The sequence below is a fragment of the Cygnus olor genome, chromosome 6 (genome assembly GCF_009769625.2).
Source record: "Cygnus olor isolate bCygOlo1 chromosome 6, bCygOlo1.pri.v2, whole genome shotgun sequence".
Classification (NCBI taxonomy): Eukaryota; Metazoa; Chordata; class Aves; order Anseriformes; family Anatidae; genus Cygnus; species Cygnus olor.
In genome coordinates this window covers 15,733,451-15,798,743 of record NC_049174.1, presented here as the reverse complement: position 1 = coordinate 15,798,743, position 65,293 = coordinate 15,733,451, and the positions used below count along the sequence as shown (strand labels likewise).

Here is a 65,293-nt window from a genome sequence, read left to right as displayed (position 1 = left end):
TAAGCTCTTTATAAATAGCTGAAATTTATTGCAATGAACTGTCTTAATTGACACATACAACTGATCTTAAGCTCTTATGTAAAAAGAGAATGAAAACAGAAGACTTGGTATGCACCCGTGTGTATTTATGCATAGGTACAAAACTAAAAACTAAAACACATTTTTCCAGTATGTCTGCTTCTCTGTAAATAGAGCGCTAAAAATGAAATGAGAGGAAAGAATCACTTTGCTAAAATGAAACAAACTGACTTGGTGTAAGCAGGGATGAATTTAGCCTGAGGAACACTGCGGCTGGGTCCTTCCCTGCAATGGGCATAGCAGCTGACTGATCCTCCTGCTTTCTCCACATAGCAATAATCATATAAATGGGCTCAGCAAGAGAGGAGGAAACGATGGGCTGTGAAGCACTTCTGGATGGCATCTCAAAGAATTGCTGTTTCAAACAGGTACAGTGATCAAAACAGGCTGATGCACCACCTTTCCTCTACAAAGAGTTATAATGAGTTTTTTTTTTTTTTTTTCCTGTGAGGGGAAGAGAGGACAGGAAGGAGCAGAGCTGCAAAGGGGCATTTCTTTTTTTTTCTTTTCCAAATGCACCTTTTCAGTTTCTCATTTCAATTACTGATCAAGTCATTTGGCTCCAATTTTTTCTTAAGCGCTTTTGTGTTTCACCTCTGGTGACTCACAATAGTGTGTGCAGCACCAGAAGAAGGTGCCCTGTGAACCTCAAAGAGCGGCAGTCTGCAGACCAGACGCCCAACCTCAACACCTGAACAAAGGAAGCATATTCATTAAAAGTATGTGTCCCCTTTGAGGTAGTCCTCACTTCAGTATTCTTTCCTCCCATGGAGCCACAAAAGCTGCCTACACCCCTGCATAATGAGATATAAAATATTTAGACATCTTTCAACTGGCTATTTCTTCCCTGAGATTAATGCAACTTTCTGCCCACCATCCAAGTCCCCCGACGCTGACATGCATTCACACAGGCTAGCAGAGGAGAGCAGGGTGGAGGGACAGATAGAGCCATAGAATGGTTTGGGTTGGAAGGGACCTTAAAGTTCCAACTCCCCTGGCCACCTCCCACTAGACCACGCTGCTCAAAGCCCTGTCCAACCTGGCCTTGAACACTTCCAGGAATAGGACATCCACAGCTTCTCTGGGCAACCTGTTCTAGTGCCTTACCATCCACATAGTAAAGAATATCTTCCCATTATCTAGTCTAAATCCATCCTCTTTCAGTTTAAAGCCATTCCCACTTGCCCTATCACTACACTCTGTGTCAGAGTCCCTGCCCAGCTTTCCTGTAGGCCCCCTTTAGGTACTGGAAGGCCGCAATATGGTCTCCATAGAGCCTTCTGTTCTCCAGGCTGGACAACCCCAGCTCCTTCAGCCTGTCTTCATAGGAGACGGTGCTCCAGGCCTCTGATCATCCTTGGGGCCCTCCTCTGGACTGGTTTAACAGGTCCATGTCCTTGGCACAGTGCATCTCACTCTATGCCACACAAAAAGTTAGCCATGCCACTTGGCCAACCATAGGCCTTTTCAGCCAGCCATTGTACTTCCCTAAGGACCTCTCTTGGGTTGAACACAGATCCATCCCTGCCAAGATAAGGCAGACTGTCTTTAGAAGCTGAAACATGAGGCAGCATAGCCTCTGTCCGACCTGAGGTGGTTACGGGTGTGCTTACAGACATGGCCTCTGAGGTGCTGCTGTCAGAAGGCCCCATAGGAAGATCAGTTCTGGTGCCCAGAACCACACAGAAGACAACCTTACAGCTTGTTCCTTTGGGGCCACCCAAGAACCAACAAGCCAAGGCCCATCAGCATTGCACCCACTCCCCCTTGGCAGCAGCACCCCCAGTGAGCACAGCACAGGCCTCACTCTGCCACCAGCACCCTGCCGTTGACCACCACTTCTCTAGGGAACTGGAGCCTTCTCTTCCAGCCCCTACTTCATAGAAATGGTGCAGCTTATTTTCCTCTTGAGGAAAAGTTACAGTCCCCACTTTATTTTATAAAATAGTGGAAAAAAGAGAACATACAAAGGATGGAATTTAAAAGTAGAGTCAACATGTGGCAGGTTATTTTTTTTTTTCTTAATGGACTTGTCTGTTTACAGTTTAACAAACCGGTTTACCAACACAGTGCAAGGTTTTAATTTGTCATCCTTCTCCCCCCCTCTTTTTTTGTTAAATGAAGTTAGAAGAAAATGCTTAATGATAGTCATAAGGAGTAGAAAAGAAAAGAAAATTTCTAACTCCAGTCACAGCCAAATTATAGACTTGCTTGAGGAAAATACAGAAAACTAAATATAAAAAGCAAAGCATCTCCAAGTGACCTTGTTTTTCCAATGTATAAAGCAATATTTTGCTTATGCCACTTTTAACCTTGTAATACATGTGTCATGTGGTTTTAATTAAAATGGTCCCTTGTTTTGCATTTTGACTCCATTTCTTAGAAAAACATTTTGACTAATAAAAAGTTTTTCAAAGAAATACTAGTTTCTCTAATTGAAAATATATTGAAGGACAAGCTTCCTGTTCGCTGCACATTATTAGAGTAACTGGAGTCAATTGTCTCTGTTGACATAATGGATTCCTGCTTTTTTAAATTCTCCAAGAAAATTAGCCTTCTGGTTAGGCACATTTCCTTAATATTGAACTATAATTCAAAGTAGTTTAAGAATAGTCAACGAAGATGAAATAGCGTCTTTATTTTCATAAAACTGTAAAAATATAATGATAGGGAGGCTCTTAAATTGCTCCCAGAGCTTAAAAAAACAGTCCACCCTAGCTTGCTTATTTATTAGGTGGTTGATATGTGCTAAGCTATTTTAGACTATTCCCTGCATTAAAACATTGAGAAAAGTTATGTTTTTGCAGCCTTAAGTAAATTAAATAAACGCCATACTCTTAGGTTAAAAGAACACACTTTATCTAATTAGTATTATGAGTAATTTTAAAAAATGAATGTAACGTTCAATATGTATGTGATCTGTTTGCAAACTTCAGTTAACAGGAGCAAAGCAAAAAGAAAAACATCTTTGTAGTCAAGTTCACATTCTCATGCAGTACTTTAGAGATGAACTAGCTACAATTTAAGATGGCAATACTGCTTTAAATATCAACTAAAACCACTTTAGAAACCATGACATGTTAATGACTCCTCTAAAATATTTTTAATAAGCAGTAGATATTTTTGTCACAAAAATTTATCTAACTGCTCTTATACTATTAGATCGCATTTTGGTGATTTGTGTAACAAGACTATGTAAACAGTCTGGCATAACATTTTCACTCTTCTCTGGGTGAAGAGCACTTGCGACTGAACCTTGCGGCTCGCTAAGACTGAAGTAGCTCAGCATTCAGTTTACCTGTGAGGCAGTCAGGTAGTTACCAGAACATGGCCCAGATGTACCTGAATTAGGTGACTGCTGATAGCAGAGGTCTCTATACAAAGTCATAACCAGATCCACCTGCACAAAGCCACAGCTAAACTAATTCAATCCCACGTTTAAGTAACACGGAATAGAACAGTTGAGCACAACAGTTAAGAATACAACACAATCTGTACTTCTTGAAGTCTTTTGGCCAAAACTGCTGTTGAAAATACAATGTTGAACTCTAATATAGACTAGAGGCATGAGTCACTTCATCACTGTGCATGGCCTACTTAGCTAAAGAAAGAAATCCCAGAATCACAGTGGATCATTCAGCTTTGCAACAGTTGAAAGGATAAACTGAAAACAAGCAAACCCACTGGCAACTTCCCCCCAAAAAACAAAACTCTTACATCACTATGCACTTCCTGGAACACCTCATTTTGAATATTATAGAGCATATTGAGTTCTTTACCTTTGTAAAGAACGTAGTAGAATAATACCAATAATAGTAACAATAAAAAGGCAGGAAGAATGATCAGGCCTATGAAGCAGTCCCACATGAGAGATTAATCAGATTAATTTTAACTTCTGGAAAAGAAATGGCAGAGAATAAAGAGCTTTAGGTCTACAAAATCACAAGTGAGATGGCAAGCAGCAAACAATTACACACTTACTCACAAAACAAATCAGAAGGAACCAAACGAAAGTGATCAGACAGAAGCAATGAGACCTACTTTTACCTGTACTGTACAGGTAAATACTGGAGGTCCTGTCACAGGATGCTGCAGAATCCTCCCTGCAAAAGCATTGTTAAGCCACTTTATGGATGAGGTTTTATTCAGAGATGGACATAGAGCGTCTGGCTCAGGAAGCAGCAGCCCGCTACCAACTGGGAATGCCTTCTGTATACTGACCCGCGTCAGGACCATGGCAGGGCTGGGGACACATGCAACCTTGCCACAGCACGGCCATTCTTCTGAGCACCCATCTGGCACCAGACACGTGTTGGAAACACTGCTATGTTACTGCTTTTAGGTAACTTTAAACCACCGATAGTAGGAATGGTAAAAACAACAGCTATTGTTAATAGCTCATTCTATTAAATATCTATTAATATTTCTGGGAATTAAAACAAAAACACAATAAATTGTATATGCAGCAAAGACCCCAGCTCAAGTCCTATCATCACTCTGTCTCTTTTTTCTCCCTTAGAGAGCCTAGTATCTTTATTAGCTATACGAAACAAAAAAAATGGAAATGTTGTTTAAGCTGTCATTTCCTGATCAGCATACCAGAAATAAAATATATATTTTTAAGCAAATGAGGTTTTGTATTTTCACGCTTACTGTTTTAATGCATTTCCATTTATTACAGATGTAATTAACAAGCTTTTGTAATTTGTACAGAGTATCTGAAAAAGCTATGGCTTCATAAAGGTTATGCTATTAAACCCATAATATAGTAAAGGAAGTATTAGTCTAGATAAATTAAGAGTCTACAATTATTAAACCATTATGAAATACAGAATTTTGAACAACATTACTGGACAACTATCAAAGAAACAATTATCAGCATAATTGTTTTAGAAAGCATTCTCTCATGTTAACTTTCCTTGGAATTAGCACACATTTACAAAAATGCACAAGTCATTTTAAAAATGAGAAGCACAACAGGAAAAAAATAACAAAAAAAACACACTACAGTTTTAATAAGAGGTACCTCTGATGCCACTAAAGCATTTATAGCTATGTGATTCAACATGATGGAAACTTTGATTTTTCTCCGCAGCATGAATTTATTTTCCATGCTAATCTTTTTGACTGGAAATGTTTTACTACATGAAAACTGGCAGAAATAAATTCTGTTAAATACAGAATAAAATAAAAAGTGTCATTTTTCTTAGAAAAAATGTTGTGACAAGCTTTACTCCAAACTAATCTATTTCCTTAGGAATTGTTCTGATTTCTGTTATTAAACAGCTCAAATGTATTTCTATGATGTTACAGATGATGAAATGATTTAGACATGAAATGTGCAAATTTTCATATACCCAGCAATTGTGTTCATTTTGCTGAGTGAAAAAATGCCGTCTTATGGCACCAGTTGTATAATATACGACTATCACTTCTGTCTTTCCTACTAACCATGTCTACACTATTTTCTATTTCACTCCAAAAGTCTTTCTGAATTTTCCTTAGCTAGTGATGAAATTTAGTCTTAATTGGATGATTTTGATTCTTTACTCAAACAATGAATGTTAGTTGCTTCAAGTGACTCCAGATAGAACAATTTTGTTATAAACTGCTGCAACTGATTTTTTTGGGCAAACTTTGCTTCCAATAAAATTTTGCACTTCAAGCCACACAGTTCAAAGTGAAAATAAGATTTGAAACACCTTTTTCTTTTTTTTTTCTTTTTTTAAATATATACACTGGGAATTTCTTTCCTTAAACACTTCCCTTGTAGAGCTAGAGTTGAAGTCTATATAACTTTAAATCAAATTCATAGTTGAAATCCCCCCCCCCATAAGATCACAAGTATAACTAGCTCAGGATGTTACAGTATTAAAAAACACTGTGAAAAGTAACACCGAACAAGTTGACACACTTTCAAATGTGACATTTAAAACAACAATATTGGTTTTCCAATTTTTAACTCTTCAAGAAAAAAAACAATTGAAGTTCTTCATGAAAATTTTGGCCAAACTTGCTTCCTTGTTTACGAAGTTGAAAGAATATATAACCCTAGAAAGCATGAAGCGTTCATGCTGATGTTTCTAATTTTTTTTTTTTAAATCCTCCTCATATAACATTCATATTGTAACCTTAGATTTTTACGTTCATCACACTAGCCTCAGTATTTCTGGTGTTTATTTTACCAAGGTTAAAACCCAATATTTTTATACTATAAAAGTTAAAATCCAAATACTTGAAACTAAGTGACAAAAACACCCATTTCACTGAGATCTTAACTGTTTTATTCACAAAATAAACAACTTCATCTTTCCAAAGAAGAAATTTAACAGAAAGACTCAACGCAATAGCTATAAAAAAGCAGTACGGAAAATTTGAAAAAGTCTGATAAAATTTACAAATGCAAACTATCACTTTGTACAGTCTTCTTTTTAAGAAAGTTCAGTCATAGTTCTTAAAGTACAGTTTTTAACAGCCCACAAATGCACATTTATTTCAAATTGGTTAGGTATTATTTTCGTCTGTGTGGGGAATTCTCTCTACGTCTGTCCTCATTTTTTCTTGATTCTCTGTACTGGTCAGAATAACGGTTGTGCTTCTCTCTGTGTTTCTCTGAACCATTCCTGTATCTGTCATCTTGTTCTTCCTCTCTTGGACTTGCATTATTATAGGGTCTCTCTACAGATTTAGATCTCTCTCTTTTTCTACTTCGATGTCCATTATCTTTGCTCCAGTGTCTATAACTTTCATCATCAGATAAAGAAGCTCTTCTCTCTGCTTTCTTCAGTTTTGAATCACTGTGTTTATTTTCTAGATCCTTACTTCTTTCATGGTTCCTATCCTTTCCACTATGGTAACTGTCTCTGCCATTGGACTCATCTCTGTGATAGTATTTTGATACATCATCCCTCCTATGTGCTTCTCTTGGATTTCGGTGATTTCTTTCTGACTTGCTCTCAGTATCACTTCTATCCTCATGCTGTCTCCTTCCCATTTTCTTCTCAATGGATTTCCTCTTCCTTCCTTGTTTTTTCCTGGAAGCTTTATCAGATTCTTTATCAGATTCTCTATTTTTCTTTTGTGTTCTCTTTCTTTTAGCTTTGGGAGCATCTGAAATTATAACAAATCATGTGAATAAAGTTGTATTTTAATTAACTGCAATTTGTTGAACTACATAAAGAACATTGCACACATTGTAAACTTAACAAGTTTAAAACATTAAGAGAACATGCTTAGCTAAAAACTTTAATAGTCCTAAATATATATATCTGTTATAATTTGAGTGAAATCAAAGTGTGCAACTGCTTTAAACTAGCAAAGAATACTTGATTTGCTTTCAATTAGAAGTTATATTTGTCTAATACTTTCTTTTCAAAAGCCGAGTTTTAGAATTACCTCTGAAACCATCTAGATTATGAACTAACTTCTATATTTCTGAATATACAGTAGTGCTTATCTCTGTGGAAGAGATTTTACTCCTCCTGCTTGCTCTCTATAAAGAACCACTAGATTTCACTCAACAGATGTGACAAGCCTTGTAAGTAAATAATGAACACCAAAGTTACAGCCATTTAGAGAATAACCATTACTATGGCTTATTGTATGAACTATGGTATCGTATCATTTAACTGTTCCTAATTGCCTTTTGAAAATACTGTAGCCATAAATTGATTTAATAGTACATCAAATATCTGAGTTTTAGAGCAGCTGGCTAATCTGTTTGAACTAAGGCTTACTGGCACTCTGATAATGTGCAAAGATGGATCACTTCAGTTAGATTTTGGAAGATAAAGTTTTTCTTTTCCAACAGTGTTTTTCCTATCATTTTACGTCCACCAGAATGCAGAAAAAGACTCCAGAAAATAAGTAAAAACAAATAAGCATCTTTCACTACAAATTTCATCCTCTGGTAGCCCAGTTTTGGTTGTAACGGCCTGTCCAGAGCAGTGCAAAGCCAGCCAGTGAAGTTCCACACTAAGTGTCAGTAAGGAGCAATCTCCAGTTTAGTTGCATGCTCAATTTCTAATCAGCAGTTTTTCTGTTTTCTCATACACTGTACTGCTGAAAAACTTAAATACTGTACAACACACTTATGAAAAATTCCTTTTTATCTCTACCAAGTTATTTTAGATTTAAAAAGCTGCAAACACAGTTATAACCAGTAATGGATCTTCACTTTATAGCAAGCCTGAATGAAGCTTACCATTACAGAATACAGTTACCTCAAATTATTGTTCCAACCACTGTATTTAAGTACACAAGAATGAGAAAAAAGGTGAAACCAGGCTGCTAAGGTATCAAAAGTCTTAATGAATGCGTGTTCCTGCATGGAAGAAGGACAAGTAGTAAAAGAGAAGGTCCTAAGATTATCCTAAGATTACAAAAATTAAGTGTTCGTACTAGCAGACTGCAGACTCAGTTGGTTTGTCACTAAGGACTTACCTCTCTGGTTCCTATCAAGCAGCTCAGCAGAGCTGCAGCTGTCTTTGCAGGAGCCATCTGGCTCTTTGCTGAACTAACGCCTTCTCTGACCCTGTTTAACTGTGCCCTCCTCTAGTGCTTTATTGTCATTAATGTGATAGCTTCATAATGACACCCAAATCAGATTTTATACAGTAACATTGCAACAGAGGAAAGAAATGCATTTCCAAAGCACAAGCAGTTCACACTGCTTTTATTTTATTAATCTATATTTTTGTTTCCGAGGCACACAATAAATCACATTAACTTTGAATCACCAAGCTTCTGAACTATAGAAAGTCATGCTGTGTTATCATCTGCTCATGTTACACAGAAGAGACTACACACTAATTCGTACTAGCATGTACTTCGCAGATTAAGCAACATTTTTGACACTTCATGTCAAACAGAACACTACACATGAGCAGGATGATACAAGATGCTAAATAGTGATTATGACACAAAACTATAAAATACTAAGTTGTAAGCAAAAGCTGATTCTTCCTTAGAGATTTCTCTCAAGACTAGAACCTTCACTGTATCAACACACAAACTCTTTTTGAGGAAGGCTAATTAGGAAATGGAGACTAAGAAGGAGAATAAAATTAAACACACTGCTAGAACTGAGCAATGGCTTGTCTGATCCATGAAGAGACACATATTTACAGAGAAGGACATAGTTCACCAGTAGGCATCCCACAGAGATATTAACAGGGAACAATTCTAACCCCTCCTTCCTCCACTGAACTGAAATGATAGCTCTGTAACAGGTATCAACTGTGTAAGAAAGTCTTCAATAACACAGTGTTCCTCAAGTACTTAAGTGTCTAAAAATAGAGCATAGTTTTTCTGATTTCTAAAGTAAGTTTCCATGAGCAAAAGGTAGTATTTTTAAACACATAAATTAAAGAAATTTTACATAATTTATTTTTATTCCTATATACGTTTTAAACAAAACACAGTGACACCTTCTATAGGTGGTTTATCAAAACAAGCATATGTAGCAAGAGCAGTAAATAGAAGTATAGCAACAAATAAAAGGGAAATGAATAGTTAGTGTTTAAATACCTGAGTCGCTACTGTTGCTACTGCTAGAGGAGGAGTCACTGCTGCTGGATGACTCTGAGCTACTGCTACTGCTGTCAGAATCAGAATCTGAAGAAGAGTCTGTTTCTGAAGATGAAGAGGAATCTGATGACTCAACATCTTGTTTTTGTGTCATTATCATCTTTGGTGCATTTTTCAGATGTTCTCTTAATTCATCCCTAATTTACAAAAGAAAAAAATTAACTTTTTCCCCCTTCTCAGGGGGAGGCACAGGGAAAGAAATCAAGAATCAAATAGAAACAGAAAAATGATCCTCACGTTAGTCCTCCAAGGCCAATAGAAGTGAAGAAGTTGATAGCAAAGCGAGTGTTTCTTGGGTTATCCCGAGGCAGTAATCCTTCAAAGAAAGGCTGCAATGTTCTGTTGAAAACAAACAACTAAATCAAGCGCTATGCCAGTTTAGCACTAATTCTCATTGACATTAATAAACTGAAAAAGGAACTGCACACAACTTCATAGCACGGCAAAAGTTTTCTCTTCGTGCATTTTTCAGCACTTCCGTTATATCTGTGGCATATATTAACAAAATTCTTCTATTGGTCTAATAAAAAAATACTGTCAGGTTTTGACAACATCAAGAGCCTAATTTTGTGAAGCCCTGAAGAGACCTCTGAAATCTAGCTTGTGATAGCAATGGATATTACTTGATGACCAAGAAGGTCAAAGATCTAGGTACCTATGACAAAGTTCCATCAAACAGGGCCCTAAGTATAAACCATCTACTAAATTCTGTTAATACATAGAGGTACTTCCTGTAAGTTGGGGTTTCTTCTAGTAACGAAGATTAGCGTTCCCAGAATACAGTGTATTAAAAACGTACATACTTAAAATAATGTGTTATTTATATCATATTGAAGGACAAGCAATTAATCCTCAAAAAACTAGAATTAGGTGCTTTTTTCTAAGTTTTGCCAGAAAGAGAAGTCACAGCAACTTTTATTACACTGCCATATAGCTGGCAATATGTATAAATGCACATACTTGAACCCAAGTCAACGGTAGGTAGCACTCAATTTAACAGGACTCTTGAAATGAATGAAGTTATACATGTACTTACTCTTCAATACTACAGCTACGAAACTATGGTCTGGTTTGAATTTGAAAATAGAGTTATTTTTACTTTTTCAAATTAATTAATTCAATGTACAGTTTTGAAATAGATTTCAACTTACTCATCTTTTAATCTTGCATTTAGATTTGGAAGTCCCATATATTCACTAAGTTCCTGAAAGAATATTTTGACAAAAATCCTACTGGAGGATGTGGTGGTTTCTTCACTCAGTATTATACATTCAAGGACCTGAAAATGTTCAGAGGGAAAAAAAAAAAAAAAACATTTTTTCTTTCATTTCTCTTAAAACCCATTGACCTCCTGAAATAACTAACAGTCTGATTTTTATTTATTTATTTTTGTTCACAAATATAAATGCTAAATCTTGGTCAAGACTTTTTCATCCCTGAAAATTCTGTTCTACAACCTGCAGAAAGTTTCTGATCACTTTTATGCTAGTAACTGTTTTAGGATTTATTTTTAGATAATTCCATGAAAGAAAAAGTCAGATGTGTGAACTTCTGGAAAGTTAAAGATTTGAAACTTCAGTTCTAAACAGACGAAATATTTGAACTGACTTGTGTGTGACAACTCACAACTGACTTGTGAATGACAATTAGATTAGGTTGCGTAACAAGAATAAAAGTGCATGAAAAGAGAAGTTACCTTGCAATTATTTTTTTAATGTTGTATTGTTATATAGCAGAATGTAAGATTGCCTTTATTCTTTCTAAAAGAAATCTTAAATAACAAATATGCAGCATTTTAAAATTTATTATACATTAAAACGAAAAGCTTTATATAATTATAAGGATAATTTTTATTTTTTTAGACTTATTTTCAAGAGACAGTTCTACTATTTACACTGCTGATTAGCTAAAAAAAGTACATTTTAATCAACCAATTCCAGCTGAGCTCTGTAAAATAATAGCACGAATCAACTAATTAAGAACTGCAGGGGACAGGGATAGGTCAGGAAGAAGAGATGATCAACACAATTGTTCAACAGTATGCCTAAGAATATATTTAAATTAATTATATTATTTAAAATAGCAATAGCTCCAAAGTGCAGAAAAATAGTAAAACTGACGTTTTACCTACCATTTCAAAATACTAGGCATTAATAATTAAATAAAAAGGATATGACAATAGACTGTTCTACTTACACTCCAGGGAATTGAATCAGTGTACAGTAGATGAGCAAACATCTTGGCAACATTCCTCAACTTGTTTGTTTCCAAACGATGAATAGTATCGTACTGTTCTTTGAAAATAGCTTCAAAGGATTCCATATATTCTTTTTTTAACATGCAGAAACGCTGAAACAGTATTTTACAATTTAAACAGATTAAACAAAATATTAAACATGCAAATAACCTACATATAAATTACCTGTGCAATGTAAATGTAACGGTGTTAACATTTACTGCAAGGTTTTCCTTTAAACTAATACTTAAAGGAGAAGAAAATACCTTCAAATTGATATATTTTATTGCTTTTGGCAGTTTGTCAGAGCAAGAAACTCATCTGCATTGCAGAAGTAGTAATAATTGATTTTGACCTGCAGCAAATTATCCAGCAATTTATTTTACTTCCATACATCCAGTATTCTCACTGGATGTAACCCCTCAAACATAACTTTTTCATGACATCATTGAATGGGTATTCAAAATTAGAGAGGCAGCAGGGAACACAGCCAGAGGTAAGACATTTTGGACATAAACATTTCAAGGAAGATGGAAATTGACAATTATATTCTACTGCTTTTGAATACGCAGATTCATATGGTTAATGCTTCGTAACAGAATGTCAGCAGAAATACTGGATAAAAGTAGAAATGGAAAAAAACAATCCCTTTCAGCATAACTGCTTGCTCCCTTAGGACAACTATTTGAACTTAACTAGTCAGCTCTGTCAATACAAGACAGGGAAAGCTTAAACTAAGAAATAACTGCAACTATTAATTACTTACACACACAAAAAAAAAGCCAATGAGGAGCTAGCAGTTTACTGAAAAACGAAACAAACAAAAAACAGGACTGAAATTACTGTTTTGTCCTCTAAAGACAACCTGAAGCCTCTGGAAAAGAAGTCTCCAAAGTCAATCTTTAGCACCATGAAAAGGATTTTTCTAGTAACTCATAGTACCTTTAACTTTTAGTACCGTGCCTTGGCCTACAATTTACCTTTCTACAGTAATGAAAAAAGGCAGGCAAAAAAGCAATAACCTAAGGAGAGAATGAGTTCTTATTCTGCATTCACTATGCTTATTACAATCAAAATGTTAATTCAATCAATTAGCATAACCATTTTCAGAATAAAGACTTCGTTTTACTTATCTATTAAAATTTAAGTTTGACACAAGAACTAAAGCATACAGTATAAAATCTGAAATTAGAACTCACCCCTGCCAGTAACCCAAAGAACTTCTCATACGTTCTTTGCTGAGCACAGCAGTCAAGTATCATATTGCAGAGTTCTTTCTGATTTAAAATAAAATTTTCACTAGATAAATTCACTGTAGCAGTAAAAAATATCATTACAAAGTACCAAAATATTGAAGAAATCATACATGGATGCCAGCTTTAAAACAAGACTATCTACATAAAACTCATTGGAAACATCAGCACTTTTCTGAATTTCTTGTTTCTGAGGTTATTGGGGGCCTAAACGTGAACTTTTTGCCATTCATATTTCCTCTTCTGCTTAAGCTAAATTTTTGAGCTAACACACTGTACAATGCAATAACAAAGTCAAATCTAATTTGCAAACTGCCTTTACCACAGTGAGGAAAAGGAGTTATCACAAAAACTTTTTTTTATAAATAGCACCAATCCCCTGCATCTATAGAAAATGAAGGTAAGAAAATCCATACTGAAGTATATCACAGGAAACCCCAGAAAAAATAATACTTAAGTATGGTTAGTACATGTTTGTTATCTTAATTTCAGAACTCTAGGCTTTGAAACTAGAAAGTTGCATGTATACATTCATCTTTATGAGTAGGAACTGGCAGCTCATGAATGGGAGGAGAGTTAAGCATATATACATTTATACACATCTTAAAACAACTATTTCAATTTTAAACCACAACATTTCTGTATGTAATTGGTATAATTATTCATATATATATATTTTTTTAATCACAAAGTAACCATCTGGTAGTTCAAGCAAAAGTCAGGTTTTTAAATCCTACTGCTGGCAAGAATGAGAAAAAAGCTGTAATTCTGTGAGGGGTGGGAGGAACAGACAAACAAATGAAAAAAAATTAAATCCAACAAGAGCGTTTTTACCATTCTGGATTTTTATTTATTTTTAAATAAGCTTTGGGCTATTTCAGGTTCATTAGAAATTCAGGAAGCCTAAATTTAAGCCTCGTGAGGCTGATTTGCCTAGACTTCCTCCTTTATACGGAAGGAATGGAGAGAAGCTCTTCTAAAGGAAACTGCTTTAGGCTCCTGGTTGGAATCACCCTCTAGACGAGCATCTCCCATTCATGGCTAGGAAGGAGCAGGGGAAGCAGAGACAGATTAGCCTCTCAAAGCTTTTACATACATTCCATCTAACAGACTAACAGTCTACCTTCCATTTCCCTCCTGTCCGAGGGCACGTGGATATAAGTATCAATTACAGCAATCCACAGAAGATGCTCTCCTTCCACTGTTACCAACTATCTAAAACGACCAGCTCTGACCCCAATCTCCTCTCCCAAAAAAAAGGGCTGCCTTTTTGGAAGAAAGGTTGCCTGGCCACATTTCTCCTCTTTACCCAATATCATCACCCCAAGATCATTATCTTGGCACCCCCTGGCAGCTACCACCTCATATTCTTTTGTGTGCACCAACACCAGTAGGGAATCTGGATCAAAACCCAGAGGGAAATTTGATCGTCACCTCCAGGATCAGAGCACTTCACCAGCTGAGAACCAGTGGTCTAGGCAATAAACATACATGATTTTATTTTTATATATATATATACACACACACACATACATACATATATAAATATAAAACTTATTTTCCTGGCTATGTGAACTGAGCAGATTGTGATACAGCTATGAACTGGCTCAGGGCACAATTTGAAACGGTAATTAAGACAACTGAAGCAAACATTTTTTATATAAATTAGGAGCCATGAAATATATGGCACAAACAGGACTGTAGTATCTCCCCCATTAAAACTTTATTTTAGTATTTTCTCATATGACCTACTTCATACTATAAACTAGTTTATGGCATTCCCAAACAGGTTTTAGGCTATCAGTCATTTATTTTTCATTATTAGTTCAGATAAATTTCTTTCAACTAACACTTCCATAAAAATATTACTTAACTGAGGAAAAAATAAAATGAAGTTTTGCCTGAGCTATCATAATCTCAATCATGTTATTTATTCTCTTTATATCTGAAAGCAGTTTAGTGTAACATCTACCAGACTGGATATTCTCCCACTTGTGCCATTCTTCCAAGCACACATGCTGAAAAGAAACACTTTGCCCATCACACACTGTACTCAGAACAAACAAAAAGCCAACTATGTTTAACAAGAAATAATCCCTTCTAAATACTGAGGCAGTAATGTATCAAATAGAAGCTTGCAAGTGTGTTTAAAGGCATTCCTATCAACACTGTTGCATTGCGTTAGCTTGGTATATTAAAATGCATATTAACTTTTTATATTATCCTGTTTTACAGTAATGCTGCAGTTAATCAGTTTTTAAACAATAAGCAGGGGTAAAGTGCTGATGACATTGCTAATAAAGTCAGCAAGACTTGAAAAAATAAATTACTTCTCTTCCTCATCTTAAATGCAATTACAACATTGGTATCCCCTGTGGTTTACAGTAATTAAATATTTTAACATTTTAATTAAATATTACAATGATTTCTAGGAGGGTATCTCGAATAACCACATGCATGAAAAATAGACTTGCCCACAGATATTCTTGCTAGTGTTATCAAAACAACTAGAGGTTAGGTCTAGAGTAACCATCTTCCAGATTAAAAATTAATAAACTTTAAAATGATTTAATTGTTTTTTGAGAGATGTGAGAAGTTCACATAGCAATTCTAGCTTCATTTATAGCTTTAAAAGGTTAGTTAACTCATTTCTTTGCTTCCAATGATAACACTTCTGATGATGTTTATGGCAAGGAAAGTCTGTGGATCTTAGCCCATCATTTGCTTTAGAGAATACAATGAACTTGTTTCTCAGTTTTAATTTCAATATTGTGCTGTTTAAAGACTTTCATACAATGCTGAACAAATGACTATCAAGCTTAGCTCTGAAAGCAGAGCTATCCAATCACAAAGTAAATAAATACTTCAAAAATATCTAATGTTCCATACAGATGAAGTGAATGATCTTTTGTAAATATCTTCAATTCAATATTATACCATGGAAAAAATAGCACTTCCCAAAACTGCTGAGACAGAAGATAAGGAGAAAGATCCCTCTAAATACACGGCATTTCTTTCAGTTCTCCCTAAAGAACTCCTAGTTCTTATCCAAACTGGATTATGGGTTGGATGGACCTTGGTGCAACCTAGCAGGGAAAGTATCATAATAAATTTAAAGACGCTAAAGTGTAAACCAGGAAAAGACAAAAATCAGACTTGTTTTCAGTTTTACCATTTTACAGAACAAGAATAACCTGCCCAACTCTACATTCAACCAGTATCACAAAGGCTACGTTCACTGTAAATAGAGCCTATGATCACACAAGGAACTTACAGAATCGCTGTAAACAACCCTAGTAAAGGATATAGGTTGGTTTACACCACCGTGAAACTGGAAGTATGTGAAATTCATGCCTTGCACTTTACACATACTTGCACTGTTTTCACTGATGCTGTTTCTCTTTTCCTATTTTAATTTCAGCTGAAGTTTATTTGACTTCTGCTTCCTACCTTCAAAGCTTTCTCTACAGTTGCATATTTTAGTATATGTAACTTACATATGCTTACTTTCTCCCCAGCATCTCTTTCCTTTCTCAGAATTAGAGGCAAGACTGGCTGCTTAGAGGCAAGACTAGCAAAGCAATGAAAGGTGTTTCAGTAGCAGGTGGTTTCTTGGCAAACAACACAGTGCTTTTGGCAGCTACTATATGGCCTCCAGGTCTGTCCTGTGTTTGGTCAGCTGACAGTCTTTCTCAAGTTTTATTGTCCCTTTATCTACCATTTTTTACCTCAGCTTGCTTCATATTTAGGGCACTCTACGATTAAAGCCGAATACAGTTATCAGAAGCCTTGCAACAAATTAGACCCACAAGATTTTATGTATGAATCACTAACTGGATTTAAGAGTATATGTATATTTGTGTTACTCTAAATACGTTTCCTGCTACAAATCTGCAACACACACGAAAGGTTCTGGTGAAATACATTAAAGCCACACAGCAAGAGGTACACACGCAAAACTTAACTTTAAGTGATGCCACTGAGGAAATCTGAGCAATTCCATCTCCTTAGGTTAAATGCATGCATACATGTCTGAAAGATCCATGTCTAGTCAGAGTTCTAGCTAACACCTGTTATAAGCAACATACAAAAATATCAATTCCTTTTGTCTTCTATACGCTCACTTTGTAGACACCAACATACACTACTATGCATGCAAAGAGCAATGAGCTTCTCAGGTACTTAACGAAACTGGCTATTTTTACATCATCAGCATTTTTATTACTGCCAAAGATACGCAAGTATAGAGAACTTTGTTTATTGGAAATATTTTATCAGAAGCATCACCTACCACATTTATGAAGTGCATACAGCCTATATCCAAAAAATCACAATTAAGAGATAGTTGAAAATTAGTCTTTGATTTTTTTTTTTTTTTAATCTATTTTCTGGTTGAAGAGATCAGTAAGAGCTGAAAAAATTAAACTTATTGAGAGTTACAGACCTTAAAATAATCTCATCTTCTAATAGATTGCATGTATTCCAAAAAAGTATATTTTAAATTTTAAGTTGGGTTTCTGGGACTTCATCCCATACAGGTATGGTTTAAAAAAGTATCTCAAGTCTGTTACTAGTTATTTCCAAGTGGTATTTTCAATAATCCATCTACATAACTAGACAGTTTCTCCCTCAAAATCTCAGCTCCTTTGGGTGATCCAAAAGCCTCGTAAGAGTAACCCCTATTCAGATCATAAAAAAATACCAGGTCAGACAAAGCATCTAGTTCATTCACACCTACTAAACGCTGTTTAGAAACTGTTTTCGTTTCTAAATATGTAACTTATATGATTAACTGGAAAGAAAGAAAGTGAACTGGTTTCACTAAGAAGGGGCTTTCTAATTTTTAACTCAAGATCCAGATTCTGCAGTTTATCTTCAAGGATTATATTGATGTCAACAGTACTGTATGCTACACACAAAGCCACTGAATGAGCAAGACCTTGCCTATTAAGATTTTATATTCTAACTATAATGTTTAACAGCTGTTTTTTTTTTTTTTTTTTTGCTGTTATTGTCTTCTCAGGCTCCTATGCATGTAAAAAATGGATCAAAATACTATGCAATTTATAAGAACTTCAATTAGTGTAAAATGGTCAGACTAACCTAACATTACCCTTCACATTTCTGATTATTTTTTTAATATAAAAAGTAATTAAAGTTTTTCTTTTTTTTTTTTTTTTTTTTTTTAGTTTTACTGTTCTTCATCCTACTACAATACCTTGAAACTAAGAGAGCTACTAATGCCTTGAGCCAGGCAGATGCCTAGATGAGTGGTTCAAGAATAAGATTGCTTTTATTTTGATGAAACTTGCAGATTTAAGGCAATGTATTTAAAAAGAATTAGTTAAATTTCATTAGAAGCCTGAACTAAATGATATGATCAAGTCCAAGCTGATATAGTTAGTATATGGTTCATTCAATTAGGTATATTCATGTATGGAAGTGTAAGTCTATTAACAACACTGATATTAACAACAAAAGAAGCAGGGAAATACTATGTTATACTGCACTTATGCATTAACAGAACTCCTATTAAACATAAAACATATAAAACTCAATCTCATTTACTGTTTGGGTATGTACTATTTTTAAAACAGAAGTTCTGAAAATTTACATTGATTCAGCATCTAGGGCTCACAAAAAAAAATCTTCCTACAAAAGACAGAAGAACCACTTGAGGATGATCATGTTTTACAGACAGTAGCAAGTCTGTGAAGTAATCACGGTACAGTTGCCAAACCTACCTGTTGCAATGCCTTGTAGTGAGAAAGGAAACCAATGCATCTAAGAAATCATCTACTTGACCAGAAGACAGTTATGAGCTTTAGACCATCCCACTCCATACCAGCTTCCTGGACTACATTTTCAGTGGATGTAAGGTCAAAATTACTACTCCTGTTATCTTCAAACACTAAATGCAGAAATAGCACAACAGAGACACTCACAACCCCCTCCACACCAAAGCAGGACTGATTTGAGGAAGTGTGACACCATTCCATAAAAATGGAAACGTGTCAAAAGCATGCGTAATTCTTTCAAGAAGGCTGTGCCTAGAACAAGTTTTCTCCTTTCAAGTAAAAAATAAGTGAATAAATAAAAATCTTGTGACACATTATTTTTGATAGCTGTATTGAAGATAAGATATTCTTACAGATGAAGCTAATTTAATTTAGTGAAGTTCCAAACTTTGCTGTACACCAATGTAGTTCACATCACAACCAATGAAAAGAACAAACAAAAGCCAAACCTATTTCAGCCAAACTTCTAAAGAGCAAGAACAAGGTGGTGTTTTTTTTTTTCCCGCCCCTGTGGGCTGAGCAACAAGGGAAGAACACTTTATACTCTCAGCTTGAACAACGCTTAAATCCTTTTCGAAATTAAGTATTCTGTATGCAGTAAGATCTTTCAGAAAAAGATCTGCATTCCTCATACACTGAAGAAGGAATGATTCTCTAGTTAAGTACTTCTTTTTTTCTGTCTAGATCTGTACTACCATGAAGATTCTCAAATCCTTTTAACTAAAACCACCAGAAACTGAAACATACTCCTCCAAGAGCAGAGGCAACAAAAATCTGTTAAGGGAAAACAAACTGAAACGCTTATTTCTGACATTTTAAACAGGCTTGGTTTTTGCTTTCGTTGTAGTTCAGAAGCCAGAAAACTGGTAATATCATATTCCTCTACTAGTTTTAATTTATTTAAATTTTCTTCTTTGGCAATGCATTACATTAATGCAGTTTTAACACAGATAATAACAGTACTTTTTAAGAACAGAAGTAGCACTCTGTGCCAAGACCAAACATATGCTTAAGAAGTAACTGAAAGGCTTGTCTAGAACAGCTTGTCACAGGCTCTAGAAGAGACTACAACAACAAAGCTCTTCAACTTCTGATCTGCAGGTGTCAGTTGGTCCTTTAGCACTTAAGAAAAGCCAGCCTCTTTAATTAAATTTACTGTAAAGAATATCAGTTTCAATGTGTTTTTTTCCTTACAAGGCAAACAAAAAAAGAAAAAATAAAATTCTGAATATTTGACGTGCTAAATACTTCAGTGTTACTGCTAAATGGTGAGGAGCAGAACATACCAAAATGCATCAAATCAACAACAAAAAAAACTAAAACCCTTTGTTAAAGACCAAAAAAAGGAAAAACTGCCTGTAAACTTGCAATACAAAATTGTAGAAAGAAAAGGTGTTTTAGATAAAGAATAATAGACACTGAGGCATAGAAACTTTGCATCCAAAAAAGGAGCATAAAAAAAAGATGAGGTTTAGGTGAGTAGTCTGAGGAAGGAGAATATAAAGCCGAAGACTAAGAATTAACTGCATGCAAATCAGACAGGAAATAGAAGACTGATGTTTCTGTTTAACAGTATCATTTATTTCTGAAAAAGCAGCATTTCAGTTCATAGCAAAAATGAAAAGTGTCTCCATCTCAAGTCAGAGAAAAACAGCTTACTAAATAAAAACAAAAAAAACTGCTGACATTCTCATCAGTCTCCTGCAGTACACTGCAGTGCCAAGGAGTACTCTGTTGTTCTTGTATTTTAAATTTTGATTAGCAGGGGAAATACCAAGTTTCTCAAAGCTCAAACTTCTGTCTTTATTTTTATAAAGCACTTCATACAATTATGTAATATAAAAAGATTCACATTCAGTAAATTAGTACCCTATATATTAGTCCTACACGGAAAGTAACACCTTAATTGCATTTGTGCATCTTGGGATATTATTATTTTCAGCAAGTAAGGCATTCACAGAAAGTAAAAACAAGTATGCTGGCAGCAAATATTAAGTCAAGTCTCAAAAACACCTAGTTTTCCCAAATTAAGTGGTGAAAAAAAGTCTGTTGTACGTACCTAAGATTCTGACTTATGTTGTGGCGTTGGTTTTTTGTTTGTTGTTTTTGTTGTTGTTTTCCTTTTAAATACATTTACTTTGTAGATCTTGATCACAGAATAGTTGGTAGTTGATAGACTGCAGTGGTACTTTAAACACCAACATTTGAGAAGTATTTTGCTAAGCAATTACTCAATAAGCAGTGTTACTCAATTTATATCTTCATTGTATGTAGTCTGTATATTCTAGATTGTTCTCTCTGTAGCTGAACTGATTTGCTGCAAATCAGGATTTCTTTCCTCTACTTAGAATCCTTCAGGTTATGGCTTCATGGGAAGCCATAATCCTATGCATGCTTAGTATTGCATTTAGGTAGTCTTGAAATACTCCATGCACAGAATTAAAGAATCAGGTAAGAAAATACACAGCAGTCACCTGAATTCTTAATTTGCTTTCATGTAAATTATTTACTAACTGATGAACAATTTCCTTTACTTGAAAACATACCAATTGATCTTAAAAAGTGTCTGCAAACAATTTCTGTCTAAGAAGATTGCAATAAATCATCCATACCCAAGTTGTTTTAAATCAATACGCACTATTATTCAACAGACTATGGAAGCAAAACCACAATTCATTCTTTTAGTACTAGCCTATATTTCTAGCCCCACTGACAAAAGTTCACAGCTGCCTTCAAGTATTATCTCCAACTCCATTCTCTTTCAGGGACAGAATGCTGAGAATATCTGCCATGCTACAGCACTTTTGTTAGAGGTTAACTCTTCCAACAGTCCAACCAACAGACATTTTCAAATAGGCCTTAAACATCTGAACTGCTTGACAGAAAGTAGAAACTGTGTAAAAAAAGCATTTTAAGAAACAAGTATCAGCCTATTTGCTCTAAAGGTTTAAAGACATTATGAGAAGCAACTGTAAGGAGACTGCCCGTTCATCCACTCTCTTTAGCGACTAGGTCCCAGGACAAGGAAGAATTCCATATACTACCACAGAACTACTTCGTAATCATGTTAATAACAAAAAAGAATAAGAAGCAAGGCTTACAGTTTGACTTTCGGGAAAGTCCATCTTCAGCAATTTGTGAGCACATTCTTCAAAGTCTAAGCTATAATAAGACAAAAAAAAAAACATTTCTCCTTATCTGTGCAATGTAAGTACACTAAAAACCACTGACTTTTGTTCACTCAAACAATTCTGATTACAGCAATATTCATAGAAAAGTCCCAGTGCACTAATTTCATAAACACTTAAAACAAAATGTATTTATCTTAGGATGATAATTCGTAATTCGTCTACCCATCTGTCAAACAATAGTCTGCTTTACACTATTAGATCAGGCTCTATATTGAACTTAAATCCTGTTTTAGCATATAGTTTAAAGAAAAAAGAATATTCAACTTCAACCATGTCAAAAGAAACGCACTCGTGTATAAATTATATAATATTTACCTTGACTGAATAGCAAGATAAATTGTACGACGGAAGGAGACCAGGTTAATTTCTGTTTTGTCATGGACTGTAACTTTCTGGCCTGGGAATGAAAAGCAGTTTGAAATAGCAAAACATCAAGGCAGGTGTAAGTAATCTCTTATAACACATCTGTTTTTATTAGGTCTGTAACACGCTATGCAATACTTCTTATACAAATATTTAAGACTAATTAGCAACTTTGTGTGTGTATATATACATACATATATATATATATATATATATGTATTTCTTTTACAGGGGGAAAAATAAAAAAAAGTGTTTGTCTGATTATTGACTAACAGGTAAATATTTAGAGATACAATTTTAAGAGTTTAATTCCTTTGAAATCCTAAAACCTGATTTAGCAATTGCACCACTGGGTTTAATATTCTTTGCTTACGTTATTAACAAGGTATTTTCTGAATAATGTAACCATACAATGCTTTATATAGGTCCTCCTGTATTTAACAAGAGAATTTTTTATTTACACTATGTGTAGAATGCATTCTGCAAAGTCGTATTTTCTCCTGAATCAAGAGCAGAAAAATCTATTATTCCAAACCACAACCATTCCAGAAACACCTTCATTCACTATTCCTTCAGTCTTTAAAGTTTAGCAATAGCATAAACATCCTGTGAATTCTCATACTCTTCCCTTCCTTGACCCCTCCTGTCAACCAGAAGTTCCGTGGAAGTTCTGCTCTGCTGTAAAATACTCTGCTGAAGTGGTGAGGAAATTCATTCTCGGTATTCTGCAAGAACAGCACTTTGCTTGCTTTTCAGTTACAGACTCTGCACTAACATTTCAGTTATGTTGTAGTATATACAACATTATCTGAAAACACATGAATAGAGTACTTCTGGTGCAGATCAAGGGGGCTGAACAGAACTGAGATATAAACAAAAGATGTAAATACAGTTTTAAGAAAAGTCAGTCTGATTTCAAAAGCAAGTTAATAAGATATAACACGAGACATGACCATAAGGTGGTTTTTTTTTTTGTTAGTTGTTAAGTTAGCATTTTCATGTAAGTTATTTTTAACATTTTAGCTCTGCAAGGATCTTCTTGAATGAAATTGATAAGGTCAAGAACAATCAAGCAAAGATCTCTCTCATTTTGTCTATGCTGAATGCTTCCTTTTAAATGGAAGAAATATTGGATGGAATGGAATACTACTTGCTAGTATTAAATACTTAGATCTAGGAATAAGTTTGGATTAAAACCTCCCTCAATATTGCAACATTCTTAATTTTGGAAAGCGTGCAACAGAAGTTAAGGTCTCGTTTCCTGTTTCATCTACAAAAAAAACACAACAATAGGTCTCTAAGTTTCCAGTCACACATTTACCATCTTCATCCTCCTCTTCATCTTCCTCTTCTTCTTCCTCACTACTTCCAGCTTCTTGATCTGGTTCAGATTCACTGTCACCTTCATCAAGAATTTCTGAAAGAACAGTATCCCAGATTAAAGGAATGTAGAATTACAGTAGTTTCATCAAAGAACACCTGATCCAACACCTAAGAGTGAAGGAGTGTCTCAGGCAGAGAAGGTATGTCACAACTGAATGATACATAGCTGCAGAAACAACACTGAAGAAGATAGCAGGAATACACTGGAAAGGTGTATCATGAACTAAAAGGCAGTTATTCGGGACACAAATACCACCTGCTGTTAAATAATAAAATTGGTAACAGTTGAATAATTAAATGCCATATAAACATATATAAATATATATAGACATAAATATGCACACATTATACATGTAAAATACATAATACATCTGTTATATATAGAATGTGTATACACACCCACCTTTCTTGAGCATTTTGTATTTCTCTTCATTCTCCATAAAGTTCGGATCCATCTTGAAAACATCTTTAAAATAAAAAGAGAATCTTTAAAGTACATCAATGAAGAACAACACTGCATATTAAATCTTCAGTTTGTATTCCCCAAGAATACAAACACAGAAGTATTTCTCATTTCTAACTTACTAAGAATATCCTCTGGGTTGTATTCATCCTCTAATGGCAACATATGAGTAAACTGATCCTCCTCTTCCACTAGATCTAATCCCTCTGGAATGATTGGATGATCCTTGAAGCCATCTTTCCGTACAGCAAACATGACTTCTATCATGTACTGAACACGCATGTCAATTTTAGACTCATGCAGGATGTGTCGAAGACGGTCAAAGATTGCTTTCAAAATAGACAGAAACGTTAATATGAAAAATGACTTTTTAATGCAAACAAAAACAAACCCTAATGTTACGGCTAATTATACTTACCATTAATACCTCTAGGAGAAACTTCGGTTAATTTGAGCCCACTCTCCTTAAGAAACCCAATTGCTACTTCAATACTGTCATCAGTAGGCCTTTCAAGAAGCAAGGTGAGCATTTCCAAACATAAAACCTCATGAGCCTTTAAAAAGAATATCAGTAAAGAACATGAATTTACAATGTTCCGTTATTAGTAGAGTGATTTACTTGTCTGAGAAGTCTAGCCTTTGAGGATGTCACGTGACTCTTGTTTAATCATGCATACACAAGGCAACACACAGGACAAAGCTAATTAAGATGTAGTCAACATTTCAAATACAATTTTACTACCTGTATATACACCATCTTCATAGTCAATATGACTATACTACCAAAATGTGGCTACACTCTGGTGAGCAAGCAATGAAAAATATTTTGCCCCTAAGAAAAAACAGAACGCATTTCCAACAAGCAAATAAAATAACACATTACTAAAACCACCTGGATGTAAAATACTAGTTTTGGAATGAATGGTGTCTATAATCAAACCAGTCTTCCAGGGTCATGTATATAAGCAAATGGCATATATGAGATTGTTTCTTTCAGTCTTTTAGAAAACCACTGGGAATATACATCATTTTATTAAAGAAGAAACTAACGGTTCAAACTGGGGTATTCCATTTAACTGGGGTAGAAATCCTGGGATTTATAACACAGAAGATAGTGGCATACAGATAGATTCAAATTTGATTTAAATGCAACTGAGTCTAATTCTGCCTACAAAGATGCTTAAGTCTGCATGAGATTACAGTGTTGTGAGAAAACTCTGTTTAAGATCTGTGGGACAGAGCCCCAGACTCAGCCTTTGATAAAAAGCCAACTATTGGAATACTAGCCTAAACACATACATGAAGTTTTGGGAAGCTCTGAAGCATAAGTGCAACGGCAAGTGAAAACTTCATAGCCAAATTACCAGATAGAACGTCTTTTCTAAAAAGGTTCTAAGCACTTACAGCAAACACTGTAACCTTTAGAATAGAGAAAGCATCTTCACTTGGGCTACCATAGTCTTGAAGCTAGAAAAATAAATACAAAAATAGCCACATAAAGTATGGATCAAATAGTAACATACCACATTCTGATTCATCAGATGTGCAACAAACTTTGAAGATGTTAAACAGAGTTGCTGCAAAAGAAATAAAGCAGGAAATTACAACGCGTCTTATACAGAAGAAAAACTTACAACTCTGACACTCTTACTAAAGATTTGTGCATATCAGTCAAATTAAATCATGAAAATAACTATTTTGGTATGTTCTACAATTAGGACTACATACTTTCAAATAAAAAAACCACCACAGTTCCAACTTAGAATAGGTTGTCAAGCTTTCATGATACTCTAGTACTACTACACTTAATGTACTCATGTTAAGTCAAATATAATGATGGGTCCCAATCCACAGGTCTCGGCTGTGTTCCTTTCAAGTACATCATTTGAATGTACACGGTACAAGTTCAACACAGCAGAACTACATGTTTCAGCATGCTGCTTCTTGACATTTTACATACCTTATCATTTCTGCGATATCCTTTGCGAAAATTTAGTATCAGTCTCTTGAGAATCAATTCACCAATATTTGGAAACTTGGAATTGATAATTGCCACAAGAGCTGCATAAACATGGGTAAAAATTGGAGAGGCACCCTGAGCTTGCAAAATCGATCTAGACAGCAACCCCCTGTAAAAATACATAAATGTTTTATTACAAGAAAAATCTTAAACTTAATGTTTTTAATGCAGTATGTATCATAAAATAGGATTGCATTGTTACAACAGTTTGAAAATAACGGTCTGGTATCTTTCTATCAGTTGTTTATTGTGCAACAAATGGAGTTTTCCAAAATCAAGTTGCCCAAACATGACTGAACTCAGAAACTCTTAAACTAGCACCATATCTTTCAAATATTATGCCTATTAGAGCTATTTTTTAAAGTGGTAAGCACTTAAAAAGTCTCTATCTTGTAACCTGCAATTATCCTATTTTTAACCGCACTGCAGGCTCTTTTAAGCTTTTAAATTTGTATGACTGTGCTGTTTCTTCCCCAGCCCCCTCAGTGGAAATAGCAAAAATCTCTTTGTGACAGAAAAAAACATCTGCTCTGCAACTATTTACAAAGAAGAATTATGATCCAAAATACTGAATAACCTAAAGAAGCAAAACTAGCTAGGAAATCAAAATTATATTTTCATAAAAGATCCTTGAAAGATCCACTTAGGAATAATAAAATTGAATGCTTAGTAAAGCCAGAATAGGCAAAGTAATACTTTTCAATGCTTTTCTCAGATGAACCTGCATTCTTCGACATTGTAACTATGTTTTGGAACACAACTGAAATAAGACCATCTTTTTAGAACCTAAATGAATAGAAGCAGAGGGCTCATAAGTTACTACATCATCCTAAATATATATCAATAGAGAAGTCTGAAAAGAATCTTCTGAGACCTCTCAGATTTACTTTTTCTAGTGCTGTAGTACATAGAATTTCAATGTTGTTGCATTAGTTCATTACAAAAGGGAGACAAGAAAAAAAAACCTCCAAACACGAATCTTTAAAGTACATACTTGAAAAACAACTGTCTTGTCTATGGTCAACTGAAATCTGACTGTGTCTTTCAAAAGAAACTCTACACTGATCTAAAGCCAAACTGCATCAGCTTATTCCTACTTAAATCAGAGGTCATCAGTTGAAAAGAATCACTTCATACTGGTGTACAGGAACAGAATATTTTGTTTTGAAACTTAGATGCTCTCGGATGCCAGTGAAACTAGCCTAGTTCAGACCGCTTTTACTTATACAGTTGCCATGACTTAGTACTGATCTCAAAGAGCACAATAATCTTTTCTCCACGCTACAATGGCAAAGATAAAGGTGGAAAACAATCTAGTCAGACAGCTGTAATAGAAAGTGTATTTTCAGACAATATTTAGCTCCAGATAAAAATCTAGGAATACTGAAGTAAATAGACACAGACACCTGTAAGTTTCAAACCATTCACAAAAAATGAGCAGGTAAAACTACTATGAAAAGGAAACCTATCATGTGTTGTACTCTCTTATTCCTCCAAGCATACGGTACTTCCTCCACCTCCCCCACTCCCAGACCCTTTCCCAAGTAGGGAGCTCCTCTACATTGGACGATACAGACTAAGGTGAATTTTAAAATCAGACTAGTATCCATTTACTAAACACACAGAGCGATGCACAAGTGAACGATATACCTATTAACAGAAAAGCAAAAGAGATGTTTTAAAATATTTTAATCGCTTACCTTCCCCGAACAATATTTTCCTGAAGGAGCTCATGAATGATATTTTCTATATTAGAAACGTTCACTTTGTTGACAAGACCATTGATCGACTTCTTCAAGGCTTCCCAACTCATCCTCTGATATGCCAAGCTATTACAAAGGTATCACAAATGATTAATGTGTAAGTTTGAGGCAGCGTTGTTGTATAGTGTTATATAAAAGCGTGAAGGCAAGCTGCATTAAATAACATAGAAAACATTCACTGCATAAATGTGAAAAACAGTTCACAGTTAAACATTTAACTATCAGGAACCTACAAAACCAACATGATATACCAAAATGTAGTTCTCCACAGATGTGGTGTTAACACAGTATGTTTGGTTTTCTAAGGTATTACAAAAAAATCCCTGTTTATGCTCTGTATCCCACTTTTCCATTTACAGCAGAAATGGATATAGTCATAATCTGAGGTGTTTTTTTTTTTGTTATGGTTTGCTTTTTTTTTTTTTGGCTTGTTTGACTGGTTGGTGTTACGTTCTGTTTTCCCAAGAGACAAGAAGGACGAAGACTACAAGCAGACAGATCTCATCCGTTTTTCTGAGAAAACTGTACCTTCAAAAGAATCATTACAGCCCACAAAAGGTATCCCATTTTCACCAACATTTCCTGAAATCCTTTACCATTTTGCTTTTAGAAAGAATCTTAATACATTACCATCAACTCACCTATTTTTATCAGTGATTTGTTCTTGCATCATCCTGAGCTTGGCAGGTGGAATATATGCACCACCTGTGCGAGTAAGGATTGGATCCACTTCTTCTTTCTTCTTCTTTGAAGTGGTCTCATCATGAGCAAGCGAGCTCTGAACTGCTGATCTCTCTGGACTTCTACGATCAGGGGAAGAGAGTCTTCTCTGCTTCCTTCGATCAGATTCTCTTTCCTCCCACTTCTCATAATGTCTGTCTCTCCCTCTTTCTGTCCTTCTAAGGAGACAAAATAAAAGGCAATGAAAAGGTTTGTGAGAATTTTTCACCTTTTATTCTATAAAATCAGTACTTCCATACTCATTAAAAAACAGGGCTTGGTATTCACCTTCCTTCTGAAGTTCTGTCATCATAGTAGTCCCTTCTTGAATATTCCTGATCATATCTGCTGTCATCAGAGTATCTTCTTCTTCTTCTGGGAGATGGAGACCTGTCACGTTCTATATGCCTATTCACAACCCAAGAAACAAAATTCTCAGTAAAAGGCTGTGCTATTAATATCTACTTGAAAACAATGTTACATATATGCCAACAAGTCCACCTCTGCACTCTGGGTCTTAATACATGCATCACTCAAATAGAAGATGCTCCCTTTATAATAACATGTTGACAGCCAGCGAATAATTTTATAAGTTTCACATATTTATATTTTTTTTTAATCAAGAGAAGCACTGTAAAAGGAAGCACCTCCTACAACTTAGAAGTACGTGCCAAATGGTAATAGCATCAAATACCAAAGGCAAATGCTGCATGCGGTATTTCTTAAGATGTATGCATTCATTTCATCTACTTTTACTGGCATTGCGTGAAACAGAAAAGACATTATTAAAAATGACATTCTGTTTGGTACAAGATGTTTTATATCAATTAAAACATGAAATTAAAGTAAATTGCTAGTAGTTCATCTCCTGCCTCAGTAGACTGCACTTCAAATGATATTTCTCCATCTCCTCCTTCATAATCTTGTTCTAAAGCAACAGTTGTAGTATCAGCAATGAGTCCAAAAAAGAAGCTGGCATCTAATTTCCATTTTTGAGACCCTTGAGATTTTAACTAAATGAGTAAAGAACTTTTAAGTAATTAGTTATAATAACAAGTCTATTTAATTACTGTTTTCTTGGCATGCAAGTATTTTATTAAACCTGCAGTTATTTTTCACTGCTCAGCTATGGTAATAAATAAAAAGATAATAAATATAAATAAATAAATAAATAAATAAAAAGATAAAAAGCACAGAGTTTTTTGTTTGTTTTTGGACTTGTCTTTATGGCAGGTATATAAATGAAAAAATAGGTTATATAAATCAGTCATTTCTACCTGTCCTCTGGAGACAGACTTCTGTGGCGTGAACTGTATTCCTCTTTCCTTTCATGACTGGAACCATGCTTTAAAGAAAACAGGAAAAAATTCAAGCCCCGATGTTATAATATAATATAATCAATATGTATTTTGACATGGAGGCATACCATGGCTTTAGTCTCCTACTCTCTTACAGGAAGCGAAGGTCATCAAATAAAGCTTACAGCAGTCAGGCTCATAACAAGGAGAGCTAGTTCTAAATAATGCCTACTTAAGCAGCAGAACCCCCTGCTACAGGATGACCCAGATTTTAAGTTTGGACACGGGTTCATGGCTGTCAAACTAAACACAGAAAAAAAATAATCACATGGATTCCAAAGAAACTACCTGGCTCAGGAAACTGCAAATATGTGGAGACTGGGAGTGCACTTGTGAAGAGTTTAGAAGCAGGGCAGCCATGAAAGTACTTTCCCAAGGCATCTGTTGGTCAGACTAGAGACTAGGGTAGACTGACCTTCAGTCTCCCTTTGTTCCTTTACTACTTTCTTCCTCCATGCATCACTGTACAATTTGTTGAATCATATCCAATACTATTAACAGAATTCTACCACTTTTTTGGTGTCTTTTCCCTCTTCTGAGAGTCCTCTTTATTACATATTTTTGTTAACCTCCTCCTTTTCTCTAACCATAATTTGTTTTCTTACTAAATCATTCCCAACTTCACAAGCAATGTATATAATATATATTTAACACATGGGAAGAGTCGGGTCTTTTTTGGACTACCCATTCTCATAAGTTCTACAGTATTTGCCTTTGCCCTAACAACAGACAAGTGAATGTTCACAGGAGTAAAACAATGCTATGGATGCTGCTGGAACTGGGAGTTCTCATGTCTCCTTGCAAAAGCCAGCTATGTTTGCTGAAGTCACCCGCAGCTCTTGGCCAGGCTTCCTGCCACAGCCAGCAGCCTCCTTCCTAGTCAATTTCCAAACAACATGCCTGGCCTAACTGGCTTACTTGAAAGATGAGGGCGCACTAGTATAATTATATGACTGGAAAGATACAAGAAGATATCAACCTATCCCTCAAGCATCCCTATCAAAAGCCACATCAGTCAGAAAGGTCAGGATAAATGTAAGAGCAAGGAAGCCTATGCAGGGTTCTAACCACCAGTAACAGAATAACCAACCCCCATAATTTAGGCCTAAGAGCACTTACATTTATTTGTGTCACCCGGCTCTTCATCTCGACTTCTATTTTATGAAGTTCTGAACACGCAGCAAAGTGGATCAGTGCATCAAAAACATTTCATCTACAACACACAAAAGACAATCATTTTTTCTACCGTGTAAGATAGAGGAACCTGAGTTTTGAATTTGTTGTTTTCATATGCTCGAATATTAAACCCAAACAAACAGCCCCACCACAGGTACACACCAACCCCCTCCTAGGGCTGCACAGCACAGGCACAAGGACGTGCAGGGCACACAACGGCAGCTGGACTTCGCCAGCGCCCCGCCACAGCCGGCCTGGGCCCGGCCACACGGCCCCGAGCCGTCTCGGCGCTGCGCCACCGCCCGCGGCCTGACACGGAGGCCGCGACCACCCCACCCCAGCGGCTGGGAGACCCGGCGGGGGCTGCCCCGCTCCTGGAGCTGCGTGCGGGGCAGGGCCTCCCCGGTCCCCCCCGGTAACTCCAAGCCGCCCGCAGCGCCTCGGCCCGCACCTACCACCCGCCGCCGCGGCAGTTCCGCCGGAACGCGACGCACAATGAGGGCGCCGGGCTCGGCACCGCCCCGCTCAGCCGGCGCCATGTTCCGGGCAGCGCTGCGCGACGGGAACGGTAGTTCTGCGGGCATGTGGCGCGGCCGCCATCTTGAGGGCCGGGCCGCCGGGCTGGCTGCGAGCAGGGCAGAGGGTAGCTGGGGGAATTAGCGCCGTCTTCGTCCGTGCTCTTGTTGTTCAGGCTGTTATTTTGAATAAAAAATGGTTGTAGGGACTGTTGCAGGAAAAAAAAAAAAAAAAAAAAAAGGCAATAACAAAATGGGAAGTAAACTGATACAGCACTTCCTGAGTTCGTTTGTCCATAGTAGGCCTGTTGCTCCTATCAGCCCATCTGGGACTCAGCAATGCTGATGTGAATGTGTCACAGGGAAAAAAAAAAAAAAAGAAAACATAGAATCATAGAATCATTAAGGTTGGAAAGACCTCCAACATCATCGTGTCCAATGATCACCCTACTACCAATGTGACCCACCGAGCCATGTTTAGTGTAGGCACCACGTCCAACCTTTCCTTGAACAACCCCAGGGACGGTGACTCCACCACCTCCCTGGGCAACCTGTTCCAATGCCTGACTGCTCTTTCTGAGAAGAAATGTCTCCTAATTACCAAGCTGAACCTCCCCTGGCGCAGATGAAGGCCATTCCCTCTAGTCCTATTGCTAGTTATCTGTGAGAAGAGACCAACCCCCAGTGCCACACACCTTCCTTTCAGGGAGTTGTAGAGAGCAATAAGGTCTCCCCTGAGCCTCCTCTTCTCCAGACTAAACAACCTCACTTCCCTCAGCCTCTCCTTACAGGACTTGTGTTCCAGGCCCTTCACCAGCTTCGTAGCCCTTCTCTTGATACGCTCCAGAGCCTTGATGTCTTTCATGTACCGAGGGGCCCAAAGCTGAAAACAGTACTCGAGGTGCGGCCTCACCAGAGCTGAGTACAAGGGGACAATCACCTCCCTGGTCCTGCTGGTGGCTACACTATTCCTGATACAAGCCAGGATGCCATTGGCCTTCTTGGCCACCTGGGCACACAGCTGGCTCATGTTCAGGCGAGCGTCAACCAACACCCCCAGATCCTTTTCCTCTGCACAGTTTCCAGTCACTCTGCCCCAAGCCTGTAGCATTTTCTGGGGTTGTTGTGGTCAAAGTGCAGGACCCGGCCCTTTGCCATGTTGAACCTCATCCCATTGGCCTCTGCCCATTGATCCAACCTGTCCAGGTCCCTTTGCAGGGCCTTCCTACCCTCTGGCAGATCGACATTTCCCCCCAACTTGGTGTTGTCTGCAAACTTCCTGAGGGTTCACCCAATTCCCTCATCCAAATCATCAATAAAGATATGAAAAAGGATAGGCTCCAATACTGATGCCTGTGGAACAAGGGTCAAACAAATTTACAAGGTTCCTGTCTGAACAAATGAAGTACAAATAAAATAATAAATAAATAAAATAAAATTTAATTTAAAAAAAAAAAAAAAAAAACACTTCCCCTAAGGGGAAGAGAATTGGTCCAAAGTGTTCCAGCATCACTGTAAAATGTGTGACAGTGTGATACATACATCCTTTCAACCAAACCTGTATCTGCAGCATGCATGTCTGTCACTTCAATAGGAGCTGCGGCTGAAACATCACCTGAAATATGTCAAGGACATGCACTACGTAATACGTTGTACCATTTTGAGTGCTTTTGAGTGCTGTTCATTAGAGGGGTTTTTTGGCTGCTGAAAGTTTGAAGTAGCAGAGCATCACTGATTAACGGGGAGTCTGGCTCATTATAGGCCCAAGTTTGTTTGGACTGAAAAAGTAATTAAAGGTATAGGGGTGAAAAATAGGAAAATGCTATGTAAGGTCTTAAAATGCTTACAGTTCATTTTCAGCTCTTGTGAGATAATGAAAACAAACTCTTAGAGGACACAGCAGATCAGGGTCAGAAAGGCATTAATTCAGCAGAGCCAGATGGTTTCTGCAGGGACATCTGGAAGTGAGCAGCGTGCCGGGAGCCAGCAGGGCAGGAGCTCTGTGGCAGCGCTGCCTACCTGCAGCCTGCCAGTTCTGGTGTGTGTGCCCCTCTGTGTGCACACCTGGTGGGGTGCAGTGTTTTGTAAGGTGGAGACAGTGGCAATGAGGTGGGAGTCATGTTGGGAAAGCACATGATTTCCTCTTTCAAACAAAATGAAGAAACATATCAACAACAGAGTAATTCTGGTAATCATTTGTGTACTTTGGCCTCATGGTTACAGCCAAGAATAGTGATGGTACTGTCTGCTAGCGCATTGCTCCATCTGAAATTTATTTGACCATGATATCCGTAGACCAGTCTACAAGAGATGCAGATATTTGCATGCAATATCCCTGTGATGTGTTGGGGCAAGCATGTCATTCTACATGTCTTATTCGCATTCCCCTTTTCCTCCTGTTAGAATTGTGCCCATGGTCACACACTGTATTTGAGGCTGCAAGACAAGGGATGCTTCACTCTCTTGTGTCTGGGTAGTTGTTAAGAATGTGTCCTCCCCTGTGCTGTAGGGTCCTTGTTCTGTCCCAGACACTCAGGGGCAGCTCAGGGCTTCATTTCCGCTTTGTTACGTGATGCTGGAAAGTCTTACGCACCAGACAGCGACAGGATGGGTAAACAGCATGCATGGGGAAAGAAAGTAGAGGTGCATTATTTCCTGAAACATTTGGAAAATGTTATTGAAATGGTGCAGAAAGCCAGTTAATTCAAAGTGCTCCAAAGTACCAAATAAACACTGAAATCAAAATGGTGTACTAAAGAGAAATGAAGGTTTCATTAAAAAAAAAAAAATCACTTTAATAGATAGTTATTGGAAGTTTGACATCATAATATTTATAGTTTAGGTAACAAATTCAAAGCTCCCTACTTTTTCTGGAAAGCATACTTCTCTTTATCTTTTTGCTAGTTTCTAAAAATAACTTACCCTCAGGAATCTCATAATTTTTTCATGTTCACGAGGGATCATGCTTACATCTGATTGCTGGAATAGCTAACTTTTTCTTTTTTTCCTTTCTTTTTTTTTTTTTTTTTTTTTTTTTTTTTAATGACCTTTCAGGACATTCATTTGCTTCTTTCATTATTCAGCAGCCATATTCTTCTGTTAACACTTGATGTATACACGTGTAATTCAGTACTTGTCTTGTTGTGGGAATGGTGCAAGGCATCCGCTTTTCAGGAACGGGACATTGATTAAGAAAAGATAGTTACTGAAAAGATGGGGACATTTGTTGCTCTTAATAACAAAGCATACTTAATTTGTGCATGCTCTGTTATATTTGTCATTGCTTAAGTACATGCGTACAGACCACTGGATAAGACTATTAAAAATTAATTGTGCTTACATATTTAACACTTCACATTTTATTCGTTCTTATTAATATGGAAATACAGTATTTATTTTGTGAGAATTCTCTTGAGACAAAGCTATTTGTACTAAAACAAAATGCTTTTTAAATCCCAGTGATGAAAGCAACCTCCTCATTGTGCCCTGAGGATTGCTTTGCAAAATCAGGACTGCAACATGCTCTGCATCCAACAGGAGTGTTCTCCTGCTTGAAGTATGGTGTGGAGCTGGTGAGTTTGCAGAGCTGGGGCCTAATAGTTGCGAATTTGTGAACAGCATGGGCTTCACATGACAACTTTGACTGGAGCCTTATTGCCTAATTGCATGTGGTTTTGTTTTGTTTTGTTTTTTACGTTTGTCTTGCGTATTTTCTAAAAAATAAATAATATGTTTAGTTATATAACTAGCAAATGTGACCATAATTATGATTCACTTTAAATAAGGCTTGATTCTACTACCAGGTTCTGTCATGTCAGATGATTACCACTGATATTAGGACATATCACATAAACAAATGTTCTGAAATGCTGTAATTTGGAAGAACCATTCATGCCTGGTATTTATGGTCACACAGTATACAAACATAACACATGCTCAATTAAAAAATATGAAGCTGGTACCTTTTGATTCAAATATAGGAAAATGTTTCAGTCATGCCAACTTTCATATAGTTGCACCCTATAGTTAAAAGACAAGTAAAAGGCCAATAGCAGGAATGAAGGCTACTTTTTAAATAGGTATTACGTTAAGGAAATGAGAATTTCAATTTTAGACGTAATTAACTGCAACTTAATTATCTGAAACCAGCAGTGTGGCGTACCATATCTCACAGTATTGCTAGAAGAAGTCTGCTTTACCAGCAGCCATCCCTCAAAAATTACCTAAGTCCTTATTCAAGTCCAATTTTAAAAATGTCTGCTAATACAGCTATAATATGCAATTACAGCTGAAAGCAGGAAAGACGCATTCATGACTAGGCCCTGGGCTCATTTCAAAGACAGATTCCAAGACGTTTTGATGAAAACATGAATCTGTAGTAAATGGTATATTGTCATACACATAGAGCTGATAATTCCCATTTCTTAATTATCAAAATTGTGAAGTAACTCAGGAAAGAAAACTGATCAGATAATGAATTGCCAGGTATAATTTCAGTCACAAAATCTACCTATACCAGTGAGGCACCTGTTGGGCCAGATTTAGAAACTTTATGACCAGCATTGAGGAGCTTATCAGACATCTGATTCATACAGGTAAAGTATATGATGTGGAACACCTGATATTCTGCTTTCATTTTAACAGGTATTACAGGCTTAAGACCTCAGCATTCAACACACAAAATCATGACACAGTGAGTGGGGGGACGCTCATTAAATAATACTTAGACTGGTCAAAGTCTAGTTAATTTACTGCAGCAGTTTAAGACTTAGTCACCAAAGTGTAAGCTGTCTGTCCTGCCAAAGACTACTAACCCACAGAAGAGTCAGGGAAAGGGAACATCAGGCCATGCCCGAGATGGCTCAGCATGTATACAGCATTTTAACTCGAACCACTTTAATTTAAACAGTCTTTGCTCTCAAACACTTGAAGAACTTGAACACTTTAATGCACTTGAAGAACACTTGAACACTTTAATGCACTCAAGTCCATGGGCCCCAATGGGATGCATTGATATGTACTGAGGGAGCTGGCAGAGGTGATCGCCAAACCACTCTCTACCATCTTTGAAAGGTCTTGGAGAACAGGAGAGGTGCCTGAAGACTGGAGGATAGCCAATGTCACTCTGCTCTTCAAGAAGGGCAAGAAGGAGGATCCGGGAAACAACAGGCCAGTCAGTCTCACCTCTGTCCCTGGAAAGGTGTTGGAACAGCTTTTTCTGGATACCATCTCCAAGCAATTGGAAGAGAAGAAGGTTATGAGGAGTAGTCAGCATGGATTCACCAAGGGGAAATCATGTTCGACCAACCTCGTTGCCTTCTATGATGGCATCGCCATCTGGGTAGATGAGGGGAGAGCAGTGAATGTCATCTACCTTGACTTTAGCAAGGCTTTTGATACTGTCTCCCACGACATCCTGCTAGCAAAGCTGAGAAAGTGTGGGATAGAGGAGTGGACAGTAAGGTGGGTTGAGAACTGGCTGGCCGAGCTCAGAGGGTGGTGATCGGCAGCGCAGAGTCCGGCTGGAAAGCTGTGACTAGCGGTGTTCCCCCAGGGGTCAGTGCTGGGTCCGGTCTTGTTCAACATTTTCATTGATGACCTTGATGAGGAAATAGTGACCACCCTCAGCAAGTACGCTGATGATACAAAGCTGGGAGGAGTGGCCAACAAGCCAGAAGGCTGTGCTGCCATTCAGTGAGACCTGGACCGGCTGGAGAGATGGGCAGGAAGAAACCAAATGAAGTTTAACAAGAGCAAGTGTACAGTCCTGCACCTGGGAGGGAACAACTGCATGTATCAGTACAGGCTGGGGGATGACCTGCTGGAGAAGAGCTCTGAGGAGAAGGACCTGGCGGACCTGGTGGATGACAGGTTGGCCATGAGCCAGCAGTGTGCCCTGGTGGCCAAGAAGGCCAAGGGGATCCTGGCGTGCATAAAAAGGACAGTGGCCAGCAGGTCAAGGGAGGTGATCCTCCCCCTCTACTCTGCCCTGGTCAGGCCTCACCTGGAGTACTGTGTCCAGTTCTGGGCTCCCCGGTACAAAAAAGACAGGGATCTTCTGGAAAGAGTCCAACGGAGGGCCACAAAGATGATACGGGGCCTGGAGCATCTTCCCTGTGAGGAAAGGCTGAGAGACCTGGGTCTGTTCAGCCTTGAGAAGAGAAGACTGAGAGGGGATCTTACCAGTGTTTACAAATACCTTAAGTGTGGGAGACAGAGGGATTTGGCCAACCTCTTTTCAGTGGTTTGTGGGGACAGGACAAGGGGCAATGGCCACAAAATGGAGGACAGGATGTTCCGCACCAACATGCGAAAGAACTTCTTCACAGTGAGGGTGATGGAGCACTGGAACAGGCTGCCCAGGGAGGTTGTCGAGTCTCCTTTTCTGGAGATATTCAAGGCCCGTCTGGATGCCTACCTGGGCAGCCTGCTCCAGGGAACCTGCTTTGGCAGGGGGTTTGGACCCGATGATCTCTTGAGGTCCCTTCCAACCCCTACAATTCTGTGATTCTATGAAGTGTTTACAAAGTGAATGCAAACCTGTTTGCATTTTTTTCTCCCAAAGGCCAGTATCTTTAAACTATGCATCATACCAGGTATAAGCATTCTGCACTGCAGAGGGAATAGCTGCTTTTACTTACTGTCATAAAAGTCAACTCTCTCATTACTTTGTAATTCTAAGAAGAAGAATTAATAAAGTAAGAAAACCCTAATAAAAACAAACACAGGGATAAGATATTTTAAAAATAATAATAACTGGAAAAGTACATGTGTGTTTTTCTGCTTACAGCTAACTATTAATCAAAGAATTTGATTTCTTTGGCTTTTAAATTGATTCGCAACTGTGGTGCCTACACAGTAGAGTGAGAACACAGTGTTATCTGGGTGGTTATACAGACTCCGACAATATGAATTGTTAAACACTTTCACTAGATACACCATGAACTCACTGCAAATACAACATCACCTGCTGGCAGGGAATAGTACCCATGAGCTCTCTGTGATTTCCCATTCTGCTGGGAAAGGAATCTTTTTTCCTGACTCACACTGTGTAAACAGGTGCCATCAAATAAAAAGGCATATGGCATCAACGTGACAGCACCATCTCGCAAGAAGGGCTTCCTGTGGCTGATGGCACGTGCCATCACTCAGGCTGTCCCTCTGAATGTGCTGAGAGAGAGCAAACAGTGAGACCTGAGCATCCCCGTCAGAGGGAGTCTGAGGACAAGACCAGGAAATAAACAGTCTGCTTTGAGGTGCAACCACTGGGAGACAAATAATTACCCCTGAGAAATGAGCTTATGTTTTGGAAGCAGCTGAATGACATCGGGAGACTACATCCTCCCATGAATTTATACTATTCAGTTTCTCTGCTTAAATGTGGAAAGCAGAGCAGGGGCCAGAAGGGTGGAATTCATTGAACAAGAAAGGGAAAGGACAGGTTAATACTGAATAGCTGCAATGAATTGAGGTTTCCCTTTTTCCTTTCCCATGCTGATACTCTTACTATCAGATTACAGAACGAAGCCACCCTCTGCTCATTGCTTTTCTGGCCTTCTCATCTTGCAGTCCATTTTCTGTAGTGTGACACCCTTGAATTCTTCATCAGGATGAGTGGAGAACACCTTCAGTTTTATAGAGGGTCTCGTCTTTCAGTTTGGGGACATGCTTTAGGAGACGTAGGTTTCAATTCTAGGAAGGTGAAACGACATGCATCTCCCAAGCCTGCACTTCCCCAATCAAGGCTTGAAAGAGCAGACAGCAACACAGGTTGAATACCACAGACCAGCTTTTTCAAAGCTCCTACACTCAAGATCCCAAATATATAGAGCTTGAGGTAGAGTCGAGGCCTTGGTTTCTGACTTGTAGAAAGGAGTAGGAGTTCAGGTATCTCCTCTTGCTTGGTGTCTTTCACAGCTTCTTGCTCAGCATGTGGGCCTCCTCAATTGCTTGGAAAGCATTCAGTTTTCTGTGGTGGTGGTGGTGGTCGATGAAGCCATGTACCTAACTGTAGCAACCCTGATTGCCCTGCTGGAGCCAAGCAGCTAGTCCTTAAGTGCGCAAGGTGGATAGGATCTCTTATCTCTATCTCAATCTAAATCAAATTGCAATCCTTGCAATTGGAATGGAACATGGTTATGGAAAGTTTGCCAATTTAAACAAACAAACAAACAAGAACTCATAACCTAGTGACACTATATACCTTAAAAAACAAAACAAAAAAACACCCAAAACACTCAAGAAAAACTCGTGAACATTACTGTGTAAACATATACTGGAAGAAACTGCATGAGCATGCTTTATCTAGAGCTCTCTGGAGACTTACCATATGTGTTTATATGCATTTCTGAGATACCTCAGGGCATGTCTGCTGCACAGTGCAAGTGCAGTGCAGATGTGCAAGCTAAAGGTAACTCTAAATGAACTAGGTCTGGTACCAGAAAGCATACAGCCACTCTAAGGGGAAATCTGCTCTGTTATACCTTGTTTCATCAGGTTAACACAGCACTATAGATTGGCTAACATGATCACATTGCTTCTGCTATCTGAATTAACTCATGTCAATTAGCTTTACGTATATCAACATAGAATGCTTCTTTTTTTTTAAATATATGCCCCAAATGATATCTTAGACCTTAGAAGAAAATAACACTCAATTCATACAAAATTAAATCAACTTGAGAAGTTGTACCTTCAGATAAGGCAAATTTAAAATATAGATTTCTACATACAGAAAATAAAGAAACTAGTGACAATTCAACTGAGACTAATAGCAATTAAGCCAAACATAATTATATCTTTGAAACTTGCACAAAGGGAGAAAGGATAATGTTCTCAACACATTCATATTCAGCAGCTTAATGTTGTGCATGAATACGCCATTAGTAAGCCACAGGAAAAATAGTCACGTTGTTTTCCCTTAGCAGTTTTTGTTACTGTGCTTGAAATAATACAAGTTAAAAATCATCTGCATGCTGCATTCCCTGGACTGGCTCCTCACCTAGTGTGAGCAGTCACAGCTCCACCAGCTCCATTTTTTTTTTTTTTTTTTTTTTACAAGCAAACAATAGAGGTTTGCATATAGATGCTCACTGAAAGGACCCAATACTACTGGAAAAGCAAATGTAGCAGCCCCAGTACCTTACCCCAGTAGCTGATTCTTAGTACAAACACCATTTGCAGTTAACACTGCTTCATTAATTAATCACTGAATGATGAATTGGAGACTGGTTTCCCTACCTGCTTTATTTGGAATAAGAAATCTACACACAAGTAGTTCCCATTAAAGCTAATCAGTGTGACCTTTTAGCATGCTGTAGAATTACAATTTTGTGCAAGGCTCAGATGGCAATTCCAGGCAGCTGCCACAGTGCACCAGCTGTAGGATGTTACTCCACACCTCAGTGACACAAGAAATCGCATCCTCGGAGCTTTCAGTACAAGGACAGATAAGTTAGCTGGGCCTAGCCAGCCAAGGAGGTCTGAGACAACAAACCTGGATTTATTCTCAAGCAGAGCAGGATATGGCCATGCAATACCTTCTGCTACCAACTTTTTGTTATTATTCTTTGTGGCAGCAGCAATGCCTGCTACAGGATGTTAAGAATCAACAGGTGGGATAGAGAGAGAAAGAAAGAAGCTCTAACATCACGTATACAAATCTGTTTCAGAGAGATCTAACTAATGCTCTGAAGTCCTGTCACCATTACTTTTTAATAAGTGCTAGAAGTTTGGGAATTTATGATAGTAACTGAATAATGTACCTCATTTTAGTACCACAAATGAGTGACATTCACAAGGCTCCACCACAAATTTTATTTTGTCCATGAAGGCACCAGCAGACTCCCAGCTTGTTTTGAAGGCTCATCAAGCAGAGCTATCCCCAGGGGCTCAGTGGGTAGGGATGAGCAGACTGAGAACTTCCACACAGTTTTCCACCGTGTGAAAAACACATCACACATTTTCTATTATTTTTAATGTCGGTCTCTCAGCTGTTTCTCACAGTAGTAAAAAATGTACCCAGCTCCTGTTTAAAGTAGGGTCCTAGTCTGTACACTAGGATTTCTTTTCTTTTAATTTTGTGACAATGATGTCTTGTAACGGATTTTTGGGACTGTAAACAACTCCTATCCCTTCAGGCACCTCCTACTCTTAAATTAATATGTACACAAACATATTCAGAAAATGAACAAGCAGGAAATGCAAATTTGCCTTTTTTTTTTTTTTGGTCATTTGTGTTGCTAATGTTTGTCTGTTTGCTTGTTTTTTAAAGTCATTCCTACTAAGTGGTGGGGACTGAAGGCAGAGGTAGTACTGTAGGCACAGCTCACCCTGCCCCATGTCACCTGGTGTTTTCATGTCCTTATTTCACCTCATATCTACGTACCTCAGAGGAACACTGGGGCTTTTCTGCAGTGATGGGAGTTCATCAAACCAAGGTGGCACACTACAGCCAACCCCTGAAGCTAGAATAGATCTGCATGAAATGTTGAGGCTCTACCATCAATTCAACTGTGCAATCATTTGGCAGCTTTAGCTTATTTAGCAACTAAAATCCATTTTTAGCAACTAAAAACCTTTCAATTGTGTTTTTATTCCATTGTGCTGATGTTTTTTAAACCTTTATGAAGTATTTTTCTATCTCCTGTAAGAAAAAAAAATATATCTCTACAGCTCTCCAGAGCTGTTGCAGCAGAGCACCTCGGTGGGGCCACCATGCGCGGTGCCAGGTGGTGGCTTTGTGCCCAGAAACTGCAGCAGGGTGTCAGGAGCACGTGTTTCTTCTGCCCTGCCTGCCTCGAACAGGCAACCATGTTGTGGGGTGGGCTGGGTGGTGGTTGGGGGGCTCCATCTGCATTATTTGATAAGCATCCAAAGCTTCTCCTACTTAACTCTTGATATATACTTCTACTCAAGTTTTACTCTTTGAATAGAATATGACTGCAAAGATATCAGAAACAAAAATACTCTATTCATATCGTAAATTCCACCTACATTTTATCCCGTGTTAAGGACCAATGTGTTAATTGTTGTATGCTTCTAAAAATGTGGCTAGGTGGACAGGCCATTCAACTGTGCTTTTTCAAGCTTTTCCCCATAATTTATCTTTCTCAATAGTTAACCTAAAAGAAAAGGAAAAAAATATATATATATATCCCCTCTTCTTTCTTTCGCTTTCCTGTTGTACTTTATCTGATTATTTCATGAAGCAGAAGCAGCCACACAAGCCTTTAACTAAAGGACAAGTTAGCACAACAGTTTCTCAGCTGCTGAATTGGCATTTGGGTGTTGCATTCATCTTTCACCCCCTCAGCAATGGAGAGGGAGAGATCCTGTCTGAGTGCTTGCAAAGAATCTCATGTGAGACTGAAGCATAAATACTTCAGTGCAGATGGTGTCATCGTAATGTACTGGGAAGGACCTGGCCATATACAGTTTACCTTATGGTTAATGGGCCTGAAACATTAAAAGCATGTATTAATTAATTCTTCCAAATTTCTTCATTGTCTTGATAAATCTTTTGGTTCTAATGCCATCACAGAACATACAGTGCTTGGCAGGATACTGAGCACCCCTTGGAGCTCAGGGATCTTGGGGCTTATTCAGCTATGGGAATTCATCTCAACGGAGATTAAAAAATTTAGAAGGTTGTTTGAAAATATGTTATCTTCTGAGTTTAAACACAGTAACAATGCTGGGAAGAACCCCTGCAGAATTTCACAGAGAACTTTATTATAAGCAGAACAGTTATCTAATAAAAAAAAAAAAAAATAAAAGATTATAGTAAAAAGAAAAATAGCAATGAAATTCTAAACTTAGGCATCTTTGTATTAAAATATTTAATTCCTTTGTAAAAGCTAACCAGTGCTAGGTATTAGGATTTGTGCAAAATGTGATACAAATGTTTTTTTAGACTTTATTTATAATAAAGAGCATCTCTTCACTATGTGAAATCAACATTTGTTTTCAGGGTGGCAGTGATCCAAGGGAGACCAAAATAAAGGAGGATGGCAAAAACAGAAACAAAACCAACCAAACAAAAAATAACAACAAAACCCAAAGTCAAACCGCCAAATCCAACAAACAAGCAGACATTGCAGCAAAACATAGACCTTGAATGAAGACAGTCAGAAAGGCTTTAACAGTCAGGCAGCAAGTATAGCGAGAACTGACTTCATTGGAAAGTGGCAACTTTATGGACAATGCATTTGTGGGTATTCTTAGTATCAGAATATGTGGCCCACTATAAAACATTAATGAACATTTTCCAGATAGGTGCTATAAGTTTTCCGCTAAATTAAAATATTTAGTAGGCATCTCATTACCATTGAAAATCACCTATAAATTTAATATGGTTGAATTGTGAGCTGCCTCCTTTAACCAAAGACTAATTTAATTGCAATCAAAGTTTTTTGAGAGAAAAATTGTATTGAAAAGAGTAAAGCAGCTTGCAACACGTCTAGAAATATAACCATCTTCCCTGACTTGTGATTCTTGCTGGTCCAAATCCTTGCAGAACCTTCGGGCTGTCTCTGGGGCAGAACTGAGAAATATAGACAATGTAATCCCTGGACACTTTGAAAAATCTTTTCCAAATATATAACTTCATCTAAAGTGAGAGTTAGTGGTCATTTCTAGTTAATTAGTTTGTACTGGAAAGGCAGTCTCCAAAGTAGTTTTCTCTTTCCCAATATAAATAGCCTCCTCTCTCAAAAGGATTCACAAAACATTTCAGGGAGTATTCTTTCAGAAACTTTGAATCCTCTTCTCAGATTTTCATTTAAATATTTTTAATCTTAGTTCATATCATATCAACAGTTCCTTAATACCACCCAGATGACCATCTTTTTTCTTGCTATATCAAAACTTCTTTAGGTGGTATGTAATGAACAGACAGCACTTTAATCTAGAAAAGAAGATATTTCAGTCAGTAAATAGAGTTGCCGTAAATAAATAAAAACAATGACTTTGGAATGGCAGTGACAGTATGTATGTAACTCAGTATGATTTTAAATAAAATTTAGTGGACTTGGTATGTTTAAAAATATATATTATTTAAAAACAATTTCACAGTAATTGGCAAAATTGTTCAAAATAATGAAAACAAATGCCAAAATGTTGATGCTCCTTTGATAGTTTTAGCAGTTGTAGTGTTTTTGCACACTGCATATTCCATAGCAAGAGCTCTTGTCCTTACCTAAAGAAAGATATAAGATCTGTTAACATTTTTTCCCTTTAAATTACTATGATACATTGTCTAAATTTTTACTTAGAACAGTGTTATCCAAAAGAAGACATCATAACAAGCCGCTTTAGAAGTATGTTCATCATGTCACAAAATGTTACATTTTTTAATTACCTTTCCTTGGCACTACAGCAGACCTTCAAATTAATAGCTATTGCAAACTATAGGCAAGCAGTAGGTGCCTGACTTAATTAACTCTGACTCTGTGTGATGTGATTTGTATCTCAGCATTGCTTGTGCTAAAAATGGGCACTGGTTTTCCTATGGCATATGGCTCTGTTTCTCCAAAGGGCTGTGATATAGCTGCTTTAGGATCTAGAATACTTTGTTGTTATTTGATGATTTAGTTTCATTATGGCCTGCGAATTAGAAGATCTATGAGAACCAGGACAAATATGCAGAACAGGGAATAATGCAAATCTGAATGCATTGTTGTTTTCATGAAGGCCTTTCACAAATAACAATCTGATTATTTTTTTTTTTTAATAGGAATACCAGAATAGATTTGCTGTATGGCCTAAATACATACAGACTGTATGATGACATGGGCAGGATCTTCAGAAGGGCAGAATCCCTGAGCACTCAAGGGAGACACTTCTGATTTTCCCCTGCAGGATTAAATTCTAACCCCAACCCCTTCTGCCTCCCCGTTACCTTCACTCTACACTGTGGTTGTACACAGTTTCTCTCAGCTGCTTATGGCAGGAAATTCAGCTGCTCACCTGCTGCTAAGGTATACTTCTTTGCTGACCTTTTATGGCTAAAGTATCTACTTTATGAAACTTCTGGGGATTCCATAACTGCAGCTAAACATTGGCAAAAAACTGCTTCACAAGAGTCCTTCTCAGGGTCCTTTTGTACAGACAGATTTCATCCTTGCTATGGGGAGTATCACATAACATAACGGTACTGCTTTCCTTCAAAAGCACAAGACAACCACAGAGTGCTTACATAACCCCTGTCTGGATGCATGCGGAGCTCAGTCAGTTCTACTCCCCAATTAGCAGGAGGCATTCCAGCACATGGGAACATACTTGATTTATTTATTTATTTTACAAATATGTAAAAACAGAAAATTGAGATTCTGTTTGTTTTTTTCAAAATGTGCAGTTGTGAAGGTCCATCCTTTCTTATCATGGTGAAAAGACTTCTACATTTTCAGGCATAAAATGAGGCACTAAAGCATATGCAAAAATGGTAGCTTCTGTAACATTTTGCTGCAGAATATGTGGTCAGGTCCATACCAGAAAATGTCACGTAGAACAGCTAACAAGCAATTAAGCAATAATTATATCAATACCTAGAGTCATGCTATGTTTTAATACCCGATATATATATATATATATATATATATACACATATATATAAATGATTTCTCCTAACGTGTTAAATTTGAAGGGAGGCAGAAAACTCATCTTACAGTTATTAGCTGTACTTTCTATTTTGAGTTGAGTCCTTATAATCTTTGCAAAGTACAAATGTTCATATCTCCTATGAAAAAGGTTTCCAAATAAGCCTTTGGCAATATTTCTGAACAAAGAGGGGCCACTGTAGAAATAAACTGGCTTTGTGTCTCAAATCTCCATGGGGTTTAAGAGGCAAAATGACTTCAGCAGAGAAAGTAGGTTAAAGCAAGGACAGACAGCCTCCTCAATTAGTGTAACTGAAAATAAGCACAAATACTCACCCCATTCAATGCACCTAAGATTCAGTAGTTCTAAAAAAAAAAGAGCATAGGTCAAAAGAATAAAATTATTCAGCTCTACAAACACATTTTCCTTAATTCTTACCTGGAGAAGGAGTCCTGCAAACATCTACTGTGACTCAGCTTTAAACTGAGTTTACTTTGCAGATGTCTTTTAAAAAAATCTTATTTGATATGATCTTAAAATTTGAAGGTGGTCTGGTTTTGAACATTTTGAACCTTTCTGAAGGTGGTCTGGTTTTGTTAGTTTTTGTTTGTTTTTGTTGTTTTTTTTTTTAAAGCATTTGATCATTGTTATTTTGCTTGTATAATAATTAATAGGTTAAATAATGTCTTGTTAATCAGTTGTTTTTAGAATTTCTTCTTTCAGGCACAGATATTCTAGGAAATGAAATGTATTCTTATTTTTTCCTACTGTTCCCTAAACAAGAAACGTTCCTATTTCCTACCATACCACTTGTTAGCAATATGGATTTTTCTTTCCTACTTTCTATCTACAGCTATAATAAGCTGTTACTTGTAGAAATCCTTTCATAAGTTCCCTAATACATTGTTCCACTGCATCCCAGCTTCACTTATGAATTACCTTTAATGTTTCAGTTTTGAAACTGAGGAGTTTTCATAGCTAAAAAACATGCTGATAACGCTTCTATCAGTTCTGTGTCATTCTCTACAGTATCACTGTGTATCGCTGTTGGAAACTAAATTCTGAGAACAGAAGTCTCTTGCTTTTCTTGGCTTTTCTCTCTTCTTTTTTTGAGGAAACAGTGCCTCCAAGAGCTCCTATTTAGGGAGGGGCAGTTTAAGACAATTAAGTCAATTAGCTTTTCACTGTTATATTAATCTCTAAAAAAAAGTCTTCTCAGCATTGCTACTAGAGATGTTGGTTTGAAGGACAGGTGGAAGACAGTTTATTTTGTTTCCTTATTTTATGCCCACTAATAAAAAGTTAGCTAAATGACTGAATTCTTCCAGTATTTCCCATATGGGGACCTCTACTGAAGCAAACGGCTTTGCTGGCATCTTGGAGGAATGAAGGACGCGCCGTCTGCTGGAGCTGCAGAACATTTCTTTATAAGCTTCTTCATTGCCGGGCTGGTTTTGTCATTTGCCAGTTGACATCAGGACAGCTGGTGGCAGTCCAGGAGACAGCAGGAAGCAATGGTTGTTTGTTTGTGGATAAGCAGAGAAGAAAGATGGCATGAAGTGATAAAGAACAAAGAGAGAGTAATCAAGGAACAGCTTAGCCATAAAAATACATTTAACAAGCCTATTAGCCATTTTTCCTAAAATACATAAGCACACATGCAAATAATCATGAGTAGTCCCTAAATCTCACAGAGGCAGAATTAATAACCTGAAGTGATATAATACTTTAGTTTTTTTTAAGTATGAAGAGTCATCACAACTTTTTAGAAGTAATACACAAAAGTTGGTGAGCAGCACCACAACTGCTGAAAAACTGAGGAATCGTCATCATATCATCTGACAAATTTGTCATCCTCAAGGGTGGCTTTTTAAAAGCAGAGTTTTGAAATTAAAAAATGATAGTTTGTCAATGAGCCTTTACATTCAAAGAGAACGTGAGGGAGAGGGGAAGGTTAAGACAGAGAGGGCATGAGAACAGAAAAGGATGCCACTTGGAAAAAAAAAAATCCTTTGACTAACCTTCATATTCGGTGCAGTATTTAATTTAAGGTATTACTAGTACTACAGAGAACAAGCAGTCACGAGTAAAAAGGAAAGAAAATAAAAGGATGGAGAAATCACCATGGCTAGCTACATACAAAATGCAGGAATCAGCAAAGCCAAGCAAAAATGGAAACTGCGATGCATACTGATGGGAAATCTAAGGATTTCTTTTCCTTCTTGATGGACGCTGGATGGTCAGCTTCTTGATGGAGAAAGAAGTAGTTGCATGCGTTTGTCCAAAGATATCGTTTTACATTTGTATTGCAATACAGTGCTCCATATTTAGCACTAGTTTTAGGGGGGTTGTGGAAATTTAATCACTGGTTTCAGTCTGCAAACTAGTTTTGTAAGTGTATTTAATTACACTCAAAAGCTGCCCGCGGATTACCTACCACATACTGCCAGGACAATTTGAACTGCAGATCTTCCTGGAAAAGATGATACCCAGTCCAATCTGATGGCTGGATAGTATATTGTATTATCTAAGGAAAAGTAACAATTGTTATGGTTCATTAAAAGGTGCTACATGATAGTTATGCTACAATTTTTTGAGTGAAAGGAAAGTTGAGTCTTCAGAGCAGAGAAACTTCCCACTATTCGTTTTGTTGTGCTCCAGAAAATGAGGATTTCTCAATAAATTGAACACTACTAAAGAACTACTTGACTGACATCAACAGCTAAATTTATGTCCGTAATGGTAACAATCCTCCAGTTCCACACATGTTGACTGGTTATCCTCAGAAGATCACTTCAAATGTGTATAAACACATGAAAAAAAAAGGCAAAAAATATATTCCTATCAATGAACTCCATGCCCATGACAAGTAACTCAAAATAATTTCAAACGAGGGGTAACAGCATCTGCCTTGCACAGCAGCTCCCTTATGCGGCAGTGACAAATTAAATCCACAAAATGGAAAGGAAGAGCTCCCTGCCATTGCAGACAGTCTCCCCACCAGTCCTCTGTACCATAGTCACTAACATGGGCTTTGCAGCATGGTGTGATCTGGAAATTTGTTCCTTTTAGCACTAACCCCTTTAAACATGAAACTTGACCAAGTGTATTAATAAGTATGCTATCTGGTTTCCTGATAGAGCAAATAGTTGTGCTCATCTTTAAATTTCTTGCCCTTGACAACAGTAGTCAACATTTACCATCTTGAGTTGGTTTCACCAAAATGTGATCCCACACAGCAAGTCACTTGCTGAAAAAATTTGCAAGCATCTCTCTAGTATTACTCCTTCTTGAAACTAAAGTATTCCAGTTTTTTATTTTTTATTTGGGGGGAAGAGGTCTTTTTACCTTTTCCTTTTCCTTCTGTTAGGAATAATTAAAGTAATTTCCCTGTCTCTAGAAGTAATTTCTCCTGGTCAATTGCAAAAAGCAGACACTACTTTTTCTCCCTCTTGATTTGATTTCTATGTGACAGTAAACTTGCCAAAGACAAAATGCTGTGGAAGAAAAGGAGATAATGGCTGGGTTTATGACTGTTGTGGAATGAATATTACAAAATATGGGAGAAAGATGACCTCTGCTTAGAAGACTGCCTCCTCATTAACAGATGGCTGTAGTTCAATGATTCCACTGTGGTGCAAAGAAGTAATCAAATTAGATGTTGTGTGAAGCTGTCATTGCAGTGTGTGTTTCTCTGCATAGTTCCCACTTAAAGCATGTTGTTCCTTTTATACAGTCCCTCAGATTGCTGTGTCTCATCCTTTCCACATCAAAGTACTGTCAGCACTTTTATAGTATAAAAAGGACATAGAGATAATGTTACATTACATTCTCTTCAAACAGTAATGATTTGTACACTTGCAGCATTTCTTTTTTTTCTGGGAGTTGTAAAAGAAGATGCATTGAGTAGCATGAGTAGCATCTTAAAACTGAACAACACCAGAAATATTTAAAGCTGGACCAAAGCAGCTCTGGAGGGATGGTGGAGATTTCAGAGAGTCAGTTCTTCTCAAGTGCTATCTGAATTATATTTCAGTCTTCCTAGACGCTCATTAAGCAGCTATGCATAAATGATCTGCAAATGTTTCACATTGCATTTACTAGCCATGTTTGTTTTTTGCCATCATCTATGTAAGAGGTTGTCACAAAGGGATAAAGCTTGATCAGCATATGGAATCTGCATTTTTCTTTCACAAAGAAATTATATAATTTAGTTTTTATCTCAAATTTCAAAGACTTCAGACATTTTCACAATAGGAAATAGGACGACAAATCAAATTCTCAAAATGTTGCATTTCATTTTCAAGGTTATACAATATTTCAGACATTTTTTCAAATTAAAAAAGCAAATCATTGCTGTGAAAGAAGGTGAGCACATTCTTATGAAAACAAAGTTCAACAAGAGAGAAAAATGACTATTTGGATAACTCAGTTTTTTGAACTCAATGAAAAAAATTGAAATCATGGGTATAAATGTCTAGGTCTATATATAGTATGTCTGTCAGATCCATCTCTGTCTAAATACTGTCCACTTTTTTTTTTTCAGAATTAAAGAAGATTTGTGCTCACAACTATTTCTTCCTTCCTCAGTTATCCTTCTTTCCCTTACCTCATTAGCATAGGACTGTCCATCATGGGCCTTTGGCTCTGGATGAACACAAGGGAGGAACGCTCAACCAGTGATGTTTCATCTCACACAGAGGTCGCACCTGATCTTGGCTACATCAGCATGAACTGGAGAAACTCAGCTGAGGTCAATGGGCTTACTTGGGCCTGAATTTAATCATTACTCTGGTGCAAGTGCAATGGAGGCCAGCCCATAGGACCGGTCTTGCCATTGACATACAAAAGGCAGTCATGGGGGTCCTCCGTTGTTGGCCGGCCATCTTGGAGGCGCCTGGTGCACACGGTTCTTGGCATGGCTGTGCAGAATGGGTGTGCAACAAGGCCAGGGTGTGCTGGGTACTGCGCCGCGTGTTGCTACATGGCCGGGGCGTTCGGCAGAGGTCGGTATTGTTACACAGCCCTGCAAGAATTGAAAGAAAATGAAGCTTGAATACCCCTCTTCCAGCCCCCATCATATGCCTCTGACAACCACACAGGCAGCTGGCACCCTGTTGGGGTAATCTCCGAGTCTGGCAGGGGTGCTCTCAAGTATTGCCAAGTCCCTTCAATAATCAATATGATACTTTTTGTATCTTTTGTATTTCTGGAATGGCTGTTGAGCCCTTTCGTTCCGTTTCAGTCTCTGGCATCTGTGGGCACTGGCACCAAAGCTGACCCAGTGGGATGCCTGGAAGGCAGTGCTGTGCCAGGATAGGGAAGGGCCACATCAGTTTGGATAAACTGATGCTTCCCAGCACCCACCCTGGCACAGCCACATCGTCGGGGCAGGCTATGGACACACACTGCAGCCCCCTTTCTGTCTTCTTCCTCTGTCTTACCTCCTACCGCGAACAGGAAATTAAGAACAAAAGTAATATACTGCAGCAGTGTAAAAATTCCACTTCCCACCTTGTGTGTGTTATTACATCACTTTTTACACAGATAATTTAACCCAAAGTTTCCCATACTTCCTATTAGTGGCCAAGTCTCAATCGTTCTCGTAAGGGTACCCTGTTAGCTGAACAGCACAGTGTGCACCAGCTTTAATAAAAGGCATAGCTTCTTACGAGTCTTGTCTCTTTTGCCATATCAATATTATTCCAGATAATGACTACTACTCTATTTAAGACAAAATGGCACTGAAATAGATTTTTATCCTTGGTGCTCTGCTAGTGATTTTTCCTCTCCAGTAGCTGATGTAAGTAAATGTAAAGAGCAGAAGTATTGACTAGATGGCTAATTCTGAAGGCAAAGAGTGACATCAAATTTAACAAGCCAACTATTCCTCCATTTCTTTTTGCTCAGTGTTTTTTTTACAACTATTTCTCCACTTACTGTGCCACAGTTGGCAAATCTCTGAAAAAAATAAGTAAATACATAAACGCAAGATAAACTCATTGATCTATGAGAAGCAGAGAATAAAGCCTTGTTCAGATGAATCAACAATAAATATTAAGAATTGGTTATTTTTTGAGGTTTGCTTCTTTTTTTTTTTTTAAATTATTATTTATTTATTCAAATGTTCAAAATACCAACTCAAATTTGCTGTATATTGGAAGCAATTTAGCTCATTCATTGAAAAAGGGGAATTCCATCATGGACAGTATTTTCTTCACTGCACTTGACACTTTTTTTTGGAAAAATCTCTCAAGTAGGACAACTTTCCTATTCCTCATTTCATTCCCTACTACAAATGCCATATGACATTACAAGCTATTTTCATGCCTGCCATATCAACATGCTGCTGCTACAAACCGGGGGTGGTCATTTTCTTCATCCATAATGCTTCTAGTCAACGTGAGCATATATCTGTTACACATGTTCTGCCCACTAGTTATGTAAAAATACTAAACCTAAATGCTAAAGAGGAAGGTGCCAATTTCTTTATTATCACCTCTTCATTAAGCTCTTCCAGTTAACAGATTTAATATAAAGTATAAAGGTACCAAATTAAAGCCAATGTTTCATGCACACCCAGTTTTGGTTAGAATTATGAATCTTTGATGAATACCCCACAGCTGGCAAGAATAACAAACAGGATAACAAATGATTGCCTTTGCTCTAGCCCAGATTCCCTGAAATATTCAGAGGAGTCACTAGGTAATGTCTGAAGAGGGGTTAGCACCTGTACCTGGCAAAAAACCCAGGTGTAAGAAGGAAGATCATTACTGGAGCCTCTGAAGAGTGGCTGGGGCTAATAGGTCAAAACAAAGGGAATTTCTTCACATCAATATTACAGACTGAAATTACATGAATTAATGAAAAACATACTGAGGACACTGAGGGTAGTTAGAAACCATTATACTTCTAGTGATGGTGTACAAAAGGCTGCATCACAGCCATGCCCTCAGGGGTTGTTGTCACACTGTGGGCCATATGCTTTCAAGTTTATCAGGAATTAATAAAGCCCTGACTCTGTTCCCCACCCATACACCCCCACAGGTCAGCCAAATCATGGAGTGTGCTGCCCCAGCATGCTCTCTCACAGTGGTGATACTTTGAAAATCAAGTCTAAATACATATTTTTCTAACAGGGCCACATAATAACTATCAACATATATCAAGGCAGAGTTTACATAGCAGCTTTGAGATACAAATATTCTAGCAGTTTCCACAAATCAGCGCACAATGAGTGAAAAATGTCTGAAAACTGCAGAAAACATCCTTCTCAAAATAGCATTAGCTGTGACTAGTGAGCTAATCAGACTGCATAAGAGGCATACAAGTGGAATTCCAGTTTTATATATGGGTACACGCTAAGTAATTTTTGGGGTACTTTGATCTAACTAACCTCCTTTCCACAGAACTTTACTCTGTCCATCACCTACCAGATATATAGCATTTATTTTCTCTTGCTAGGCACAAATCTGAGATGGGCCTGGTACATGTCAGTCAAACTTCTTAGAATACTGTAAATCATCCTTTTGAGCTGACTGTATTGACTGTACACAAAATTAAGGGAATGTTCACATTTTGGACTTCCCACATAGTGTCTGTGTCTTCTAGACCTGACCTGGCTAGCTCCAGCAAAGATACTATCACCCACTATCAAGTGATAGGCAGATCAGTTATTTATCTGAGGGCTCTTGTAGTGGCTAGAAGTAATAAAACAAAGATGCATTTACACTCTTATCTCTCCCAAGCTGCTCAGTCACCTCACTGTCTGTAGATTTCTGTAAGGAATGGGGCCAGAAGCCCTTCATGGAACAGTGCCTTTGGGGAGGAATGTTGTCTCACGACAGCCAGCAAAGCTGAGCTGGCAGTGGGGACCACTTTGATGCTCATTATATATCTGATATTACTCAAGCGAAATTACTTAGAATATTGTATAGTGCTGGTGTGTTGGAGCAGAAGGGCATTGTTGTTGCCAAATTCTGCACTTGTACTTACAGAAATAAAAGCTGTAATAGGACGCATATATATTACTTTCCTCTGTTACTATGGTGCTTAGGCTTAGAAAGTACTATAATAAACACGACGAATAATAATTATTCCATATTAAAAACAAAAACAAATAAACAAACCTCTTGCTCTAGTTCACTTGAAATGTCAGGCAACTCTGACTGGAATAGGAAGTATCTGCTGAGAGCAGTGACAAAGCTGGAGGGTGCCTGCTTTATAGAAATAACACCAATGAATTAAATAACACCCAACACTGATATGATAAGCGTGCTTTACTTTAGTTAGTTGCCATGAGAAATCACAGGGAAAAAAAAGCTTCCACTAGATTTTTTTGAACTGGGGTATGCTCACTGTGCTAAAAGTGTAAATGTATAAAAGCAGTGAATTATTGTAGACTCTTTAATGTTGACCTTCTTTTGATAACTTCAGCTTTGGCATAGCCCCTGCTTTTAAATGAGAACACTCAGTTTGTAGTGCTGGCTTAAATTCACTGTCTGGCTAGCGAGCTTCAGCAGGTTTAGTGCCTCTCTACTTTAGACACTAGCATTTGTATGTTTTTTCCTCTCCAAAGAAGTAAATTATTTATACAGCACCAACCTTTTTTAACCTAGCTTCTGACAGGCTGGGATTTTTCCAATCTCAGTTGAAACTGTCTAAATAATTTATCGAGTATTCTTTCAAAGTACAATGAATTCTGAAACCTAAGAAATGTTAAATGAGATTCTTTGCCCTTCCAGTGTGAGTGGGTTACTGAGGTTAAGCTAGTGTTTTCTTTGAACTTTTCTCAGTCCCTGTTTTCTCCCATTGTAGAGATTCATTTTTTATCCTCTCCTACTGTCTATCTATTCATTTTCATGACATTTTCTATTTATCAGACTTTCCCTTTGTGTTTCTGAATCTCTTGCTAACTCTTCCCTTTCTGATGTCTTCCTATACCTTTTATTTTTAGATACAGTAAAACAGTTTTCCCTTTATATGGTCCTCCAGCTAAAGAAGCCATTGATTTCTGTGTCCCAAAGTGTACAGGCAGTATCAGTCCACTCAATGTCTTTGGTGCTGGATTTTTCAGTCCAGTCTCAAATTCGGCTGAACCTCCTCCCAATCCCATAAAGAAACCAGTGATGAACAGACTTCAGATCTTTGGTATAGATGAGCATGAGGAAGTCTGCATAGAATGTTAATCTGCAAACAACATGTAAGCTTGCAAGGACATATTTCCAGGTCAGATACCCCAACCCTCCCAAATTCTGTCTGGTCAGACTTAACTCAAAGATAGAATTTTCTATAAAACTTGGATAATTATGTCTCAAAGGACCAACATAAGAAGTTCATTTTTATGAAAGAAACAAAAATAAAAATAACCCCAAATGAGTGGGATTATAAACAGGAAAAAATAAACAACAAATCCCAAATGACTCAGACTATTCCAAATTTCCCAGCAGGTATTTTAATCCCTTTTAAATTTTATCAAATGTTTCAGGTGACTTCCTTTATCCGAATCAATTCATCCAGTTTTACTCATAAGAACTTGCAGTTTTCTTTTTAGAGGAAAAAATAAAGAAGTAGGAACAAATTTTTATGTATACTCAACAACTGAGGATTTTATCTTTTATAAATTAATGATATAAAGAACTGTACCTCAACATGTCTGATGTAGTATCAGTGTTGAAAACAGCAGCAGAATTATAGGAAAGCAGCTCTCTTAACTCTACTGTATTGTAACTGTTTAAATCAAGCAATACCCCTTTAAGTAGGCTATTTAATTTTAGGGCTTTAAAGCAAGTCAGAAATTACTAAAGGGAACAGCAACAGCTATTGAAAGACAGCAAGATCTAGTGGATAACCACTGCTGAGCCATAAAAGCTGATTTTAGCGTTGACTAAAATCAACTAAAAGTCGACCTGCATTATTCCCCATGTCAGAGAAAAAATAATGCCCAGGCATAATCTTGCAGGAAACAGTAAGAAAGGGCAGTAGGTATACAGGTAACCCAGTAACTATGAAATGAAATAACCTCTATTTTCTTTGTCTCTTTCCTTTTGTTATCATATAATATAGAATTTTTCAGTGGTCACACAAGGTAATTTCTTTCTCCCTCTCCATCTTAAGTTTCTGTTGTTATCATTGTCATAATAAATAACTTCCATAAACTGAGCATAAATTGATCAAATGCTCACTGCAATTAAACCCCTGCCACTTTCTCTGTCCTAGACCCACAAATTGTGGGCCCCACTGTGTGGCCTCACTTATGTCTTTAGCTGCAGCCTGAAGTATGTTCAGGTCATATGTACAGTATCCAGAACACAAAAAATACATTTCTCCACCTGGTGTGCTATGATGTGCTATGAGTTACTCCTCTAGGATTGCACTTAAGTGGTGCCCGTGCCTAATATGGCTACTAAAGGAGGCAATGTCTTCTCAAGAGCACAATCCCTTCATGGCCTGGTAGACAATTATTACACATATCACATGATATATTAGGATGAAAAGGGGATTCCTTGAGCACAAAAGGTCTATGCTGTCTGAGGTGATCTGTAGTGGGAAGATATAAAAGTTAATTCTGAAATAAACCGTGGGAGATGTACTACTAGCTATGGTCAAGCATCCAGAGAAAACTGACAGATGCAATTAGTCTTCAAAAAAGTGTTTTGCTACTCTTTTACTATAAACTTTCACCGTACTCTAGATTTCTTTCTGTACAGGGCTCCAGAACTCACCAGCTCTTCTTGTCTGGCTTGCTGATGTCTTTCTTTGGCGTATAGGTAGTAAGTAATTTCACCCCACAACGTTTAGGTATTTTGTAGGTACTATTCCAAGTACCTGTCTAATTGTATTTCAGTTTAGAACCAAGCTGACCTGATGAGCCTACTCCAAAGCCCACAGAGGTCAAAAGAAACATTTCCATGGACATCACAGGACTTTGGATCTTGCCAGTTTAACCCGTCCCTTCTCTTCCTGTAACTGTCTGAACCATTAGTCTGGTGTCCCCTCCTTCAATGTCATCATAGTGATCAACTGCTTTTGTGCAAACCACCAGTAAATGTGTTATGCACTGACCTGTGCGCTTGATCCATAGAGGGAGAGAGTCTGTAAAAGCCCTTGGCTACAGAGCCTATAAAGTCAATGCTTTTCAGTTTATTAAATGCTCTTGCTTTTGTCTGTGTCAGAGTCTTACTGATTTTAGTTAGATGGATGCAGGAAGGATGAGGGTGGTAATGTCTGACAGTGAGCGTAAGGCATGGCAGCATTTGCTGATCACATTGTTGGCAGTAGGCATCTCCTGAATTCTGTGCCACTGCTTCACAGTGGGAATCTGTTACGTGCCAGAGCACATCAGGATAATTAAGACAGATACTACATTTAATATCTGGAGATTATTTTAAAAACACTGTCACCTTCAAAACTTTTAATTACAACACAAGTTAAGAAATCCAAAATCCACAATTTGCAACTTAAACTTTGTCTGCCTAAATCCATATTTATTTCATACTGGTACTGCCATCAAATATATTTGCAGCTTGCAGTGACTTGCACCTGCTCTTAATCTGTCAAAAAATAGGACTGTTCAATTTAGGAGCTTGTATATAAATCAGGCTCTTTATTTGCTTAAATGTCAACTTTTACAAGGAATATCCTTGTTAAAGGCTTGGGAAGTGGACAATCAGTTATAGGTAACAGTAACAATACAGAATTATAACATTTCCCTTTTACTAAATCAGAAGTGTTAAAATAACCCCTTCAGAAAAAGTCAGATTGCAATCTTCAGCTAAACAAACTACACTCAGATTTTCACTGAGTTTTGCTTAAATAAGAATGGCAGGATAAGAATCAGAAAAAAAAGGAGGGGGGCGCAAACAGCAAACTAGTTAGCATGTAAGCTCCTTATAATTATTCTTTGTGAATTACAGTATTACAGTTTCAAAGTATTTTATTTTACCCTTGCTGAATGTTGCCATCTTCTGACTTATACTGAATTCCCTTTCTGAAGGTTTCCTTATACCAAGCCACATTCTAGCTGTAAGTCTTCCCCCCAAAAAATACTTCTTAAGTCATAATCTTTCAGTTATTATTTCACCGTATATAGTACAAAGATCAATCAAAAATAAAGTTTTGACCTTCACTCAGGGAATAACAGTTTTTCCAATGTGGGACTACCATGGCATTGCTAACAACACTTTAAAACTGTATTTGTAAAGGTTTCTTACATGTTATGCAAATTTGCATTATTTATTGATTTGTGGATAATAATGTTCTAAAATTCACAATTTTAGTTTCACTGTGATACTCATTTCTATTTTACATTTGATAACAGCAAAACACTTAATTTTGAATGAAGCTTTGTTTGTCACTTATTAGCTATCTTGCCACAGTATTTTGCTTTTCACAAAACAAAAGTACGCTTTTGTCCTAAGAAATAGGAAAACTACATTCATTAATTCAGACTTCCCAGTAGATGGTGCTCTAAGTACACTTCAATATGTTCATAAATTTATGCTTGAATTACTTGAACACATATGTTCATTAATTTACAGCTTTTATGCGTTCATAAATATTGATGATATGGCGACATAGCATTCTATGTAAAATTCAAAAAACAGTCATTCTTCTATTCAAAATTTTTGAAATCTGCTGGCTAGACATTTCCCCTAGTATGTCTTTAGCTGTAGCACATTAGTTAATATATTAATGGTTTTGGTCACTTGTATTATTTTGGTCCCAATGTATTATAATGCTAGCAGCAGACTTTCCAATATATCACAGGGAAACATGGATGGTACTTTTTGAAAGCTATCAGTCAGCAAAACTTGGGGAAAACTGCATTCTGCTTGGGCCTCTTCTGCTGCTTCTCTTTTCTCTTTGGACATGCTACTTTTTTTTTTTTTTCTTCTTCTTCCCTTTTTTTTTTTATTTTTAAGATGCAATAATTTGAATATCTACCTAGGTTTTAAGATATACCATGTATTATATGCAATCACACACACTGCTGACACATATTCACAAACTGGAATACACAGATATGCTCTATTGGAGATCTATATATATTCACCTGACAGTTCACACACAGATATCTTTACGTAAAATATAGTGAAGTACTATAAAGGAATTATTATCATGACAATGACTTCCTTGTAAAGTGTCTTCCATGTACAACATTTTGTTATAAAAGATGTAAGACAAAGTTATGAATGCAGAACTGCCTTGGAGAATTTAATGGTTGCAATGTCAATTGTGTGTAATTACTTCCACGCTGTAATTGTTTGCATTTTGTGTTAACTATTTAAATAAAATAACAGCAACATTTAAATCTTTCCTCATTTAAAGTAGTTGAAATGCTTATTGCTGATACACAATTTGCAAAAACAAAAACAAACAAACAAACCCACACACAAAAACAGCCAAACAAAAAACCAACCCAACCTACAAGAAACCCCAAACAAAAAACAACTCTTTGCCAAAATTTGAATTTACTATTCTGAGCAAGTGAAGCAGGGCTTAAAAATGTTTTATGTATTCTAACACATAGCTGCCTCTGAGTGCCTTATCAGCAACATAGCATGTCATTCAATCTATGTGGGAAAAAAGTGTTTCTAACTTGAATCTAAAAGTGGGTACACAATACATAACAGTGTTAACTAACTTGAAGATACCCTGAGTTTACATCACTGGCAAAACTGTCAGCAACAAATTCTTTCAAATCCATAAACAGCAAGTTTGAAATGTGCACTAAATTAGAAGACTGAGGTTTGCAGCAGAACACTGATGCATGTGTTTATTAATTGATACTTTTATTGTCATTTTTCCATAATGGTAAAGTATTTCATGTATACATTTATATCAGCCACTCAAAGTACTTTTATCAGATAACATGGCAATGACAATTTAATGGGAGCAGATTTGGTCACCCTGCTGTGACAGACTAGCGAGTAATGTCATTTTCATCTTTCATGTATTAACTTTCTAACTCTTTAAAATATAGGCACTTATACATACAAAAGATATTGAAGTTCTGTTTAATGAGCAATTTAACAGGATTCTTATCTTCATTAATAAATCAAAGAATATATTTATATGAATACCTAAGCTGAATGTCTGAATTTCTTTTTTGCTTCAATATTTACTTGCCAAAAAAAAATCTCTCAACCTTCTGGCAGGAGATAATTTTTACTGGGATTGTGGCTAGTGGTATGTTTGGTGGACTTACACAAAAATGTTCTTTTCTGTGTTTGCTTGTCAGTGATATGCTAACTATTTTTATACCATTTAGTTTTAATTTAAAAAATCTCATTGCTTAATAAAACAATCCTAAGTGTATTTAAGAAATGATGTACCAACACTCTTTATTTCCTGAAATGTACCAGAAAAAAAAAATGTTGTTTGGACCTGTAAGTAATTATTATATGCCATTCACACCCTGATTCCACCAAAGGATTGACACTTGTATCCACATAAAACCACAGGGACTTCACTGGGTCCAGGGCACAAGGGAAGGTCTCACATGAATCAAACAGCAACATTGTTATTTGCAAGAAATCATAAATCATGACCTGTGCTTCCCCATTATTGCAAATAATGAGATTTTAAAATTATAATATTTAATTTTAAAATTTATTTCATAATTCTAGAGCCTCTTGGCTTCTGATTTTCAAGATTTCTAGAAAAATTATGACAATAATTATTTTTTAAATTTAAGAATAAATTCACGATTCTAGTTCTCTTAGCTATGCTGGCAGAGCTCTCTACGTGTTCAGCTATGTCAGCAGAAAAATGCTGTCTTTGCTTATGTGATTCAGGAATGTTGTTCAGCTATACCAGCCAAAAAATTCTTTCTGTCAGCATGTCTTGAATGTGTACTAGGGCCTCTGCCAGTCAGGCTAGTCTGGCGTAACTGCAGATGCAATAAAGATGAGCCTTTAGAGCCATGCTGAGGACCTAAGTTGCCAGAGCACAATTTAACCTTTGAATGCCCTATTAATGATCGGCAGCTCCAACATAAGCTTAAGCTTGAAGTCCTGTCCTATGAACAAAAGCAAAGGTCCTGATGTGTGCTGAAGCTTCCCTGCTTTGCACAAATGAGACGCTGGGGTTGCAGAACTTGCCTGGTACTGTCCATGCCAGCTGCTTTTGCAGCATAATGGTATGAATTTACACCTGGCTTACAGCTTTCAATGGTTCTCAGACTTGCCAGTTGGATGAATGCTTTTTCTCTTAATTTCTGTTTCTGTCTTGTCCAGCATGGGAATAATACATTTTGTTAACAACTGTTCTACTCCTCTACTAACAATGTGTCTATCAAGTATGATGCCACCTTAGGCCTCACATCAGCTCCCAGCAAAGCAGCAGTATGCTGGTGGTGTGTGTCTGAGTCCGTCCCTAATTGCATGGTGAGAAATACATGGTGAGCACAAATACAGCAGACAAATGAGAACAAAAAATAGAGCCAAAGAGGAAGGAGTTAGGTAGGAAGAGTATGCCCCAGGTGGAATTGTGGATGCCCAGACTGACATCTCCCATGCTTATTTAAAATATATTTTGAGAAAGGCACATTTCAAGATCTGGTTGAGTCAAAACTGAGACTAACCTTAAAGCCTCATTCTGTCTCACTAGTTTAAATTAAAAGAACTCTCAAACTGATGTATGATTTATTTTTTTCCATACACGAAGAGAGTGAAAAGCATCACCTAAGCTATGAAGTTGAGTGAAGTCTACAGCAGAGGCATATTCTTAATCACTTCAGGTGGGAGAGGGTGTGAAGAAAAGGGTTAGCAAAGAGCATAGTGTCTTTAGGTTTGTTCGGTAACTCTTAGAGTTGTGTTCTGAACAGAACAGATAGGAGGGCAAATAGGGAATTATCACAAATGTAAAACAAGCATTAATCAAAGCATCTTTTGAATTAAGGTAAGCAATAATTTTCTACATGTTTGCACAGCTCTTCATTTTGTGCATATGGTATTTTAAAACTAAGGATTAAAATAAAATATTTGAAGTGGAGTTCACAATGTTCACAAACATTATTGTGAACTGAAATACCACTAATATCAAGAACATGGTGTGGTACCGTTTTTGCACAAAATGAAAGACAAAAAAAAGCATAGCTGAGATTCTAACTCAATTTTTTTAAAATTCATTTTGAATGAGTTCCCCCATCCGTCAGAAGGAATAGGCAGAGAAAAGAAGTGTTTGAAAGTCAAAATACTACTTTGCACATCTCTAATGTTTTCCATTCAAGGATCTCTAGTGCTTTACAAGCTTAACATGATTAACTTTATGCTCAGTAAGCAGTTCTACCCATAAAAATAGGTAGGTCTTTACAGGATTAGGGCCTCAATTTGTCCTTAAAGTGGTGAGCAGTGAATATCACTTACTGCTTTAACAGACAGAGGTGTACAAATAATGGATACTGTGATTTGCCTGAAGATCTGTCAAAATGAAAAGTTGTATTGGATTAACCTGGAACAAAACAAGTGTTGACATTTGCAGCAAACTGCAACTAGAAGAAAGTAGAAAGCGGGGGAAAAAAAGAAAAAAAAAAAAAAAAAAGGACATAACATAATGAAACATTTCCTTTGATTCAAAAATGAAACATTTCTATTTTAAAACTCTTAAAACTTCATTCTTTAAAATAAAATGCAAATTATTTAAAATTACCAGTTAGGATTGAAATAATAATTCTTAGCATGTCAAGCTGAAACGTCTACTTTTCTTTGTACATTACATAACCATTTTTACATCGCAAAAATATTCTTCAATGGGAAGCATTTTCTGTTCTCTACACTATGAAAGGTTAAATGGGGCTTTTGACACATCCCTCCTAATGATAAAACAACCTCTTTGGAAGCAAGGCTCTGTGGAGGCAGCTATGCCTGGAGGCAGGAGGCTGAGCTCCGCTTTGCCATGTCATGCGGTCTCTAATGAGCGGCCCTAGGGATGAAGACGTGCTTTGTCTTCACCCATGGGAAGGTGAAAACACACTTAGATTTTCCTAAAGACAGGCTGGTGCTACAACGACCTGCAACCCTTCATTTGGTTGGGAGAAACAACACACATCTTAAACACACTTTTAAAAAAATACAGAACTCCAGACAGAGCCAAAAAAGATAAATATTTCAAAAGTGCGACCTTTCTGTACATAAAAGGATGTTTGTAGGAAGTCTGGTAAAACTCATGACGTTGGGCAAATAAATAACCCTTACAGCTTTGATTAACATGTTTCCAGTGACCAATACTCAACGACAAACTGTTGTGCTCATGGGAGATCACCTGCACTGCCAGCATTTCCCCCAACCCCTTGCTAAGAGCACAAAGGTAATGCTGACTGACTCCACACTGTGCCTCGGGCCCTGGCTCCGGCCTGCTGTAGGCAGGAGCAGCATGGCAGGCCATGGCCATGCCTAGCACGAGCATGGGTCGGGCCTGCAGGCCACAACCAGGATTTTATGGGAATCATGGGGTGAATTAGGTGTTTGCCTGGCTTATACACTATGTTGTTCCAGACAAAGAAAACACTAATGAAAGGCAAAAAACAATGAGCTGTTTTCTTGTGAGACTCCAGCTGACCACCATTTGGCAGCACCGCGGGACTGTTCAGTAACCCGGCCTTATAGCCCAAACCCTGGGGAACAAGGACAAGCCAAGCCAGCAGTGGAGATGTCCACTTAGGACATGTCTTGCCAGAAGCACATGTCCATTTTCCAACACCACCACTTCCCCCTGAGGTCAGCTGCCACAGCAGCCTGAAGGGATTAAATTTCTGTGTGGTGTGGCCCTGTCTCCCAACTCCTAGCCAGCCCGGCTATGTTCCAAGAAGTCCCAGTGTTGTGAAAAGTGGAAGAAAGGAAGGAAGGAAGGAAGGAAGGAAGGGAGGGAGGGAGGGAGGGAGGAGGGGGGAGGGGGGGAGAGGGGAGGGGGGAGAGAGAGGGGGGAGGGGAGGGGGGGAAGGAGGGGGAAGGGGGGGAAGGAGGGGGAAGGGGGGAAGGGAGGGGGGGAAGGAGGAAAAAGAAAGAAAAAAGATTTTTTTTTTGACTATTTAAAGTTTAATGTGAAATTATGTGTAGAGCGACCATGTGCTAAGACTTACATTTAGTATAATTTACTGCTAAACAGAAACTCGCTCAATTAATAATAAGCACCCTACCCATTTTAATGAGTTAAAGAATGTTGCTTTTAAAATTATATTCAGAATCACTGAAACAGTTTTAGATTTTTATGTCATCTCAACTGTTTTATTAAAAACATATATAAAGTGCTACTAACTAAATATATTTTTTAATATCTTTATAACAGAGCAAGGGATGGGTTCTGATTATTTTTGTAGCTGTAAGTATTTTCAGGACTGCAGAAAATTTGGCCACATAATTTTGTGCTGCAGTTAAACAAGAATAGAGAGAACAACTACTTCTTTTCCAAATAAATCATTCATAGTAATGAGATCAATTCTGAATTAAGAAGGACAGCCTGTTTTGGTATTGCAAAATCCATGAATAGACAGAGCAAGTGAGGATGAACTCAACTAATTTCAGAAATTTGAAAGTCCCCAGCTCAGGTTTTAAAGAACATTTGTAAACAGATGCCTCTGGAGATTTTTAAGACTATCTACAGGTCACCTTGCATCCATTGATTTCTTTGGAAGCAGGCACATGATTGTTAGTGCAGCTTTGAAAGTCTCATTATGTCTCTACTGCTTATTTGGAATCCTAAAATATGGCTTACAGTGAGAAAAAACAAGCTTCCATTTCACTAAGTACAGTTAATACTAATATAATGCTAATATACATTTTAATAAATT

At 37.4% G+C, this 65,293-nt stretch overlaps 1 protein-coding gene and 1 long non-coding RNA gene across 7 annotated transcripts; both read right to left on the bottom strand.

Annotated features, from left to right (window-relative positions):
- Positions 1–6,345: 6,345 nt before the first annotated feature.
- Positions 6,346–32,137, bottom strand: CWC22 (CWC22 spliceosome associated protein homolog). Of its 5 annotated transcripts, none has more exons than XM_040561341.1 (20): positions 31,846–32,137; positions 31,334–31,427; positions 30,134–30,201; positions 29,145–29,264; positions 28,778–29,032; positions 28,074–28,202; positions 26,314–26,482; positions 25,877–25,930; positions 24,772–24,907; positions 24,476–24,682; positions 24,294–24,356; positions 23,829–23,924; positions 22,460–22,541; positions 22,055–22,115; positions 13,102–13,179; positions 11,863–12,015; positions 10,818–10,945; positions 9,904–10,005; positions 9,607–9,803; positions 6,346–7,188 (listed from the first exon to the last, which is right to left on the bottom strand). In XM_040561341.1, exons 2-20 carry the CDS (start codon positions 31,358–31,360, stop codon positions 6,590–6,592), a joined length of 2,724 nt encoding a protein of 907 aa, XP_040417275.1. In that variant the 5' UTR covers positions 31,361–31,427; positions 31,846–32,137; the 3' UTR covers positions 6,346–6,589. The 5 variants fall into 5 exon arrangements, with proteins under 5 accessions (XP_040417275.1, XP_040417272.1, XP_040417273.1 ...); XM_040561338.1 differs by having other exon boundaries at positions 28,778–29,035; positions 31,846–32,134; XM_040561339.1 differs by having other exon boundaries at positions 28,778–29,035; positions 31,842–31,933.
- Positions 32,138–43,708: 11,571 nt separating this feature from the next.
- On the bottom strand, positions 43,709–54,690 carry LOC121072456. 2 transcript variants are annotated; one of them, XR_005821230.1, is made up of 6 exons: positions 54,633–54,690; positions 51,113–51,529; positions 48,941–49,030; positions 47,443–47,986; positions 46,839–46,868; positions 43,709–44,812 (listed from the first exon to the last, which is right to left on the bottom strand). It is a non-coding gene; the product is annotated as an uncharacterized LOC121072456 (long non-coding RNA). The 2 variants fall into 2 exon arrangements; XR_005821231.1 differs by lacking the exon at positions 46,839–46,868 and having other exon boundaries at positions 46,942–47,986.
- Positions 54,691–65,293: the final 10,603 nt, after the last annotated feature.

Excerpts from the sequence above, each read along its gene's own strand:
- CWC22 (XM_040561338.1), bottom strand. The coding sequence starts at position 31,360 with ATGAAGAGCCGGGTGACACAAATAAAT. Across the intron at positions 24,683-24,771 it reads TTCTCCTAGAGGTATTAATG|CAATCTTTGACCGTCTTCGA; the intron begins GTAAGTATAATT and ends CTATTTTGAAAG. Across the intron at positions 9,804-9,903 it reads ATTGGCCTTGGAGGACTAAC|GGATGAATTAAGAGAACATC; the intron begins GTGAGGATCATT and ends TTTGTAAATTAG.